The 69,659-nt window shown below is 39.9% G+C and overlaps 3 protein-coding genes across 7 annotated transcripts in view; 1 reads left to right on the forward strand and 2 right to left on the reverse strand.

Moving 5' to 3' along the window:
* Positions 1-9,247: 9,247 nt before the first annotated feature.
* Positions 9,248-10,267, forward strand: LOC140508851 (olfactory receptor 52Z1P-like). Its single transcript, XM_072616732.1, has one exon. The coding sequence runs from the start codon at positions 9,248-9,250 to the stop codon at positions 10,265-10,267; it is 1,020 nt and encodes a 339-aa protein (XP_072472833.1).
* Positions 10,268-19,328: 9,061 nt separating this feature from the next.
* RRM1 (ribonucleotide reductase catalytic subunit M1) lies at positions 19,329-59,903 on the reverse strand. Its single transcript, XM_072610253.1, has 19 exons — positions 59,588-59,903; positions 51,884-51,972; positions 49,197-49,374; positions 48,388-48,488; positions 46,780-46,839; positions 45,669-45,708; positions 45,211-45,373; positions 42,865-43,006; positions 41,027-41,110; positions 39,962-40,123; positions 39,508-39,587; positions 37,626-37,827; positions 35,733-35,882; positions 34,644-34,865; positions 32,846-32,922; positions 30,093-30,228; positions 28,779-28,874; positions 22,262-22,450; positions 19,329-20,088 (listed from the first exon to the last, which is right to left on the reverse strand). The coding sequence occupies exons 1-19, from the start codon at positions 59,604-59,606 to the stop codon at positions 19,903-19,905; spliced, it is 2,376 nt and encodes a 791-aa protein (XP_072466354.1). The 5' UTR covers positions 59,607-59,903; the 3' UTR covers positions 19,329-19,902.
* Positions 59,904-66,217: 6,314 nt separating this feature from the next.
* Positions 66,218-69,659, reverse strand: part of STIM1 (stromal interaction molecule 1) — a 235,567-nt gene continuing 232,125 nt past the window's right edge. For all 5 annotated transcript variants that reach the window (XM_072610257.1, XM_072610255.1, XM_072610258.1 and 2 more), the window contains one exon: positions 66,218-68,309. In XM_072610257.1, coding sequence (XP_072466358.1) covers positions 67,787-68,309 — 523 coding nt within the window. In that variant the 3' untranslated portion in view covers positions 66,218-67,786. The remainder of the gene's footprint in view (positions 68,310-69,659) is intronic.

Genomic DNA, 69,659 nt, shown 5'->3' on the forward strand with positions numbered 1-69,659 from the left:
AAGACCCGAGTTCAAATTCAGACTCAGATACATCCTAGGCAAGTCATGTAACCGCTGTCTGCCTGTTTTTCTCAACTTCAAAATGGAAATAATGACAGCACCTACCCCACAAAGTATGCCTGGCACATAGTAAGAGTTATATAAATGCTAATTCCCTTGCACTTCCATGTTAGAGAAGGAGTAGCAAGGGGAGGATACATAGCCAATCTTAAGATGAAAAACAATATTCTGGGAGGTTGGAGTTGGGAACAGAACTTACCAAAAGGGCTTAGATAAATAGCAACCTATCAAGGGCCAAATTGACCCAAGCCAGAAACAAAATGGGGTCAAAACTTCTGTGCCAATCAGCAATGGGTATGGGCCCAAGAATTGCTGCTGTACTTCCTATCTGGGCTAGACAGAGAGAACCAGTCTCAAAAAAAAAAAAACAAAACAGTGTGGAGAAGTTGAAATAGAAGAAGATGGGTTCATAAATTAAGAGCTGGAAGAGACTTTAGAAGCCAGCAAGCCCATATCTCCTCATATTATAGATGAGAAAACAGAGGCATGGACAGAGGTTAAGGGATTTGCCCATGGTCATATACCTATAAAATATCTAAAGAGGGATTTAAACCCAGGTTTTTCTGACTCCCTTTCAGGCAAAGAAGGTAAGAGAGAAAGAAAATAAGGGGAGAAAGGAGGAAAAAGAAGAAACGATGGCAGAGATGAAAGGGGGAGAAGAGGAAGGAGAAGTATTCTTCTGGGTTTCTTGTGATGATTTTCTGCAGCGTGTTCCCTGGGGGCAAAGGAGGTTTGGAAAGATGTCTCCAGAGAGCGGTTAGCCTCAGTATGAATCCTTCCTCTCCCCTCCTCATAGCCACAGAGAAGAACTGGCCACAGACTTCTGACTCATCTTTCTTGGAGACTGAGGCAGACCAGGTAGAAAACTTCCCTGGTGAGATGGGGGATGAGGGAATGAAGGAACAAGTTGACTCGGGTAACTCTACCAGTCAGAAGACATATGAAATATAATGTTCAGTTTGGGCTGTAACATTTTAAGAAGTGTATTAACATGTTAGGGTACATGCAGAGAAAGGCAATCATAATGGAGGGGTGGCAGGGGGGAGAGACTGGAGACTGGATGATCAGATGAAAGCGATGGAGATATTTAACCAGGTGAAGAGAAGACTTTGGGGATACAAAAAGTTTCTCATCAAATACCAGAAAAGCTGTCTCATGAAAAAAGATACTAGATTCTTTCTTCTTGGTTTTAGAACCAGAAGCAATGGGGATGGGGGGGGGGGGGGGAGCGCGCAGGGCGGGGGCAAAGTCTGGGTGAAGTTTCAGAAAGGTAGATTTTGGCTCATTATAAGGAAGAACTTCCTAAAAATCAGAGCTGTCCCAAAAATGGAACAGAATTTTTCAGGAAGCAGTAAATTCCAATCCATTGTATGTTGTCTTCCAGAAGACACTAGATCACCACTTATCAAGAATGGAGGATTCATACTTCAGGAAGGAAGAGGACTAGGTGATTTTTGAGGTTCTTTTAAGCTATAACTCTGTGATTTTAGTCCCTCCCACTGAAGGAACCCCTTGAGCAACATTCCTGCCAGGGGGTAGGCCAGTATTTTTTTTTGAGGCAATCAATCAGGGTTAGCTGACTAAGTGTTCGAAGTCAGACTTGAACTCAGATTCTCCTGACTGCAGGGTTGGTGCTCTCTCCTCTGTAGCACCTACCTTCCCCAGCCTGCATCTTCTTAAATACCTCTACTAGGACATCATTGGTTTTGGAAGGCAGCCTGTACTGCTGTTGGAAAATTCCACTGGTAAGAAGTCTGGCCTCCTATAACTTCTACATATTGGTCCTATTTCTGCAGAGATCAATCTGTCTTTTTTGTACCACTTCAGTGCATCTCTTTTATGGTACCTGCCTTTTACACACTTGGCTTAGCTCCCCAACTAGACTCTGAGTTCTTTGACCATGACATACTCCTTTCTTCTCCATAGCATCAAGCATAAAAATTTGAATGCTGAGAAACTGAATGAAAGTTTGTTGTTGGATTGAATTTAATCTATGCCCAGAAGGAGTATTCACCCATAATGCTACTAAAGTGTTAAGTGTTCCATCAGAGGACCCAGGTTCTAGTCCCAGACTTGCTACTAACTTACTATATGATCTGGTTCAAGTCACTTCCCTTCTCTGGGCACTCAGTTTCCTCATCTATAAAATAAGAAGTTTGGAATCAGGAGTTCTTAGCCTAAAGTCCATGAACCTAGGAGGAGGAGGAGGAGAGACAAAGATAGAGACAGAGAGAGAGAGATGGGAAGAGAGAGACACAGAGAGAGAGAGAAAATATTTCTATACGATTTTGAGAAGGGTTTCATAGACCTCACCAGACTACCAAAAATAAGTTATGAAATAACCATGATACCAAAATAGGTTAAGAACCTCTGGACTATATGACCTCTGAAATTTGTACCAGATCTCAGATCCTATCTTGTGTCTCATAACTAAAGAATTGAGACGGCAGCTGAGTGGCGAAGTGGATAGAGTGCCAGGCCTGGAATGATTAGGACCTGAGTTCAAATTTGGCCTCAGACACTTATTAGGTGCAGGACTTTGGGTAAGTCAGTTAACCCTGTTTACCTCAGTTTCCTCATCTGTAAAATCAGCTGGAGAAGAAAATGGCAAACCAGTATCTTTGCCAAGGAAAGCCCAAATGGGTTAACAAAGAGTTAGACATGACTGAAAAATGACTGCTACTACAACCAAGAATTGATATATATACATGTATATACATATATATTTAAATATATACAAATATAAATTTGGTTGAATTGTGTTAAATTTAAGGTAATAGGAATTTTTCTGTTTACAAACAGTATTTATTTAATCCTTGGTTGGAAGAGATACAATTAGACAACCAGATAGCTACCTAGGGGATTACTTAGACTGGAGTACCACAGGTACACTAAAACATCAAAAGACTTCCTAATTTGCTGAAGGGAAATCTGAAATGAGAAGAATGGATCAATGAGTAATCCAAGTTCATCTCAGTTGTGCTTTGAAGCAAAGTTGGCATCCCCTTTTGGGGTCAAAAGATAAGCAGTGACAGAGATTAGTATTGTATAGCTAATATGGAAATTTATAGAATAGTTTAGGGTCACCTAGTCTATATCTGAGCAGACTTCACATACAAATATATCTAACAAGATTCCCCCTTGTGGATAATATCTAAATTTGAAGTATGATCATTAAAAAAAAAGTACAAGACAGGTATCCAGAGTCTAACAGCAGAAATGAATGAATGAATGAAGGAATGAAAAGTATTTGTTAAACCCCTACTATGTGCCAACAAGGGAATGACAGAGGTTAGAGAAAGTCATACTGTCAATTGTGTTTCTACTTGAGACTCAGGGACACACTTAGATTTTTAAAAATACTTACACAAAAGAAGGAAGCAAAGGCAAGTGACGGGGAGCAAACAGGAAAGACGCAGCTAGCAAGAGCATTGCACTTACGGTCAGGAAGACCTGAGTTCAAATCTGACCTCAGACACTTCCTAGCTACGTAACCCCAAGCAAGTCATTTAGTCTCTACCTGCCTCAATTTCCTCATCTGTAAAATGGGAATGATAATAGCACCTACCTCCCAGAGCTGTTGTGAGGATTGAATGAGATAAAATTTATAAAGTGCTTTGCAAACCTTTAAATACTAGGTAAGTGCTAACTATTATTGTTGTTATTTAAGAATGATGGTGGTCTTGTTGGAATACAGCTGGGAATACTAGAACTCAGAATTACCTGAATCTGGTGAAGAATTGTAAGTACCAAGTGGTTGGTTGGTTGTTTTCCTTTATTCTCAAAGAGGACCAAAATGACACCACCATGCTAGAGTCAAGCTAGAGTGCGGCTGATCAGACCCATACAAGCTTGGAATGTTCTACCACGGTTCAGGCACAAATAGTTCATATGAACATCTGGAATGGGTTCTCAAAATTTGTGCATCTCACATTTCTTTTGAACTATTTCAATTCTGCTTTGCTCATAGAGCACAGCACCTTCTCTGAGGAGGGCATGGCATGCTTAGTGGTCTCGTGCCAGTGTCATGTCATGTCATACAATTCCATGTCATACAATCATGAGACCTTGAGAGAGACTTTGAGAGTGTCCCTGTATTGCTTCTTATGACCATCATGTGGGCACTTGCCCTGTGTTAGTTCTCCATTTAGGCAGGCATATGTTTGGCATTCTAACAATGTAGCCAGCCCTTGGTAGTTGCACTCTACAGCAGACTTTGAATGGTTGGAGATTTAGTTCAAGAAAGGACCTCAGTGTCTGGTCTGTTATCCTATCAGGTGATCTTCAGGATCTTCCTAGGATATTATCCTAGGATAATTCAAATGGAAGCAATTCAGTTTCTTTTCCATGGCATGGTATACTGTCCAGGCATACAACAATAAGGTCAGAACAATGGCTCTGTAGACCTTCAGTTTGTTAGCCAGTTTAATACCCCTTCTCTCCCACACTTTCCTTTGGAGTTTGCCAAGCGCTGAGCTAGTCCTGTTAATGTGTGTGTCAACCTCATTATCAACGCGTACGTCCCTAGAAAGTATACTGCCAAGGTAAGCAAACTTATCATTTAAAAAGAAAAGTTACATTGTAGTAAAGGGGAAAATCAACAAGGATAAAGGACTGCTTCTCAGACTGAATGGAGTGGCAATAATGGTCAGTAGAGGTTGGAATGACTTAACTCTTACTTTGCTTCGGTTTTCCTAACCAAGAAGCAAGATCTTCAGATCTCACATCCTATCTTATCAGATAGATAAAAGAGTTGAAACCCAAGATGAGTGAGATACCTACATTCACTCAATGAGTCTAAGTCAGCCAGCTCAGTTTAAATATATCCAAGGGTAATAAAATAATTTGTGGCTATAATGACTGCATTGTTCCCATGATCTGGGAAGATTAAAGAGTGCAGGAGGGTGCCACAGGACTGGAGAAAGGCAACTGTCATCAGCCTGAATTTCATATGATTGTATTCAATCCAATACTGTAGCCCACAAAACCAAAATTATTTTCATAATCATACTAATATGCTTTCATTTCTAATATGATAAATATCAAAAGATGATAGACCACATAAACAAAAGCTCTTTGGGTAACCTCAATAATTTGGAAGAGTATAAAGGGATCCTGAGACCAAAAGTTTGGAAACAGCCATTCTAGCCTATGGAGATACTTTTAGATATGGACTCTGTCTTCATTCAATATATTAGCTATTCCAGCTGCTTTTGTGTCATTTTCATATCTGATCAACACAATACATAGATGTCTTTACCATGATAATAACCAGTATCTACATAGTTCTTTAAGGTTAAAAAGCACTTTACATATGCTTACTGATTCTCACTATTACCTCAGAAGGGGAAATACTATTATTATCTCCATTTTACAGAGGAGGCAACTAAGTCATAGAGAGACTAAATGACTTATCCGAGGTCACACAGTTAGCCAGTGTCTGATACAGGATTTGGACTCAGGTCTTCATGACTCTAGGTTCTGTACTCTACTCAATGCACCACCAGCACAAGAAAAGCCATAAGACACCTCTCAAGTTGATTTTAGGCCACTAACACCTACTCTTGGAGTCTAGTCATCCAGCTCTGAATCCACTTAACTGTATTCTCATTTAGCCCACACCTCTCACAAGGCTCATGTAAAACTTGATTAACTGCTTTGGTAAAAATAGAAGGAAACCAAATATATCATTCTCCTCTGATAACCCTGTCCACAAAGCAAATGACATTTGTCTGGTATGGACCATTCTTAAAGAAGCCATCTATGTCTTTGTAATCATGGTTTTGATTTCTAAATGTTAGCTGTTACACAAATAAAACTCTAGAATTTTGTCAGCAATTGAAGTCAAGTTCATACTTTTGTATTGTCTTCTATTACTTGCCCTTGCTTCCAAAACATGTGTTTTAAAAATCTAAGTTGGTCTGACTTTCTTATATTCACACTAGTCTCTATAAACAACTTCCACTTCCTTCCTTTTTGAAATTGTTTCAGTCTGTGTCTTCATAATTTCTTTCTTCCCTTATAGAATTTTAGACTATAAGTTGCTGCACATCCTTTCTTAGAACCCTGTGAAATACATTCTCTCAAAATCTAGGGTGCACATCAGATTGTGTTTACCTACTCAGATTTCTTTTACCGCTGTATTACAAATTCTAAGACCTCAAGGTTCCCATAATTTCTAATTCAGCAACCAGTTCCTCCTTGTTGACCAGAATCAACATTCTGGTTCCCCTCATCATTTCTTCCAAGTTTGTAAGGTTAAAACAATCATTATCATGTTGGCAAGCTGTAAAATTATGAGCTCTTCGGCTTTTGACAAGAAAAGAGCTACAACAAGGATGTCCAAATAATTGAAGTATCAAGCTGGTGACTATTTCCTGAACTCATTATCTGTTTCCTACTTCTGTCCTCCTGGCCTAAGTAAATAATAATAACAATATTACTTCTGCTTCTATTTTCATTGACATTCATCCACTATTCTTCTATCCTCTGGTTCCTAAATTTCCACATATGGACATATATATTTGAATATGTAATGTTACTATTATGACTTCAGAGAACTTATGGGAACCAATGGTGAAGCATTCCTCCCTTCTTTTAGCAGAGAAGTGGTGGACTATAGGTATGCAATAAGGTATATACATTGTTAGACATGGACAATGTGTTGATTTGCTTTCTTTGTTGTTATAAGATAGGATAAGCTATTGGAATATGACAGATGTATTTCTTTAAAAAGCAATATTCTGAATCCTCTCCTACATTCTGTTGTATATTTTTTTTATTTTATATTAGTTTAATATTTAAGTTTACAATATTTTTCTTTTCTCATTATGTATTTAATTTTCAGTATTTGTCTACAGTATTTTTTTAAAAGCAAGCATCATTTGAAAGGATTATACTCATTTATGTACACCCATGTATGTGTGTGCATGGGTGCATGTAATAGTCCAGGTGTGAGATGATAAGGCTGGTAACAGTATCAGAGGAGAGAAGGGGGCACATGTGAGAGGTGGTATGAAGGTATAATCAACAGGAGTTGCTAACTTGTTAAAAGGACTTTCTAAGGGATAAGAGAGAGAGAGTGAGAAGTACAGAATTTTATGTATATATACATATATATAGGTTATGAAGTTGATTGACTTGGAGGAAGGTGGTACTCTCCATGGTAAAAGGAAAATTAAGATAAAGGGTGGGTTTATAGGAAAAAATAATGAGTTTAGTTTTGGACATGTTGAGTTTAAGATGACTGTGGGACATGTTGAAAAGGCAGTTGGAGATTCAAGACTACAGGTGAGTAGAGAGTTCAGGCTTGGACAAATAAATCTGAGAATCATCATCATGGAGATAATTGAATCCTTGGGTGCTCATGATATCACCAAGTGAAACAGTAAAGAGGGAGAAGAGAAGAATGCCATGGACAGCACTTCAGTGGACACCCACAGTTAAAGAACCAGCAAAGGAGGAATGATCAGACATGCATGTAGGAGAAGAATGAGAGGAGAGAAATATTAGGAAATCCCAGAGAGAAAAGACCAAGCAAAACAGGGTGGTCAATAGTGTCAAAGGCTGCAGGAAAATCAAGAAGGATAAGGATAAAGAAAAGACCATCAGATTTGTCAACCAACAGATCATTGGTAACTTTGGAGAGTCTTTTCTAAAGAGTAGACTTATGGGGTACATAAATACATGAGTAGTCACATGGAAGAGAGATTGGACTTGTTCTTCTTGGCCTCAGGAGACAGAACTATGAGCAGTTGATAGAAGCTGCAGAGGCTGATGAAAGTTTGATGTTAGGAAGGTTTCCTAAGGCTCAGTTACCCAAAAGCAGAATAAGTTCCTCTTCACTAGAAATGAAGACTGGCTAGCCACTTGGAGGCACTGCAGGTGGGATTTTTGGTTAGGTATGAGCTGGAGTAGATGGCCCCTGTGGTCCCTTCCAATGTCAAGATTCTGTAGTTTGTGTACTAACTTGGGCCTAGGTTGGGGGTGGAGGAGGTTAAGGCAGGGGAGAAACAGGAAAACACTTTGTGGTCTCTATTGTGTGGAAATAAGGAAGAAAGGGGAATGAGAGAAGTGGATGCTGGAATTAAGTACACAGATGGTGAAATAAGTGAAACGGAAAAGAAATTAAAAGTTGTGGTAGCAAGTCTCTGATTAGACAGCCAAGTCAGCTCAGCTCCGAGACTCTGAGCAAGGTGAAAGAACCCTAGGAATAAAGGTCTTTCCTCTGAAATGACTCAGAGTAGAATTTCATACTCCAGGAAAATGACAGAGGGTCAGGAAAGTAATTGGCACCGTAGATAGTGTCAGACTTTGAGTCAGGAAGACCTGAGTTTGAATTCTGATTCAAACACTTACTAGCTGTGTGATTCTAGGCAAGTCACTTAACCTATTTTTAGGCTTAGTTAGGAATAAAAATACCTCTTACCTCCCAGGACTGGTATGAGAATCAAATGGGACTTTACAGATTTATATAACTTTAAAATTTGCATATACCACATATATTATGTATATAAATATATACACAAGATATGTGTATATACATATATGTATTTGTGTATATATGTATACATAGTATACACATTTCTAGGAAAGTATATATGTGCATACCTAGATATAGACATAGGCATAGATATAGAAATAGATTTAGTTTTAAATTAGGCATAGATATAAGTATAGATATAGACATAGACATAAAGTATAGATGAATACATATAGACATGGCCTAGATACATGTTGTTCAGTCATTCAGTTGTGTCCAATTCTTCAAAATACTGTCCATAAGGTTTTCTTGGCAAAGATATTGGAGTGGTTTTCCATTTCCTTCTCCAGTGGATTAGGGAACAGTTAAGTGACTTGCCCAGGGTCACACAGCTAGTAAGTGTCTGAGACCACATTTGAACTCAGGTCTTCCTGACTCCAGACCCAGTGCTCTATCCACTGAGCCATCTTGCTGCCTCTATAGTTTAAATATAGGTATAGGTATATAGATTGAACTAATATAAATTGATATAGATATATTGTTTTGCAAACCTTAAAGTGCTATCAGCTATTTTAAAGACCTGGGGCTGCATCTTGGCATCCCTTTACTGGGCTTAGACCCACAAATAGCAGTTGACTTTGACTGAATATTCTGTTCCAACAGAACTAAGCCTCCTTTCTTGGTGCCTACCCAAGATTCTGAACAATGGAGAAAAATGAGAACACTACCACCTTCAATATATCTTACACAGACTTCTTCCTGGTGGGCTTTCCTGGGCTACGGGAATGGCGCTCCCTCTTGGTTCTTCCCCTTTCCTGCCTCTATGCATTAATTCTGTCCACCAATGCCCTGATCGTTTACACTGTGGCCACCCATCGAAGTCTGCACCAGCCCATGTATGTGCTCATTTCTCTGCTCCTGGCCGTCAACATCTGTGCCGCCACTGCTGTGGTACCCCAGATGCTGACGGGTTTTGTACATTATGCAAACCCTGTGTCACTGGGGGGCTGCCTCGCTCAAATGTTCTTTATATACTTCACCCTTCTCCTAGACTACAACCTTTTGTTGGCTATGGCTCTGGACCGCTATGTTGCCATCTGCCACCCACTCCGCTATACAGACCTGGTGACACCGCACCTGTTGGGCCTGCTGGCTGTGGCTGCCCTGATCAGGAGCTTGGCTGTGGCAGTGCCCCTAGTGGTGCTGACTTCCCAGGCACGCTTCTGTCGGACAGTAGTGATCCGCCATTTTGCCTGTGAGTATATTGCCCTGCTGAGCATTGCGTGTGGGGACCTAACCTTCAACAACCGCCTGGGCTTGGCCATGCGGCTGATCACAGTGATCTTTGATCTGTCCTTGCTGGGGGCCTCCTACACCCTAATCATCTATGCTGCCTTCCAGATTTCATCAGGCAATGCCCGAGCCAAGGCACTGCACACATGTGGTTCTCACCTACTGGTCATCTTCACCATCTACCTCTCTGGCCTCTCCACTTCAATTGTCTTCCGATTGGCTAAGTCTGTGTCTCAGGATGTACAGAACCTGCTCAGTGCCATCTACCTACTGCTACCAGGAGCCCTAAATCCTATCATATATGGGGTGAGGACCAAAGAGATCCGGCAGCATGTGGAGAGATTGCTCTGGGGAAGGGAGTCAGTGATGGTGACCAGGAACCAATCAAAGAGACTGCAGAATATTCAACCAGAGAGGGAACTACCAGGGTGAGGGGGCATTGACAACTCAGCAAGGGCTATGAGCCTTAGGACAGTGTATGTTTACTGGCCCTATTTGGAGCTGCACTAGAATCTCCAGTGGTACTTTGTCAGTAGATAAGGATTGGTGGAAACTACAGCGAAGATAGTAGGACCATAGCTATGCTGCCTAATCTCCCTAATCATAGGTTCCTTTACTCTTTTCCTTCACAATTGAGGGACCATTGAGTTGCTCAATATTTCTATTCATTGGGTAAGGTGAAGCATACACCAAGTTACACAGGCTCAGGTCCTGTTCTTACAGGCTCCCACTCTTCCTTAGAAAGAGCTGACGTCTATCTCTGTAGCCATAATCCATTTTTTCTAGCTCTACTTTCTAGGGACCAGAAGAACAAAGTGAATCCCCCTCTTACCCAATAGCCCTTCTATTTGAGGAGGACACCTATCATGTTCTCCCTAGGTTTTCTCTTCTCTAGTCTAAACATCCCCCAATTGCTTCAACCCAGACTCATATTCAAGCCCACCTCTCCCCTCCCACCACGTTGGTCACCCTCCTCTGGATGTGTTCATTGTCAACTTCCTTTCTAATCTATAACTCCTATAAATGAACACAGAGTTCCAGCTCTGACCTAGCCATAGTGAAATTATCAAATCCTTCTATTCTGAATAATTCTCAATAGTCAAATGCTCACCAAAAGACAATAGCACTCATACAAAGTGTTAGATTTCCAAGGATATTTGGTAGAGATATCAATCAGCACCCATCCCACCCAGCACGGAAGGGCTGAGCTGATAGACCCATGCTCTTACTCTGAGCTTGGTGGCCCCAGTATGCCCAGTGTGATTTATTTATTAAGAGCCTATTACATGTAGGACTCTATACTTGATGGGGGCAATAACACAAAGATGAATACCATGTAGGCTGTGCCTTGAAGAACCTTCTGAAGGTGGAGGGTAGAAGGTAGGAGGGACAAGACACATGCCTCAGAAACTCATCTCTAGGCTCACACAGACTAGATCTGGGTTTCTGAGTAATTGTACTTTGGGGCTCATTCTCCCATCCAGGGTAACCCTTGGGAACATCAAAAATGTGGCTTCTTTCTCTTCAAGTGGCCCACTGTCCTGCCCTTTGCCTCTGAAAGCAATAGGCTAACCCCGTCCCGACAACCTCTACCTCTCATTTCTCCTCTACTCCTACTCTCAAATCATTGGGGGAAAACATGAAATCACGCTCACTAAACCCCCTGCAGATGTATACTATCTATCTTCATAGCCTTCTAGGATCATGGATTTTCATTAAGATTCACAGGCCATCTAGTCCAACACTCTAATTTTACAGATAAGAAAATGGAAAATCATAGAAATGAAGTGATCTGTCCAAGGTCAGAAAGGATGTTAAGTATTAAAAATGGGATTCAACTCCCCATTCCAAATATAGCCCCATGCAGCCTTGTAGTGCTGGTGATTTTTCCTTTATACTCTCTTTCAATCTGTTCTTTCGTTCCCATCATCACTGTCCCCAGCCTTAGACACATCTTCTTTACCTTTCCTTAGAGTTCTGTTCCATAGTCCACTAGATAATCCAATTAAATTATTAAATTCATTATGTCCAAAACTGAACTCATCACTTTCCCTCCAAAATCTGACTCCCCCCAACAGAAATTCACCTGTTTCTGTTGATGGCATTGCCATGTTTCCGTTGACCCCACATGTACCCCAGGCTCAAAACCTGAGAGAAAAAGTCATCATTGACTCTTCTCCCTCTTTCCCATATCCCATCAGTTTCTAGGTTCTGGGATTCTGCCTCAGCAGTATCTTTCACACCTCTGGTCTCCCCTCCACTCTTCTTACAACTACCCTAATTTAGATACTCATCTTTTCTTGGCTGGATGATCATAACAGCTTCCTGACTTGTCTTCCTCCCCTTCTCCAATCCATTTTTCATACAGCTGCTTAAATAACCTTCCTAATCTATCATGTTGATCTACTCAAAAACCCTCCATGGCCTTCCAGAGTCCACTGAATAAAGTATGAATTCCTGACATTGTACCCATAGGTTAGCCCCAATCTACTTTTCCAGCCTTACCTCATACTGCTCCAATACTTTTATATTTCAAGCAAACTGAATTATTTGTCTCTGCTCATTCTGTTCTTTCCCAATGCTGTATCTTTGCTCATGATTAGCATTTCATGGGAACTTAATAAATGCATATTGGACTGGATTGGATGTCCACTATGGCTGAAATGGATTTCGCTCCTTTACCTCAGCCTTCATCTGTTGAAGTCCTTTTTCTTCCTTCAAGAACCAACTCATGGGCAATCTTCTCAAAGTTTTCCTTGATGCCACTTAGGGTGAGTTTGCCTTAAATTTCTTATAGAACTTTGATTGGACCTCTCCTTTGCACTGCTCTCTTAATAGCTATTGGTATCTTTTTTCCCCCACTCAACCCTTTGAGAGGTGCATCTTTTGTCTCTACTTGTATATCCCCAGCACTAAGCACAAGGTCCTATGCAAAACAGGATCATGAGATCACAGGATTTAGAGATGGAAGGGGACTTGGAGCCCATCAGGTGCAGCCTAATCTTTTTACAGATGAGGAAACAGCAGCCGGGAGAAGTTAAGTGACTTGGTCAAAGCCACACAGGTGACACAGAGCTTGATAAATGCTTATCAAATTAAGTTGAATAAGCAGAGAATGGAGAGGGAGGCACTGAAAATCTAGTGTGAACCAAAGTCCTAAGTGCGTTTAAGGAATAGGGGAAGATAGGCAGCACGGTGGAAAGAGCTTTGGGTCTCGAGTCAGGAAGGCCTGATTTCAAATCTGGCCTCAGACATTAGTTATATAACACTAGGCAAATCACTGCCTGCCTCAGTTTCCTCAACTGCAAAGTGGGGATAATAATAGCATCTACTTCCTAGCTTTGTTATGAGGAACAAATGAGATATTTGTAAAGCGCTTAGCACAGCACCAGGCACATATGAGGTGCTATATAAATGCTAGATATTATTAATAGTCTGGAACATTTGGCCAGATCATCAGATAGATGAGTAAAATTAAATGGGGGATAAAGGCTTTCGAGGTAGATTGGTCACAGATTGTTGACAGCTTTTAATTGCAGGGTAATAAGCTGAGATTTATGTCTACTCCTCTTCAGCAGTGCCTGGATCAATTCATGAAGTCTATATTGAGTGTCTACTATGTACATCTGCTAGGTAACTCAGGGGGATTTGAAGCAGATCATCTCAAAGGTCTCTTTTAGCTCTTAAGTCTCTAATTCTCTGATTCTAGGACATGACCCTTACCTGCACAAAGTTTGCAGTTTAAGAGGAAAGATGTAACCTAAGACTCATGAAAAGTGAACCATGCATGTTTCAGGCCTACCACTCATTCCCTGTGGACTCCCTGGGGGAGCACCCCCTACTTCCCTTCTCTCAGCCCCACCTGTAAAATTTTTAAGAGTTGGACTACAGCAGTCTCTGAGATCTCTTTCACAACTCCATTAAACAATACAGGATTTCCTACACAACCTGCTGCTTCAGATGCCACACATCTAGCCATTTGTGGATCATTTCTACCCAGCTGATGTGCTGGGTAGAGATTCCCCCAATATATTGAAAGACATGTAACTGCTATCTTTGGAACATACCTAATCTGTCCAGAAGAGGCCTCTCCTGACAAAAGGGATGACTTAACCTAAGATGTATTGTGGTTATCTAATTAAACACAACATACTACTTTTAGCTGATCGGCCATACACATGCCTCAATGTGTCTGCTTTCTTTGTTCGCACCATCAGCTCTCTTGTACGATCCTTCCCACCTCTAGGGACTGGAATCTCACCTAACTTCAAGTTCCACTTCAAATGCCCCCTCTTCCAGGAAGCTTTCCCTGATGCCCAATTCAAGCAGAAATGGTCTAACCTACCACAGTAAGATCTCCTAAACTGCAGGTCTTCACGCAAAGACTGAATGACAGGCCATTCATCAGTGGTGGAGGAGATTCTGTGGAAACCTGGGTAAACTGTACTTTTCTTGGGCATTTTTCACCACATTCTATTTACTGTATTTTATTTTTACAGCATTTTGACTTGTAGTTTATCAGTGTCCCACCTTAGACTGTCAAGTCCTTGAATGCAGCAATAAAGCTAAATGGATATGAAAGATCCATTTCATCACTACCTTTATAATCTACAACAATATTCTGTGGGTGGAAGATATTTAATAAGTACTTACCAATTGGGTAAACAGCATAACTTATAGTATTCCTCTACACCACTTGAGGGGCCAACTATTTCTAAGGGAGGAGGCACATATATCCACTACACAAGCTCATCAGCTGGTATCAGAACAGTTTGGCATGAATTTCAGACTATACAACTAGCATGAGAAAATTGTGATCCATTGGGGCTCGTGAATTCTCAGAAATACATTCCTCCCACCTCAATAGCAAACTTTACACCCACACCCACGCACGCACACACTATATTTCTCCAAATATAGGCTACACTTTCTTCACTCCATCTTATCTAAAACCTGATTGTGGCCCATACTTGCTCTCTTAGTGTTGTAAACATAACTTAAGGCTCTAGAGTCTCCCTCACTGCAGCGTCAATTGCCTCCCCACAGACCAAGAGACTGAAAGAGTTTATTTTGGGCACACTGGTTATTGGTTATTGAGACAGCCAGGCGGTGCATTAGATAGCTCACCAGGCCTGGAGTCAGACCTGAGTTCAAACCTGACCTCAGATACGTATAGCTGTGTAACTCTGAACAAGTCATTTAACCTTTTTGTCTGTTTCTTCATCTGTTAAAAGGGAACAATCACAATACTCATCTAAGTATCAAATGCAAAAAAAATTGTAAAGCACATAGCATAGTGTCTAGCACGTTGTGTAAGTGCAATATAAATGTTAGTTGGTATTAATATAGCCCTAACAACCAGCCTAAGAGTCTCCCTTCCAAAGGGTTTGCTTCTCCCAAACTTTGTGTCTCCACTCCAATAAGAGTGGGAATTTATACAATGCTTTATAACTTACAGAAAGCTTTCCAACCAACATCTCTTTTATCCTCACAACAACCCTGTGAGGTGAGTAGAGCAGGTATCAACCTCATTCTAAAGACAAGGAAACTTAAGGTTCAGAGGTCTTAGAATCTGATTTAAAGCCAAAAGGGACCTTCAAGACTTTCTAATCCAACTCCCTCTTTCACTGATGAGGAAATGGATGGAGACGTTGAGTGATTTATCCATGATCACACAGGATTTGAACCTTGGTCTTCTGACTCCAGTGTTCTTTCCTCATGCTCCCTCATTGTGAATAGATGAGTCCAAGGCTGCTGCACAAAACTTGGAGGAAGCTCTGTGGAGCCCAGTGTCACAGAGGAGTAGGCAGAGGGAAGAGGTGAGTGCAGATGATCTCATGGAGAAATGAGGTTTCCAGGTTTTGCGCATGAGTGATTTAGAACAGGGGCATTTGAAGGTAATCCATTGATGTTACGCTCAACTCAAAATTTAGTATTGAGGTGCCAGGCGCTGTTCTAGGAACTGGAGGTACAAAGATAAAAACAAAAACCTGCCCTCTGGGAGCTTATGTTATATTGAGGGGAAACATCAGAGAGATACAAAAGCAAATACAAAACACTTAGTTTCCTCATATGTAAAATAAGCTGGAGAAGGAAACAGCAAACCACTCCAGTATCTATGCCAAAAAAAACCCAAATGGGGTAACAAAGAGTCGGACATGACTAAAATGACTCAACAATTGGAGTAGGGCAGAATACACTGAATACAGAATACACTAAAATTAGGGAATCCAGAAAAGCAACCTGTAAGAGACAGAATTTCACCTGAGCCTTGACAAGTCCTAGGGAGTCTAAGATGTAGAGTGAGAAAGGGGTCCATTCCAAGTATGGAGGACAGTCTGTGGAAAAGCACAGAAGAAAGAGAGAGAAGATGGTATGCAGGGAACAGCAAGGAGGTCAGTTTGACTAGAATGTAAAGTTCATGAAGGAAAATGATGTAAAAACAGTCATTTAGAAAGGTAGAGATATATGAAGTATTTTAAATGCCAAAAAAAGTTTGTATTTTATCCTGGAGACATCAGGAACTATTCAGACTTCTAGAGCAGGGGAATGACACGATTAGACTTGATCTTTAGGGATACTGATATTGGCAGTTGTGTCAAGAATAGGTAGGAGGTGTGTGGCAAGATCAATTGGAAGGCTATTTTAATAGTTCAGGCAAAAGGTGACAAAGGCCTGAATTAAAGTAGAGAGAAAAGAATTCCAACAATCCTGAGAAATTAGTAAAATTGCAAAGACTTGGCAACTGATTAAATATAAAGGGGATGAAAAAGGAAGTCAAAGTTGATTTCAAGGTTTTAAGTCTGTATAACTAGAGGGATAGTAATACCTCTACTAAAAACAAGGAAGTTAGGAAGAGGTTTACAAGGAAAGATGAAATTCTATTTTGGATATGTTAAGATACCTATGGAACATCCAGTTAGAGAAATCCAATAGGTGGCTGATATGGGACTGAAGCTTAGGAAAGAGAAGGCTGGATATGACTATTTGGGAATTATCTGCATAGAGATGACACTGGAATCTATGGGAACCGACTAGAGCATAGAAGAAGAGAGCCCAGGACCAAACCCTAGCCTACACCTATGCATAGACAATATGGATAATGACACAGGTGACAGCAATGTCACAAAAACCTGAGAGTATCCAAGAGAAAGGGGTGGTCAACAGTGTCAGCTGGTGCTACAGAAATCAATAACAAGGGCTGAGAAAAGTCCACTAGATTCAGCAATTAAGAAATCAATGGCAATCTTAAGGAGGACATTTTTCATTTTGGAGGTTAGAATCCAGACTGCAAGAAGTTAAGAGAGTAAGTTTTTGCACAAGCAAAACAAATACAGCTTAAATTAGAAGGGAAATACGTGGGAGGAAAAACCATTACAGTCAGTTTTTCTGATAAGGGTCTCCTTTCCAAGCCACATAGGGTACTTATTCAAATTCATGAGTCACTTCCCAAATGATATATTGTTCAAAGATTAGGAACAGGCAGTTTTTTCAAAGGAAGAAATCCAAGGTATCAACAGCCATGCAAAAATGCTATAAATCACTAATAAAAAACGAAAACTAAAGTAACTGAGGTTTAATTTGGCAAAGTTGACCCAAAAAAAGGAAAATGACAATTGTTATAAAGACTCAAAAGCAGGCACACTGATACCTTTTAGCAGAGCTGTGAATTGGTCTAACCATTTTGGAAAGCAATCTGGAACTATACCTAAACCACTAAACTGTGCATACCCAGAGAAAAGAGAATGATACACACAAAAATGTGTACAATAGCTCTTTTTGTGGTAGCAAAGAACTGGAAACTAAGGGGGTGCCCATGAATAGGGGAATGGCTGGACAAGTCAGAATATGCATGTCATGGAATACTATTGTGCTACAAGAAATGATGAAGGAGTTGGTTTCAGAGAAATCCGGAAAGACCTATACGGACTGATGCACAGTGACATGGAGCAGAACTAGGACAATTTATACAATATTTTAAGAAAATTAACTTTGTAAGATTTAAAAACTCTGATCAACACAATGAACTTCCTGATGAGACGTGATGACCTCAAGAGAGCGGATTGAGACAAAAATTTTTGAGACATGGCCAACTCAAGAATGCTTTGACTAAGAATTTTTGTTATAAAGGTTTTGTTTCATTTTTTTTTTCCAATGAGGGGAGAAAGTGGAAAAACATTTCATTTGAAAAAAAGTTTCAAGTATGTGTGTGTATACACACACAAAAAACAGTGTAAACAGTTTTTTCTGGGCATTAGTAATGAAAATGAGGGAAGGTACAGAATAGCTTGAAGGGATAGTAGGACCAATTAAAGGCTTTTTAAGGATGAAAACAACTCCATTTGCTTCAATCAACCCTCATGATATGGATACATGGCCCTTCACCATCATATTTGCCCTTCTCCAGGTTACTAACGTCCTTCTAAACTATCAACTGAGCACAGAACTACAGATGAGGTCTGATGTGGGCAGAGTACAACAGGACTATCATCTCCTTATTTCTAAAAAGTATTACATTCTTAATGTGGCCCATGATTATATCAACTTTTTAGGCTGCCACACCACACCACTGACATGTTTGCTGTGGCCGTCAATTCTCTCAAAATCTTGGGAGAGTCATTTCCCTCAGTGGGGAACTGATGACTACAGGTCAATGATAGACCAAACTGAATGTACAGATTTATTAGCATGCTAAGCAAGCTGCTTTCACTAATGGTAGATTCATTTTTCAGGATACAGATTTGGTTTTTATTACCATTAAGATTCACTTGGGAGTACGCAGACAATTGGCAGCATTTTGCAGCAACTTAAGATATAAAAGTAAAGTATTTCATAGGAGATGGGGTAGAAGAAAAGGGAGATCAGACAACGGAGAAATGGGAAGTATTTGGAATGCGAGTGGTAGTATAATTATGGAAATAAGAAAATATTTCCTGTTCAAGGTCAGGACACAAGGGGAAGAGATCAAATACTTACACAATTGTGAAAAAAGTACTTTTAAAGACAAAATTTCATGATCTCTTATCCAAGGAAGCAATTTTTACCATGGTAGATGAGACCATCTGTTCTACCATATCTTTGCAAAGGAGTTTGGAGACTTTCTAACATTAGAATGGCCACATGGCCACCAAGTGATTGGAGAGACTGTATGTGTACACAAGAAATAGAAATGCTATCATTTTTACAAGTTCTGTCCCGTTTTTGAGTACTTTAATTGTAGGCTTGCATAGAATTTTAGTGTGAAAAAAGGTCTCAGAGACCTTCTAATTCCTACTCCACTCCTCTTTTTATAGATAAACTGAGGTCTCAAGAAAGGAAAATTACAATCATATAGTGATGGATGGAGTCAGGAATAGAATTCATGCCTTCTAGATTGGACACCTATGGTTTTTCTTCAGCACAAGGGAAAATTGTGACAGTGTGATGACCAGATGTGAGAAGACATTTGAGATGAAAACCACTAACAAAATTAGTTGAGACACAATCATTCATCTTTTAAGAGGAAAGTGTGCATCTTTATTTCAGACTGACCTATAGGTCAGCCCCATTCCCACATGAGGATCCCAGAACAAATCAGAAGAGGGATATGATCCAAAACATCTTGGGAAAAGCCATTTCTGGGTGGCTTAGTGCTAAATACTGATAAGGCAGAGAAACCCAAGTTGCCTGGTGGGGGTAGGTATACTAGCAATTCTCATGAGCCAGCAATCTGCTTTACCTCTAGTGGTAACATACCAAGCTAAAAAGAGACCTCAGCTTAGTGAGATGACAATCTGTGAGGGATACTCAGTCAGCACAGGGCCCAGTGAAGTGACTGAGTCCCATATGCCCACATTTTCTTTCCTGCTCATCCACTGAGTCCAAGATGACTTCTTCACTCCCAAGACACCAGCAGAAAAATATTTTCATCCTGCACTGAAATAGTACTTGATATGCATTAATCATTTCCTTGCACTAAAGTCCAGCAAAGCCTCACCTCTTCAAGCAAATTCACTACATCTATCTATGCCCAAAGAGGCAGTGTGGCTTCCAAAGAAGTGCTGGCCTCCTCTTCTGATTCTTTCTTCTCAGGATCCGCACATCAAGCACTCATCTCTGTTTTCTAAAGAGCAAACCATGGCTGCTGTGTTCCTCTCTTTTTCCTCATCTTTCAACACCTTCTCCTTCTCTTTCAGTTTTTCCTTATTCAGAGTGAACTGAATGGGGTTGGCTGCTGGTCTTGTCCTCAAATAGTACATGCCAGTCTTCAGGCCCTATAGGGAAAAAGAACAGTAACTATTAGTAAGAGTTTGCTCATCAGAATATTTAGAAAGCCAAATCTAATGTGACAGCCTCACATACTTGGCTCTCAAAATCCCACTTCAAGCTACGTATATTGATGGCATAAGAAAGGTGTCCTTGAAACGTCTACAATCGATAAATGTGCTTTACAGCTCTAAAATGCACTAGTCAAGCAGGGATGTAAGACACATCCACAGATTATCATCGTGTCACACGATAATAATGCTGATAACGATGACTGACACATATACATTTTAAAAATTGTATACATCTCATTTGAACCTCATAACCACCCTAAGCGTAGGTGCTTACAGGTATTACTATCCCCTCTTTAAAGACAAGGAAGTTGAAGGTCAGGTCATGGGGCTTGTCCATGGGTCACATAGCTATTAAGTATCTGAAGTGGGAATTGAATCCAAATTTTTCTGACCCTACAACCCAGCACTCTTTCCACCAAACCAGTAAGTGTCAGAAAGGTAAGCAAAAACATGGTGTGTGATGACTGAAGGAAAAGATATTAGTGTGGAGAAACCAGAAAAAGTTTACTGGGGGAGGGTTTGAAGGACGGTTAAGAATTCAGACAAAATGGGTGGAAGGACATTACAGGTATAGAGAACAGCAGGAACAAAAAGGTAGGAAATAGAAGACATATCTTTTAGAACCACCAGTACACCAGTTTCACTGAAACAGAAAATACAGAGAAAGAGAAAAGGAAAACAGAAGGGCCCAGAACATGGAGGGTTTTGAATGACAACCTAAAGAAGTCTGGACTTGATCACATACAAGGAAATTATCAAAAGTTTTTGAAGCAGGGAAGTGACAAGTACAAAGCAGTAATTTATAATGGTTAGTCTGGTGTCAGTGTGACAAGTGGTACCAGTAAGCGTACATTACAAGAATCAAGACATAAGGTGATAAGGGCCTAGGGGGCTAATGTTGTTGTATGAAAATGGAGAAAACTTTTTATGGAAGAAATGATGAATGGTGCGTGGCTAGATGTGGTAGGAGAAGGAGGAGAGAAGGAAGAAAGTGTATTTATTAAGCAGCTACTATGTTACAGGACCTGAACTAAGCCCTTTACAGATATTATCTAAACTCATCCTCACAACAACCCTGGAAGGTATTAACTCCATTTTACAGTTGAGGAAACTGAGACAAGTTAAATCGAGGGTCACACAGCTAGGAAGTGTATGAAGTCACATTTGAACTCAAGTCTTCCTGACTCCAGGTCTAGTGCTCTATGCCCTGTACTGCCTTGAGGATGAAAATTCTTAAGTCACACACACAGAAGTGATGACAGCTAAAGTTGTGAGGGTAGATGAGTGGAAAGAGAGAAAGAGAGAAAAAAGAGAAGGAAAAGAACTGAAAGCTAATAAATGAGCCTTGAGGCTTCTTTCTAAGAAGGTGGGCCAGCCAGCCAAAGAAAGAAGTGACCAGAAGAATAGAAAGAATGCCAAGACAAGGTACCATCAAGGGAGTCAAGAAAGGAAAAAGACAGTTTCAGGGAGTAGACGGTATCCAATGTTATAGACAGGTTAAGGACAATGACTACTGGGAAAGCCCACTTTTCCAAGCCTTAAATGTCATCATCTATGAAATCAGGGAATTTGGCCTACAGAATCTTTAGGGTACCTTTCAGTTCTGAAATTTCATGATTCTATTATTGGTGTCACTGAAGTGAACAGTTTCAACAAAGTTTCGACAAAATGAGAAATGAAAGCCAGAGTAGGAGTTAGAATGAGTGGTAAAGAAACTGAAGCCTTGGCTGTCCCACTATATTCTACTCAGCATTTTGCAAAACATTCAATACATAAAGACTACATGCTTGCCCAAAAGAGTTCTATAAAATCCTACGCATACCTACTTTTATAAATAAACCCTTATTAGCCACCCTGTGATCACCCTTCATAAGCATATTATCAGCAACAGAAAACAGCATCTTTAAAATGAAACAGCTACTTTTGAGAGACTGCTGTACATAACAACAGTTATATGTAAAACGTCAATTGCCCAAATTTCCTAAAAAACACAAAGTGGTGAAACAAATAAAGGTAAGAAAAGAACTCCATGTTAGATAATTTTGCTAACACTGAGGGTCTAAAAATGCAGTGGCTTGAAAAGTCTTCTTTACAGTCCTTCACTAACCTGCTTCCAACCATAGAAGTGCATGCTGGTGAGTTTGCCATAGTTAGGCTCAGCAATGTGGATATTCAAAGATTGACTCTGATCAATGAATGCCCCTCTATCAGCTGCCATCTTGAGAACAGTTTTCTGTGAGATTTCCCACACAGTCTTATAGAGCTGCTTCAGGTCTTCAGGAATTTCAGGGATACTCTGAAAGAAAGAAAAGAGCAAACATTTTCTCTCAGTCTTGAAGAAGACGACATGAACCACAATGACATAAAGGAAAATAAACTCTTCAGATCTTTGACCAATGTGGTTATCAATGGTGGCTTCAGAGGACTGATGATGAAGCTTACCTTCGATCTCTTGATAGAATAAAGAACATATTTCCAAACATAGTCAATGTGCATTTTTATTTTTCTTGACTATATTTATTTGTTACAAGAGAGACTTAGGGAGGATGGGGAAGGACAGTCAGCAAGAAGTCTCTAGGAAGTAAAAATGTCATTTATAAAAATTTTTTTTATATTTATAAATAAATAACATTTATATCAAGCTGTTTTTAAGGATGAAGGGTTGGGAAAGGGAGGGTGGGGGGATGGAAGGAAAAACACCATAAACAGAAAATACTGGCCAAAAAATTTAACTCCTGGGATGAATGCCTTGCCTGATACTAAACTTATGAATTCCTCTTCTTGTAAATGAGCAAGCCACCTAATAACTATCAAACACATCGTAGGAATATTGTGGATTTAAAATAAAAGCCCAAGAAAGACAGGCTTCTCCGGTGAAACAAGACATGTCCTAGACTCGCTGATGGCTTAGAACAAGCAACAACCATACGGAGGCATGGAACCAAATTTTCACTTTGTGCCCAAGCCAATCCTTATTTGTACCTCTGATCCATTCTCTCCAGAATTTTGTCCCAAAGATCATTTTCCAACTCTTTTTCTGATCTTCAAACTCTCCCTATCTACAGTTCCTTTCTCAAGACATTCAAATATATTCAAATAATCATTTCTTTCCTGTTTTTCACTGATAAACTCCTAGAAAAACATTTATACTCACTGCCTCCATTTTTTCACCACCTACTCAGTTTGCAACCCTACCTTTCAACTGAAACTTATCTCTCAAAAATTTGTCAATCATCTATTAAATACTAAAACTCAATCATTCTGCAACTTCTGTGAACTAATTATCTCCTCTGTCTGGATGCTCTCTCTTCTCTTGGTTTCTAGTCATTCTGGAAGGAAATTCAGAACTATGCCACAAATGTCATTAAACTGTGCATCCCCTCTGATTCAACAACCTATCTTGGCCACTACCCCAAAGAGACCAAAGAAAGAGGAAAAGATTCTGTACGTACAAAAATATTTATAGCAGTTCTTTTTGTAATGACAAAGAAGTGGAAACTCAGGGAATGACAATCAATTATGGAATGGCTAAATAAATTATGGTGCCAGAACGTAATGGAATTTATAGTACTATAAGAAATGAAGACGGAGATTGCTGCAAAGAAAACTGAGAAGACTTGAATAGATTGATGCAGACTGAAGTGAGCAAAACCAGAACAATTTGTGCTATAAAATCAACATCATAAAAGGGAACAATTTTAAAAGATTAAAGAATTCTGATCAACAAAATGATCAATTATGATTCTAGAGAACTCAGAGAATCGATAGGCTGTTATGCAGAGACAGACACTGCCAAATATGAGAATTTATTTTGCACATTTTTGTAGTCCTTTGGGCACAGTTCCAAATTTGCTCTCCAGAATGGCTGGATCAGCTCACAGCTCCACCAACAATGAATCAGTGTTCCAACTCTCCCACATCCTCTCCAGTATTTTATCATCTTCCTGTTTTGTCATGTTAGCCAATCTGATAGGTGTGATGTGGTACTTCAGAGTTGTTTTGATTTGCATCTTCCTAACCAATAGTGATTTAGAGCATTTTTTTTTTAAATTAAATTTATTTAACTTTTACCATTCATTTTCACAAAATTTTGGGTTACAAATTTTCTCCCCTTCCCCCCCCCAAACACCAAGCATTCTAATTGCCCCTATGACCAATCTGCTCTCTCTTCTATCATCCCTCTCTGCCCTTGTCTCCATCTTCTCTTCTGTCCTGTAGGGCCAGATAGCTTTCTATACCCCTCTACCTGTATTTCTTATTTCCTAGTGGCAAGAACATTACTCGACAGCTGATCCTAATACTTTGAGTTCCAACTTCTTTACCTCCCTCCCTCTCCACCCCTTCCCTTTGGAAGGCAAGCAATTCAATATAGGCCAAATCTGTGTAGTTTTGCAAATGACTTCCATAATAGTTGTGTTGTATAGGACTAACTATATTTCCCTCCATCCTATCCTGTCCCCCATTATTTCTATTCTCTTTTGATCCTATCCCTCCCCATGAGTGTCGACCTCAAATTGCACTCTCCTCCCCATGCCCTCCCTTCTATCATCCCCCCCACCCTGCTTATCCCCTTATCCCTCACTTTCCTGTATTGTAAGATAGGTTTTCATACCAAAATGAGTGTGCATTTTATTCTTTCCTTTAGTGGAATGTGATGAGAGTAGACTTCATGTTTTTCTCTCACCTCCCCTCTTTATCCCTCCACTAATGAGTCTTTTGCTTGCCTCTTTTATGAGAGATAATTTGCCCCATTCCATTTCTCCCTTTCTCCTCCCAATATATTTCTCTCTCACTGCTTGATTTCATTTTTTTTTAAGATATGATCCCATCCTCTTCAATTCACTCTGTGCACTCTGTCTCTATGTGTGTGTGCGTGTATGCATGTGTGTGTATGTAATCCCACCCAGTACCCAGATACTGAATAGTTTCAAGAGTTACAAATATTGTCTTTCCATGTAGGAATGTAAACAGTTCAACTTTAGTAAGTCCCTTATGACTTCTCTTTGCTGTTCACCTTTTCATGCTTCTCTTCATTCTTGTGTTTGAAAGTCAAATTTTCTTTTCAGCTCTGGTCTTTTCATCAAGAATGCTTGAAAATCCTCTATTTCATTGAAAGACCAATTTTTCCCCTGAAGTATTATACTCAGTTTTGCTGGGTAGGTGATTCTTGGTTTTAGTCCTAGTTCCTTTGACTTCTGGAATATCCTATTCCATGCCCTTCTATCCCTTAATGTAGAAGCTGCTAGATCTTGTGTTATCCTGATTGAATTTCCACAATACTTGAATTGTTTCTTTCTAGCTGCTTGCAATATTTTTTCCTTGACCTGGGAACTCTGGAATTTGGCCACAATGTTCCTAGGAGTTTCTCTTTTTTGGATCTCTTTCAGGCGGTGTTCTGTGGATTCCTTGAATATTTATTTTGCCCTCTGGTTCTAGAATCTCAGGGCAGTTTTCCTTGATAATTTCATGAAAGATGATGTCTAGGCTCTTCTTTTGATCATGGCTTTCAGGTAGTTCCATAATTTTTAAATTGTCTCTCCTGGATCTATTTTCCAGGTCAGTTGTTTTTCCAATGAGACATTTCACATTATCTTCCATTTTTCCATTCTTCTCACTTTGTTCTGTGATTTCTTGCTTTCTCATAAAGTCCTTAGCCTCCATCTGTGCCATTCTAATTTTGAAAGAACTATTTTCTTCAGTGAGCTTTTGAATCTCCTTTACCATTTGGCTAATTGTGCTTTTGAAAGCATTCTTCTCCTCATTGGCTTTTTGAACCTCTTTTGCCAATTGAGTTAGGCTAGTTTTCAAGGTGTTATTTTCTTCAACATTTTTTTGGGTCTCCTTTAGCAGGGAGCTGATTTGCTGTTCATGCTTTGACTTCATGTCTCTCATTTCTCTTCCCAGCTTTTCCTCCACCTCTCTAACTTGATTTTCAAAATTCTTTTTGAGCTCTTCCATGGCCTGAGCCCATTGGGTGGGCTGGGACACAGAAGCCTTGATTTCTGTGTCTTTGCCTGATGGTAAGCATTGTTCTTCCTCATCAGAAAGGAAGGGAGGAAATGCCTGTTCACCAAGAAAGTAACCTTCTATAGTCTTATTTCTTTTCCCTTTTCTGGGCATTTTCCCAGCCAGTGACTTGACCTCTGAATATTTTCCTCACACCCACCTGCCTCCTGATCCTCCCAGCCAGCGTTTGGGGTTTGAGATTCAAATGCTGCTTCCAGCCTCAGGGCTTTTGGCGGGGGCAGGACTGCTATTCAGTGTGAGATTAAGTTCAGGTGCTAAGGTAGGGGCAGGGCCACCTCTCAGGCTCAGTTCCCTCAGGGAGTTTATGCACAGACCTTCAACAATGGATCCAGGCTCCTGCCTGCTTGGGGAGCCCAGGTCTGCAGCCACCCCTCAGCTTCTGTCTCCCGAGGGGGCCCGAGCCATGGGGGCACCCCACTCCCCCCTCGACCAGCCAAAGAGACTCTCTCACAGCCCCCCATCACCAGTGGGTGGAGGGACATGTGCGGCCGCTGGAGATCCCATCCCTGAAGCCTGCTTGGATCTGTTCCTCTTGGTGCCGCGGCTCTGGCCACGGCAAGTCTGGGCTGGGCTCCGTGTCTGCAGCGCAACAGACCTTTTGCGAGAGGTTTGCAGGTCCCTCTGGAACAGAAATCTCCTTCGCTCCACTATTCTGTGGCCTCACTGCTCCAGAATTCGCCGTGAGTTACTTTATACAAATGTTCTATGGGTTATAGGTTCGGAGCTATGTGTATTTGCGTCTTTCTACTCCATCATCTTGGCTCCGCCCCCCCAGCATTTTTTCATATGACTATAGATAGCTTTCATTTCTTCCTCTGAAAACTGCCTATTCATATCCTTTGACCATTTATCAACTGGGGAATGACTTGTATTCTTGCAAATTTGAGTCGGTTCTCTACATAGTTTAGAAATGAGGCCTTTATCATAGATACTAGTTACAAAAATTCCCAGTTTTCTGCTTCCCTTCTAATCCTGGTTGCATTGGGTTTGTTTGTGCAAAAACTTTTCAATTTAATGTAATCAAAATTATATATTTTGCACTTCATAATGTTCTCAAACTCTTGTTTGGTCAAAAATTTCTCCATTCTCCATTCTCCCCTTTGACCCAGCAATATCATTTCTAGAACTGTACCCCAGAGATCATAAAAATGGGAAAGAGTCCCACATGTACCAAAATATTAGTAGCTATTCTCTTTGTGGTGGCCAAGAACTGGAAATCAAGGGGATGCCCATCAATTGGGGAATGGCTGAACAAGTTGTGGTATATGAATGTAATGAAATACTATTGTACTATAAGAAATGATGAACAGGAAGGCTTCAGAGAGGCCTGGAAGCACTTATATGAAATGATGCTGAGTGCAAGGAACAGAACCAGGAGAACACAGTAACAACACAGTAACAACCACAATGTGCAAGGAATTTTTCTGGTAGACTTAGCCCTTCACAGCAATGCAAGGACCTAAAACATTCCCAATGAACTCTTGAGGGAAAATGTCTTCCACATCCAGAGAAAAAGTGATGGAATCACAGAATGAAGCAGGAGAGGCAGAGGGAAGAAACAGGGAAAGGGGAATTTAGAGAGGAAAAGGGAGAAGCCTAGAGAGAGAGAAAAATCAATATGAGAGAATGATCAATTCAGCAGACTCTCCAAGGGAAAGGGAGAGGAATCAATGACAAGTTAAAAGAGTGATTCTTGGCAAGGAAGAAGAGAATCCTCTCAGATTCAAAGGAAGACAGGATGAGGGAAAACAGAAAAGTTCTGAGGGAGTTGGAGGTTCGGCAAGGATGAGTGAGCTTAAGATAAAGTAAGTGATAAGGATAAATACTGAAAGAGGTTGTGGAGCTAGGAGCTAGAGGACACAATAAAGAACAGCTGCAGTAGGGGATTCAAAAACAAAGGACCACATAGTAGGAGGAGGCTTGAGGCCAGGGCATAAGAAAGGACCCAGGAGCCACACATAGAGGCTCAGGAATAGGAATGAAAAGGCAAATAGCAGGAGGTACTCAAGGTCAGAATGAGCAGAATGGGTATAGCAGGAGGACCAAGGAATAAAAGTTTCAAGTGAGGAGGGCAGTGAGTTGTTATAAGGGACAACTATGGGGTCAAACTTCTGGGGGAGCAATGATGCTGGAGAATTCATATTTACTCATTTTTGTACTGCTTATGCCTCACAGGGCCTTTAAGTATCATCAGTCCCATTTCCTTCCATTATGTATTTTAAGCAATGATCTGAAAAGGGACCCATAGGCTTCCTCACATTGCCAAAGGGGTCCATGACATGTAAAGGTTAAGAACTCCTGGCCTAGAGGATCCATATTACAGGTTTACCCACTTTAATCACTCCTGACCTTTTCATTATGTTTTCTCTCTTACCTTCAAGTCCTCATCACTGAACAAATAACTGAAAGGTAAGGACTGTTTGGCTCACGCATAATGCTGTCTGTGACTTAGAACTAGGAAATGACAGAGATTTGCATAGATATGTGCTCTATAATCAACTCTACCCAGTACTATTCTCTGGGAGAAATATGGTGCTCTGAACAGGGGGTAGAAGGGCAGCAAGGCTAACATCACATACTTCACTCTTATTTTGTACCTGGATAGAGCCGTTACATGCAATGATTTGGTTTTTCATCTCTTCGTTCCATAGGCCTCGCTCTGTCAAATCTTTCAGCAAGTGTGGATTCACAATCTGAGTAGAATGACAGGAAAGATATAAAATAGAGAAAAATGAATACTCAAAGTGACTGATGTAAAATTACAAAGAACAAGCAAGCCACAAAGAAGAAAAAGAAGATAACTGCACCTCATTCTTTTTAGACATGTGAGGTACTTGGATGTGGAATATTACATACAGTTTCAGGCTTTTTCAAAGTACTGATTGAATTTGCAGACTTCTTCCTATTCTTAATTTTTTCTTTGAAAAATATTATTTATTACATGAGATGGCCTTTTAGGAGGGAGCAGAGGAAGGAATACTGGGAGAAATTCCAATAATGGCAAAACACAAGCTATCAATACAAAATTTTTTTAAATAAGAGAAAAAAGAGAAATAACAAGGCAACCAAAAAAACAAATACAGGAATACAAATTTACATGCTCAGAGCCCAAAGGAATGAAGTTATTAAACAGCTGTTTGAAAGTAGGCTGTGAAGCAAATAAGAATTTAAATGAATTCCAAAGCTCCCATGTATAACACTTGAATTGTATATACAGTTTCAGACTCTGAGCATTTAACAATGCAAAGGGCCAGCTATTATGCTGCAGTCAGGGAACATTTCTACTGATGGAGTCCTTAAACACACACACACACACACACACACACACACACACACACGAAGTACAATAGATAATTGAGAAAAAATTGAAGTAAATCCTCTAAAACTTCACTAAAGAAATCAAATTCCAGATATGAGATTTCACATTCAAATATCATAAAATCATAATACGCAAGAAATTAAAAGGCCTTTTAAAAGTCATCTTATTTAACCCCTTTATTTTAATGATGAAGAAACTAAGGCCCCAAAAGAAGTGATTTGTTCAAGGTCACACAAAAATGGTTCACAGATTCTTTACCAACATGGTAAGAATGTAAGCTCCTTGCAATTGGGGAGTTTCATTCTTGGCATTTATACCTCCAGTTTGCAAACAGCATACTTAATAAATGATTGTTGATGGGTGGCTACAAAGAATCAAAAATTACCTAAGGCCAACGTACATGACAATATAAGAACTTACAGAGAGATTAGTTTGTTCTCCAACCTACATCTCTTATTCCATTTAGGTGTTATCAACATAGCCTCAAGAAGCCAAGGTAGAAATAAGTACGTACTTAACAGTAACTGAGCAGTAAAGCAGATTAGCTGTCCCAGTCCTTAAAAGATATTTACCAAGTCTATAATCTCCTCACCTGAAATTCTCCTGACAGGACCCTCCGAGTATAAATGTTGCTGGTGTAAGGTTCGATGGATTCATTATTCCCTAAAATCTGAGCAGTAGAGGCAGTTGGCATTGGGGCAAGCAGCAAACTGTTTCTGATTCCATACCTAGGGAAAAAAAACAAAGCATAACGTGGTTATTGGCCCCAGAGCTAAAATCTGCCAAAACTACTGGAATGTGAGCTACTGGAATGGAATGAAACTGCAGCAAACAGGTGGGGGGTGGCTTAATTCATTATAAAGACAACAAAAGCTTCACTTCTAAACAACAGAATAACTATAACAATTATACTGCTGAAGTCCCTGTATCAGAAGTACCCAATATACCTTGGCCTAAGGTATTAGGCCACATTTTGGGACTGAGAGGACAATGGCATGCTTAAGAATGCCTTGCAAATAATAGGTACTCGATACATATTTGTCTATTTCATGAGATTCAACCTATTTCAGGGCATAAATATGTACATATTTGACAAACCTATACCACATACCTACATGTACATATTTCTTAACACTAAGTATCTTTATCATTTTCTATATAAGAGAAAATCTGATTCAAAACATGCTTGACTACCACAACCTTCTCTTCAACTACTGACTCCTGTAAGTCCTATAAAGAATATAATGGTTACAACTTCTCCAGACCATGAAATCACCAGAGAGACTAATAAAGGGTAATGCTCACAGTGAATAATAATTTAGGCATGACAATACACAAAGGCATTGCAAATAATGCATCATCTTTCAGAGAAATCTCATCAGGTTCTTTCCTTCTCTCCCTTGAAAGCATCCCTAGGGACAGCTCCTACGTGAGGCAGTTCTTTGTCTGTAATACCAGGTAGCCAATGTGTACTGTCCCTCCTTCACCATCCACTGGTACATTTTATACATGTCATGAAATCATCTGTGCTTTAACAGCCAAGCAGTATGGCACCCTGAATGGAAAACTGATGGTATAACGAGTCATAACCTCACTGGTAAAGGGGAGTACTACCTGTTCTGACAACCTCACAGATAAAAACCAAATGCGATAACAGATGTGAAATTACTTTGAAAACTATCTTTTCCCATTTAGCTTCTAAGTTTCTTAACCAAAAGGAGCATACCATGTCCCATATTTTGTACCTGTGGATTTACATAGCATTTACCATACTACTCTGCATCTTAATGATTCTGATTCATGTCTAATTATAACACACACAGGCTTTTGACTCAGATGTTACTAACTCTACAACCTCAAGTAAAACATGATTCCTCATTCTCCATCTCAATCAGTTAATCTGTAAAATGGAGATACCAGCCTGGTGTAATAGACACAAGGTTGGACTTGGAGCCAAAGCCAGGTTCAGATTCCACTTCACAGACGTATTAATCATATGGCCCTAGGCAAGTTAATCTCTCTCAGCCTCAGTTATTTCATAAGGAAAAACAAAGAAAACATCCACAATGCTTAGTCTTCTTGTAAAGGTTAAATGACCTAATATAAATACAGGGCTTTCGAAATCATAAAATATCATATAAGTGATACTAATAATAATTACCTCATGAGGTTTTTAATAATAATAGCTATCACTTATATATACTTTCAGTTTTAAAAGCACTTTACATACATTAATTCAAGGACTTTTCTAAGGACTAAGTGAGATAACAGACATAAAAGGACTTTGAAAAGGTAGTATATATGTATGTGTATGTGTGTATACACACACATACACATACACACATACTTCCATGCATTCCTGATCATGAGTAAGTGCTGCCTCCACTACTATTGATCACACCACCACCATGATCTCTCATTCTATGCAGTTCTTAGCTATGACTTTCTACAGATTCTTCTACAAAGTATGTACCCAATGCTCTAGAGGCCTTTCTTTAACTTTTAAAAATATTTGTATATGCCAGTGCAGCAGTCTATTCTTGTAGTATCAGCCCAACTCCTTTTCTAGTCATACATATTCAGAAAAGGAGTATGCCAAGAACTGTACTGTTTCCACTAATTTTACATGAAAATACAAAGGATTTGTGATTTTGTCAGTGGCAGGCAACTCTCTCCACTAATGCATATCACAATCTCTCTATGACTTAGTAGTTAAGTCCTAGGATACATAAACATGAGACTTGCCTCAATCACACAGTTAGTGTCAAATACGGATACAAACAAAAATTTGACTCCAAATTCAGAACTCTATTTAATAAATGACACTGCACATTAATATCAATAAAATAAACATCCCCCAACTACTTCCTATTGTATACATCAAAGATTTGGGATATGACCTCTAGGCAATACTAAGATACTTGTCTTCATATTAATGTTAACAGTCTTCAGGGTAAAAAGCCCTTATAAAAAAAAAAAACAAAAAACATCTAAACGAAGGTTCCATTTCTTAGTCAGGAAATCACCCTGCCCATAAGGCTTAAAAGATTCTTCACCTGCAAAACCTACAAAGTCCTACTTGTTGGGATTTTTCCCCTAGTCAAAATTTACCAAAGCCTGCCTACCAAAATCTTCCTCAGCAATTTTTAATTTATTTCTGTGACAACACATTCAAGCAAAATCCACCTATATTCTCAACATGGCTAAGTTACAAACAATTTTAGTGGCTGAAGGGAAAACTCAACACTTGGTAATATGAATGAGTAACTAAAAAGTAACTACTTTGGGACTAATCTGAGAAGCTGAATCCTTGAAAAATGAAGATCTGGTAACACATTTACTCACTTTGCAATCTTCTCCTTGAGAACCTTCCAGTCCCACAGGTCTGTAGGAGTGACATTCCACATATCATACTGAAGAATCTGAAGAGAAAACAACCCAAATTACCACAATCCATCTAAAACTAGTTCAAAACCAAGTTAAAACAAACAAAAAAGTTCTATCAGAGTTCTGCACAGAAAAGAATTCTGCAGTTGTCCTAACAAGTCTTCCTCATTGCCAAATATTGAACAGGTCCAAACCAGGAAGGCTGGAAACTCTGCTCTACCTTCACCTTCACTGATACTTCTCCACAGAAATCAATTTAAATTGACAAATCAAGAAAAAAAAAAAACCACCTAAATCAAAATAATGACCAAATTCAAAACCCCAAGTCAAAACTAGCTACCTTGAAAATTACCTCTATTTGGTATTCAAAATCTCTTCTATAAAAGGCATGTATATTATGAAATGTGTAAATTCCTAAATGGTCAGGAATGTGATGTCATCGAGGTGTTGCTCTGTATAGACCCCAAGTAAAAACACGCCTGTTCAGAATCTATTAAAAACCCAATAATGTTCATTTAATCCTCCTTCAGATTCGTTTGATGTAATCTGTTTGTAATTAGTATGTCCTGATTCCAGTTAGAAAACAGATTATTTTTAATGTGTGCATGTGTGCATATATTATATGTAACTATATAATATATAACATGTTATATATTAACATATTTGGTACATATTAATATGTTAGAATAGATTAATACTAATACTATATCTATCTTTCTAAGAATGAGACATGACCAGAAAGTAGGTCAAATGAAAAAGACCTAGAAGTTTGCAGAGAGTACAAACTTAATATGAGTCAGCACTGTTACTCAAAAAATCCAATGCAATCTTAGGCTGAAGTAACAGAAGCATAACATCCATAGTACAGGAGGTCATAAACCTCCTGTACTCCACTCTGGTAAAAAAAAAACTCTAGCAACGTTGAGTTCTGAGAATAACACTTCAAATGGAACGACAAGCTTAATTAAACACATCCAAGACAGATGACAAGGACCAGTGATAATTTTGCAGCCTGTGAACATTTCTACCAAAAGAGTTGCAGGTCTGCAAGAAATGTATTTTAAAATAAAGGTATGTACCCCCAAATCTTAAAAAAAAATAAGAAGTCATAACTGAATATTGTAGAATCAAAGCACTAGAAAGGTATTTTAAGAGTCATCTAATTCAACCTCCTCACTTTAAAGATGATGAAAATGAGACCTCCCAAAATCTCAAAGTCATGTGATACAAGGACTGGTTGAAGAAATAAGAACATTTATCCTGGAAGGATCAATATTTTAGAGTATCTGAAGGGCTTTCAAGGATTACCCTTGTTTTGTTTAGCTCTAGAAAGCAGAACCAGGACTAACTGGTTGAAGTTCCAGAAAGGTAGATAGTGATCAATAAGGGGGAAAAGGCATTTGGAGTTACTAAAGTAGAACAGATTGCCTAGAAAGACATAGAATTCTCCAATACTGGAAGATTTCAGGGTTGAATCACCACTTATTCAGACTGATGGAGAAGAAAGTTACATTTCAGGTAGAGGTTTGAGGTTTCTTCCAAGTCTAAGAATCTATAAACTATACTACAGTTATTTATGTGGGATGCAACCACATTTCCGATAATATGGGTAATGGCAATGGTCACTTCAAGCAATAATTTTCACTGTTGCAGAAATGACTATCCCATTCTAAGTACAAGCAGAGAGTTCAGACAAATTCTCTCAAGTCTAGAGGGCATAAGTGCATATCAATAAATGTTTCATCCATTTACTTACCCCTTTGCTGACTGGGGAGCCTTCATATGTTTCATATGGGCCATACTCCTTGGCCAAGTCACAGCTGGCTTCCAAGGCTCCATAATAAATGGTTTCGAAGATCTGTTTATTCAGCAATTGGGCCTCTGGACTCTCAAAAGGATATCTCATCAGGATAAAAGCATCAGCTAGACCCTGCACTCCAATACCAATGGGGCGATGACGTTTATTTGATAAACTTGCCTTAGCATCAGTTCATAAAAAAGAAAAGGAAAAATATGACTTTTCAAATGATAACTCACATTTCCATGGAGCTTTATAGCTTACAAAGTCCTTTCCTCACCATAACCATGTGAGGTAGTGTTTAGTACAAAAATTGTTATCCCCTGTCCCATTTTATAAAAGAAGAAAACTAAGGTTTCAAGAGATTAAGCAGTTTGCCCACAGTCAGAAAGTATCAGAGCCAGGAACTCCCATTACCTAACTCTGAGTCCAGTGCTTTACAAGTGCATGCTGCCTAACACACACTATCCCTATATAACAAAATCTTTCAGAAATCCAAGTGTGTTTAATTAGCTTTCTTCACATTATAGATGAAGAGAAACTTTAACAAGACTGGTCAGTTGGGTATTTCCAATCTTCAGCATTTATACAATGTTGTCCTTTCTCATCAGAAACTGGAAAGATCAATGTCAACCAATAATCTTTCCCAAGCAGTACATGCTAAAAAAAACAATAATAATTTCTTTCAAATAGTTACTAGCTACAATCTATAGGATTAGTTGTTTTTCCAGTAAGGCATGAAGTTAATTTCATAATTTAGTAACAATGAAATAAAGAGCAAAAAAACTCTACAAAGTTAAATAATATTGTTTTCTCAAAATAGTTTTGGACATAAATACTTCTGATAGCAACAGGCCACTAAAATAACAACCAAGAGAATCCTTATATCTATTTTTGGGAACAGCCCATATTATAAATTAGTTTATCAAATGTACTTGCAACGAGTTGCAAGAGCTCTAATAACTATTTGCTTATAGAAACAAAAATTTCTTTGTCCTTGGACTCTAGCATTTACTAAAGTTAAATAAAAAAGCTAACTAATCATACCTCTGGCACTGGGTAATAATTGATGTCAATAATCTTATTTAAATTGCGAACAATGACTCTGGTAACCTCAGCCAGTTTCTGGAAGTCATATGTGTGCTCCAAAGTGACGAACATATTCAGGGCCAAAGAAGCCAAGTTACAGACAGCAACCTAGAGTACAAAGTTATTACAAGTTAGACACCACCGAGGTTAAATACACAGCCTAAATTTTCTCAGAACTGTGAATGAACATTATGTTCACATCTCGTGATTATAATCTTAGCTTCAACATCTTTCTTTTTTATCACTATACCAGATCCCACTTCTACTCATGACAATTTTCTTCTATCACCTTTCAAAATTCTAGAATTTAGGATCTGCCCTCTCCTCTATTTCTCACTAAGCACAATATCTAGGTATTTCACAAGTGGATAATTGCTGGAAACATAAGAAAATATGGGAAGTCAATGTTACAAGGGTTAGAAAAACCAGAAACACTAATATACTGCTGGTGGCAAAGTACTGTTCCAACCATTCTGGAAAGCAATATGGAATTACACTTAACAAAGTAACTAAAATGTCCATCTTCTTTGACCCATGGATTCCACTGCAAGGCACACACCCCCAGGTGCGCAAAGATAGTAGTGTCCCATTTACAAGGAAATACTCATAGCAGCATGGCTAAAAACATGGTTTCATGTACAAAAAAGCAATGGAGTACAACTGCACCATAAGGAAAGATGACCATGAAGAATTCAAGAACAGCATGGGAAGACATGTAACGATGCAGAATGGAGTCACCAGAACCAGGAAAACAACAAACTAAGTAAATGCACAGCGTGCACGCACGTGCACACGCACACGCACGTGCACACGCATGCATGCACACACACGCGCGCGCGCACACAGTCTCTTAATGCAATGAAGTTATAATGACTAAATTTGGGCCTAGAAAAAAGCTAAGAAAAGTATTTCTCTTTCTTCTAGTTACCATTTTTTCTCTTCTCTTTCTGATTCTCTGTTAAAGGGATGGCTTCACTGGGCCAGGGAAGGAACAAGGACATAATTGGAAATGAAGATAAGATAAAAACAAAAAATAAACAAAGATTTTAAAAGTGGATATTTGCAGCAGCTTCCTTGCTGGCCTCCTATCTATCTCCAATCTCTCCTCCCTCCAAACTAACATTCTTCAACAAGAACCAACTTCCACATTGTTTCATTTTGATGTCACTCAAACTTGGCCTTCCTAAAGGCTAAGTTATGGGCTTCATTCCCTTCCTCACTTCATCAGACCCTGTTTTATTCATTCTCCTTCTCTCTCCTCAGTGTTGAGGTTTAACCAATCAAGCTGATTTAGTATCCCCAGTTCACAACTCAGACCTCTCCAATCTCTGAAACTTCATGAGCTTTACTCCACTTTACTCCCTCTATAAATAAAACAATGCTAGAAATCAAATAATCCAGTAAAATGCCTCATTTTACAGAGAAAGAAACTAAAGCCCAAGAAACATGATCCCTTCTCAAGGTCACATTGCTTTACTTCCCCTAGCTTACTATATTCAGCCTAGATCTGTGCTTCAGCTTACAACCCTGCTCTTGCCCCTCTTCTGCCGCAGTCTTCCATTACATAAATTATTGTCCCTCGCTAGACTGATAATTACATGTGTGAGCTGAAGACATTAATGTATCGCACCAGCAATCTTGTCTATGTTGTATACAGAAAAGCTTAGACTCACTAAGTTACGGTAAAGACCATGCTTCCTATGTTTTTTTTTAACCTTTCGGTGCCTAGAATAGTGCTCTGCCACTTATGAAAAAATGCTGAATCATCTTCCTATCCTTCAGGAGAAGATTAAAGCTAGCAAGAGATTATCTTTCACTATAAACGAAAAGGGGCTACATTCTTGCACTCACCTCATCTTTACTAGTGTACTCTACTATCTCTGTGCATAAATTGCTGCATTTGATGGTTCCCAGGTTCTGCTGATTGCTTTTCCGATTACAGCTGTCTTTGTAGAGCATGTAAGGGGTCCCTGTCTCCGTCTGAGATTCAATGATGGCATACCAGAGCTGTTGGGCTTTCACAACTTTACGGACACGACCTTGCTTTTCATAACTGAAAGACAAAGCCAAGGTGTTACCCCGAGCGTTCAAAAATGTTGTTAAAGTCAATCTGGACCAAGTTAGAGGAAAGAAAGACTATTTTAAATAATCAATTCTATTACAGATGTCTACTTTAAGAACTGTGAAGACAGACTACAAGGATAGAAGGAATTAGTTCTCAAAGCTCTCAAACTCATGGCGTTTCCAGGTTTCCTCTGTTTCTACTTTATTATGTGTCCTTTACTTGCCAATATCCCCTGTTTTTTAATTTCTACAGTACTGCCCAAGCTCATCCTGGGCTCAGCAGGGATACCTCCACGTCCCCCTTCCTTTTTGTGTTCCAGACCTGTGAATTCATTGATATAGGGAATTTCTGTTGTAAAAACTCCCTCTGCCAGTGCAAATTAGCAATTTATCTAAAAGAAAGTCTCTGAGAGTTGCTTGGCACATGGCCACATAGCTAATATATCTGAGAGGCAGAAGAAAAACCCAGGTCTTCCCAACTCTAAGAGTAACCAGCTAACCATACTCCATCCTGATTCTTCCCTTCCCTTGATATACGCAAAACAAAACTGGGTTTCAAAAAATAATAAGAGAAATTTGGTAAAATATTGGCAGTAACAACTAGACAATACAGAAGCTGTCATCACACTGTACTGTCAGGTACCAATTGTGGAGGTCAAGTAAAAAGTAGAATCAGAAGAAAATTTCAGGCAAAAAAAAAATTAGATTCTCTTCCTGTCAACAGATCTATCTAGTACTGGTCTTATTGTTCAGTCACTTCAGTCACTTCTGACTCTTCATGACCACATTTGGAGTTCTCTTGGCAAAGATACTGGAGTGGTTTGCCATTTTCTTCTCCAACTCATTTCATAGATGAGTTGGAGGCAAACAGGGTGAAGTTACCCAGGGTCACACAGCCAGTAAGTGTCTGAGGCCATATTTGAACTCAGGAAGAGAAGTCTTCCTGATTCGAGGCCCAGCACTCTACCTACTATGCCACCTAGTTGGTCAGTTTTCCTTTAATGTGACCCCCTTCTTGACATATGAACACTAACAGAGCACAGTAGGCAGCATATAGAGTTTAATGTATTCAATTTGCCTAATATAGTTAATATAAATTTACTTCTACAGTTAATCAAGCTTTCAAAAGCAGGCTTGATCTCTAAGCACTCTCTATTGGTGATACAGTAGAAATTTTCCAGAATTCATTACTCGACAGAGCAAAATAAAAAGCTTGTAGTTAATTTAAAAATAAAAACAAAACATTTAACAAAAGTTTCAGAAGCACAAAAAATGAAATGGGAGTACCCCTGACAAAGGCTGAAGGTATGTTTATGTCTTGGCCTATGTAATAAACATTCATCTATCTATTCAACAAATAATCTCTACTATTAAAGTACTTACAGTCTAGAAGGGGATAAGATAAATACACAACAGGAAAATACAGTTTTATGTCATAGTAACATTAGAGAAAAACAAAATAAAGCACTATTTCATCATGTCTAACAAAAAAATTCAAGGTGTTCAGTAATTAAGCAATTAATTATATGCCTTCCCTAACATGTTACAGAAATCTGGCTACTCCAGGCTAAGATTATCAGTAAATCAACATTTATTAAGCTCCTATTATATACAAGACTTGGGAAAAAGACATGGTTAAAGAATATTTTATTTTTTCCTTTTATGATACCTTTCATATAATTTCTCAAATTCTTCTCCCCAAACATCATCCAGACCAGGACACTCATTAGGACACATCAGGGACCAGTCCTACGAGAGAGAAAAAAAAACCTGTTAGGGAATGCTAGTTACCTGTTTGTTACAAGTCCTAATGTATGAGACAGGAATTCCTTTCTTTCTTTGTCCTACAAATGGGTAATGGCAATAATTCTTTATCAGTGATTCAGTCTTTTCTATACTGTTCCTTCTTTAGAGTCCTTTTCATTTATGTCCAATATCATCTATTTTAGATAATAAACCTCTAAAAGGCTGACACAACATTTTCTGACTTGCTTTGTCCAGTATTCTATGTGGAGCCACATGGAGGTAGACACTTAATAATCACTAGATAAAACAGAAAAGAGAAATTTGCTAAATCATGTCATTCACTTATTTGACCTCCACATCTGGTATCAAGTACTCACCTGATTGTTCTCCACACGTTTCATAAAGAGATCCGGGATCCAGAGGGCAAAAAAAAGATCCCTGGCTCGCTGCTCTTCCTTCCCAGTGTTCTTCTTCAGGTCAAGGAATTCAAAGATATCTAAGTGCCATGGCTCCAAGTAGATGGCAAATGCCCCTGGCCGCTAAAAGGTAAATCATTGGTGTTTTAAGAACTAGTATAATAATCCAAAGGCAATAATCCCTTAAATCTGTAGAGGAGTTTTTACTTTCCAATGCATTTTCACATTCATTGCATCTCATTTGTTGCTCACTACAAAATATTATGAGATAGTCAGAGTAGGTTCTGTTGCCATTCAACAGATGAGGAAACTGAGCAGGGTGGTCAAATGGCTTGCTCTTCCATGGGGTAGCCAAATTTCAATAACATATCAGACCAGGCATGTAATTAAATCAACCATATGCTTTGAATTTATACCTGGAGAGTTAAAAAAATGGATGTCACAGAGAGCAAGATACAATTCTAATCCTTAGAAATGAAGTCAGCAACAAGACCTAGATAACTTCTAGACAAGTTTTTCCCCTTTCAATGGCACCAAATGAATATGAAAATTCTGAGAAGGGATTTACTTTTTTAACCACAAAAGTTGTTCCCTTTAGAAAAGGGAGGACAAAAGGGAAACCTACGATATCAAGTTCTTTATGAACTGAAAATAGCAAATCAGAAGGAAGCTAGCTCATCACTAGATAATAAAGCAGAAGTGACAAAATACTCATAAGGGTCAGTGTGGGCCAGGAGACCAAATCAGAATATGCACACAAGTATTAACTTTATATTGACTTGCTCCCTCAACTTCTCTATATGTCAGTCTCCTCCTTCACTGACGATTTTTTGAACTTTATAAAAAGTGACAACACCTAAAAAGACATGAAGATTATCAGCTATATTTTTTTATAAAGCTATTTACAAAAATAAACTGAAACATAAAGGGCTTAACAATAAAAAACTGCATACAAGTGAGTCACCTCACTGCAAGCAGATGTTGACCTTTAATTTTGATTCTCACACTCTGAAGAAAGCAGAATACCTTGTTACCCCCTTGATCCACATAGCGAGCTGTATTGTTGTACACTCTAAGCATCGGAACAAGGCCATTAGAATTGCCATTTGTCTGAAAGAAACAAACAAAAATGTTCAGCTCAACTGTCAGTGGGTTAGAGGAAACATCAAGATGGTCAAACAAAATAAATGATTCCAGAGGCAGCCAAATAAGGTTCCAGTTATTGAACAGTAACTCATCATGTTTCAACTTTCTTCTGTCTCTTAAGGCTTCCTTTAAGTTGCTCACCATAATGAAAGCAAGGAAAGTATAATATGACCCCACTGCTACCTTTTTTCATAGTGTAACACTCCAATTTTACATCAAAAGAACCTCTAAATCAAATAAGGCTAATTGAATTTTACATATAAAGCTCTTGATATAAAACTGCTTTAGAGAATCTTGGCTATGATTGGAAGAAACAATTGGGGGGAGGGGATTTACATTTTCTTATTCAAAATATAAAGATACCATTGAGAGCTCAAAAATAACCAAATAAGCAAATCACAGGTTCTGCTACTCATAAGCTATTGCCTTGAGCAAGTCACTTCCTCCCTTTGGACTTCAATTTTCTCATTTGTAAAATTAGAGAGCTAAAACAGATCACTTTAAAGATCTCCCTTCTAGCTCCAGAATTTTATGATTCTATAAATGAACTGGTTCTAAGAGAAAAAGACAAATCCGAGAAATTTAAGCATACTTTGGTTGAATTCAAGGATTAGAGGGAGCCTCACAAACTAACCTGGTCACTCACTCTGCCACAAGATAACGATGAGTGATAGGGGAAGAAAATAATAAGAATTTACAATGCCTACTATTTGCCAGACACTGTGCTAAGCACTTAAAAAAAAAACCAAAACTATCTCACTTGATTCTCACACCAATCCCAGGAGGTAGGTGCTGTTATTTCCCCCATTTTACAGATGAGGAAACTGAGGCAAATAACAATGAAGTGACTCATCTAAGGTTGCATAACTAGTAAGGGTCTGAGGCCACCATTTGAACTTGGGTCTTTCTGACTTGAGGTCCAATACTCAATCCACTGTGCCACCATAAGGTGAAGTGTTGACTGATAATGAAAAAGAAACATTCTTTCTCACAATTCAGAGCTAAGCATGTCTTTCCTTGCAGTTCACAGAACTAAGGTTCGAAGTTGGCATCAGCATCAATTAATGTGGCATTAAAAAAAAAAAGTCTTAACAAAACACTAGTACTAAATATGTAGAAAATTTCACAAAGAATGTCTCTCAATTTTGCAGAGAACTAATATAATGATGAATATCACTTTAACTAAATTTCATTATAAAACATATTGCAGGATGTCAAAGATAAAAAGGGAGGGAAGGAGAGGGAAATAAACACCTACAAAATGCCTGCTATGTGCCAGGCACTCTGCTAAGTATTTTTATAAGTATCTCATTTGATCCTCACAATAACCCTTGAAGGTAGGTGAAGCTATTACCCACAATTTACAGTTGAGAAAACTGAGGTAAACAGAAGTGACTTCTGTAAGTGTCTGTGAGTGTGTCTGTGAGTCTGTAAGAGTCTGTGAGTCTGTAAGTGACTCCAAGCTCTGAATTCTATCCACTGTGCCTCTAAGAACCATAGAAATTATCTATTCCAACTCCCTCATTTTACAAGGAAGGAAAATAAGGCCCCAAAAAAAGGGACTGGCTCAAAGCCACACAAGTAGTCAATAGTACAGATGGAACTACACCCAGACCTCTTGATTCTTGGTCAAGTGCCCTATTATTTCAGGTTTATACTACACATGCCAGAATTTCACTCGATTACAGTTTTCTTCAAGTCAAACCTTAGACACTTACCCCAGCAATGTAACTTCCAGTGGCTCTGATACAACTCACAGCAACTCCAATGCCACCAGCTGACTTGGAAATCAGTGCACACTGCTTTAGTGTGTCATAAATGCCTTCAATACTATCATCTTTCATACTTAGAAGGAAGCAACTACAAGAAAGCAAACATGTAAAAGTAAATAATACTGAGATAAGACAAAGCAGAATGACAGTGTACCTATATTCTCAGAAGACCATGATGTTTACTAAGTATCAGAGCAGAAACTATACAGAAAATTTTAAATCTTCAAAGTGGGTTTTATCCACCGTAAGCCCTGAACTTCAAACTAGGATGACAAAGCCTGAAAGATAAACCAAGAAACTGTCTTCTGACATTTCTGTCACCCTGCTACTCCCCATTTACGGCTACCAACTCCCTTCTCCAACTGAGGTACCAATTCCTTCTGCTCATTAGTTGACAAAAACCCCCACCAAATTGTCAACATAATAACAACTCACACATCTAAGTCGTTAAATAATAAAAAGCACTTCCCTAACAACAATCTGGCATAGTAGGCAGTACAAGTATTTTCATCATCCTACAGATGAAGAAAGTGAGGGTCAATGAGACTAAGGAATGTCCCAGTCACCCAGTTATTCAGGACCACAGCCATTCATCTTGACTTTTATCCTGCTGCTGGACTTTAATGACTCTGGAAGAAAAAGTGAGACTGACAGCTTTACACAGCTCTGCCTCACTTAAATCCAATTCACACATAAGTCACAACATGACCCATCATATATTATTTTACCACAACATCAGAATGTCATTGATCCTCTTTGAAAATGAAAGGTTATTCAGTTCAGGGCTCCTGGCTCCAAGTCTAACATCCTGTGTACTACACAATGCTGCCTCTACAGACAACCCATTTCTGCACGATATCCTTAAACTAATATTTCTAAAATACATTTTCACCTTGTTCTTTTATCTGCTCCAGGAGCAAAGACTACCTATTGTATCACCCCCAAGATCCTATTCTGGTCTTCATGACCCTCTTTATAAAATCAAGCCACCTACTCTCTACCTAGACTTATTTCCAACTATGTCCCACATGCATCAAGTCAGGCCAGGATTCTTAAATCTCTCCTGAATATACCATGATCATTCATATCTCAGGGCTTCTGCCTACTCTCTATGTCTTTCTCCTCAGTCATCTCTTTCCCTACATTCATCAAAGTCTTACATATACTTCAATGTCTATATCAAGTACTGCCCTCCCCTTCAAAACCTCTTATCTCCCACTGCACTTAAGGACCTAGTCTAGTTGTGTCTTGCGATACCTCAACTAGACTGCAAAGCTATTTAAGAGCAGGAACCTATTCTTCTGCATTTATAAAAAAAGAGACACCATGTGAGCCTAGATTTGACCAGTTTGGAGCCCATTTCTTCATACTATCTCTTCTCCACAACATCTAGCACAGTGTTGGGCATTGAAATGGCACTCAGGGGGTGCTTAATTCAAATGATCCTTGATTTGATTGTTAGTGTGAAAGATTTCCACATGTCATACCTCACTCCATCAACAAAGGCCTATCTATGACTTGGTCCATCAAGTCTAAAGAGCTCCCTGAAGTACAAAGAGGTTAAATGTCAGAGGCAGGATTTAAACTCAGGCGTTCCTAACTCCTAGCCACTTAGATCAGTTAGTTCCTTCCCTAAATTCCACCACAATAGTCACAAAATTCAAAGAAGGCAAAGCAGCTTGAATTTCTTCTTTCCTTCCTCCCTGACCTCCTTTATGCCTACAGGCTGTATTAGATGTTTGACATACAAGATCAAACTAATCTGGTTTGTTTGTAGCACTTAAGAACTGATTTGCCTTTTCAAAGGGTAACTGAAGGAAAGCATTAAGACAGTCAACAATATGATCCAGGGCAGAGCAGACACATATCTCTTGAAAAGGCACAAAATACCTAATTTTTTATCCAAGAAACAGAAACATTAGGCCAAGTCACATCTTAATGGTAATATATTTTTCTGAAGCTAAGACAATTCCTCAACACTGAGGACCAGACCTAATTCTTTTAGGGCTCCACAGAAGCTTCAGTCCAATACTCTACAAAAATGCTGCTAGCTATTTATTACTCAACTAAGAGTTCCCTTCAATATAAAGGCAGATATTCTGTCACAAATCCAGCATTTGGAGTACAAATCTAAGACCTAAAGTAATCTTAATGTGATTGTCTGAACTGCTCATATTTTGAAAAATGCTACAAAGAACTGTTCCAATTCATTTAGGTCAAAGTTTGTCTCTTTAGGACACAAAATTTCCAGAGCATTAAGGAAAGTCAACAGCGATAAGGGATGTAACATACCTAGAAAGCTGGGGACGGTTGGTGCCTGCATTAAAGAGGGTGGGGGAAGCATGAGTAAACCATCTCTCAGAGAGAAGGTTGTAGGTTTCAATAGCAGCATCAATGTCCTCCTTGTGAATCCCCACAGACACTCTCATTAGCATGTGCTGAGGTCGTTCAGCCACTAAAGGTAAGAAAGAGAAGTAATTCTCACATGATATGACAGCTCACCAGAATGAGTTTGGAACAGACGGTGAAGTCAAAAAAGAAAAACCAAAATGTCATTAGAGAAACTTAAAAGGAAAAGCCAAGGCAACTGTTCAAATATATAACCATATATATACAACTGTTGGTATATAACCAAATATATAACTGTTCAAATATATATATTTTAAGACCTTTTTATGCTGTAGAGCACATAATTCATTATGCAACAGCACAAAGATAAAACAAATCTCAAGAATGTGTTTAGTTCTTACCCTTTCCATTGATCTTCAACAAATAGGAACGTTCTAAGGTCTAGAAGAAAAACCAAAGCAGACAACTTAAGTCATTCAGATTATAATTTAAGTGAGGCATCACAGAATGTTGTAGCTGGGAGAGACTACCTAGAGTCCCAGACTAATAGCTTCATCTTACAGAGGAAACCATGACCCAGAGATGCAAAGTGATCTCCCAAAGGTCACAAAACAAAGTCAGTGCAAAGCCAGGACTAGAACTGAGCTCTCCTGCCTCCCAGTCCAATACTGTTTCCCTTGTGCCACACACAACACACAAAGCCATTCACAGTAAAGTAAAATTTAAAAAATTTAAAAATTTAAAAAAATCTTTTAAAATTCAACTATTAAAAGGAAAAGAAATTACAAGTGACTTCTACAACATGTTGATTAGTCATTTCAATTTTGTCTCACTCTGTGACGACTTTCTCAGCAAAGATACTGGAGTGGCTTGCATTTTCTTCTCCAGCTCATTTTAAAGACGAAAAACTGAGGCAAACACAGTTAAGTGACTTCATACAGCTAATAAGAGTCTGAGGACAGATTTGTACTCAGGAAGATAATTCTTCCCGATTCCAGACCCAGAACTCTATCCATTGAACAGCTGCCCCCATTCCACAACATGGAAAATTGCAAATAGTAGTTGCTTTAAAAATATCAACTGTACTTCATAAAGACTAGTTTCATTCTAGATCTCCTCTTATTCTTAAACTGTTGGCATTTTAAGCGTTTCAGTTTTAAAAATACTGAGTAATAAAAATTCTAGAAAAAAATTATTTCATAATTAATAATAGCTGGGTACAGCACTCTATACAAACGTCACTAAATGGCTAGTACGCTATAATTTAGGATAATTTTGAAGGATCCTCCTGGAGCACTCTCAAGACACCCAAAAATGCTAAAGAGAAACAGCAAAAAGTCCAAATAAGGGTAGAAAAGCCCAGCTAGCTCAAATTGTACCCTGTCTCCCTACTGTTTATTCCTTAGATAACTTAGCTTCTTTTAACAATTTCCCACTCCCATTCAGGAAGGAAGGAAGGAAGGGAGGAAGGAAGAAAGGAAGGAAGGAAGGAAAATTCAAGGCATTTCTTACCTTAAAGCCAAAGTAATTATAAGAGAAATCTCGATCATAAATAATGGCAGAGTTGAGCCGCTAATGGGAAAAAAGTTCAGAATTAGATTAACTGAATAAAGTTAAGACTCTAAAAATTTCCTCCAATAGAATCTTTTTCAAAAAATCAGCCATTCTGTTTCATCTAACTACAGAAAAAAACCAAGTGTCTAGTCAAGGATATTCCATCATTGTCTAAAAACACAAATTTTTTTAAAAATCTACCCAGAAGGGTAGATTAAAATTTGGCAAAGCAGCAAACACAAAAGTTAACTTCATCTTATATGCTGAAAAATAGCTTAATTCTTCAAAATTCAAAACAACTATTTGGACCTAGTTTCTTATTCTTCTAATTTTTTTCTATACCCTACAAAATAATCAGAAACAATTGTCAATTTTACACTAAATTTTTGATCAAATTTTCAATTATGTCAAAATTTTGATCAAAATATAATTTGATCAAAAACTTTAATGTAGCATTGAATGTGTGATAAGTAGTTGGAAATGAACTAACCTTAAGACAAAAATAACAGAGACCTCTTAGCATGTACCCAGTAATAACTTTTATCTGAAGTTCACTTAACTTTACAATTGGCTTTTAACTAGTCATCAACCCAAATATTTATTACATAGATAATATCTTTGAGGGATTTAGAGCTCAAAGGACCCCTCAAGAAATTATCTAGTTCAATCTGCTCATTTTACAGATAAGCAAATTAAGTAAATAAATCCTTGTGCATGTTTGGAGATCATCCCTTACTTAAAATTTACTCACTCTTCTCTCCACCATTCAGAATTCTTAAGTCACACCTCTTCCCTGAAGACTTATCTTACCCATTGATTGTTACAATTTTCTCCCTTTTCAATTATCTTTATAATTCTTTGTGCAAATATGCTTAAAATGCAAAATGTATGTAAATGTGCCCCGTCTCCCCACTTCCCACTGTAATGTAAGCTCCTTGAGACCAGAGGCTCTTACCATTCACATTTTTATATGCCCAACATTCAGCATAATGCCCTGCACATAGTAGGCATTTAATAAATGCTTGTTGGGCTACATTTAAGTGTAATTCAGAAGAACTACCAAGACCTATACAATCTTCCCTCTTCCTAGTGCCTAAAATTTACTTAGGGAAGGGGACTGGTGCATATGAATGCAACCAGACAGGATGGTGTCTTAAAATTTCAACTGAGAGTGATATAAAAATAGATACCAAAAGAATAAGATCATTTTTAAAAAGATGAGCAGGGCCCTTGATTCCACAGATGACACAGACAGTACACAAATGTGGCCCTTCCCTTCCCCATCATCACTAATATAACATTTTGAAACATGTCAAACGCTATCAATAATATAATCTATTGTATTTACATCTAATTGTGGAGGACAGGGTAAATAAGAGCACTATGAACATACAGTCTCTTAAACACTGTTAGTGTTTAACACAACCCCTTTGTAGGGAGCATTTTGTCCCATACATCAATTGTTCACCAGCAAACGTTTGATTTGCTCTCTGTAAAAAAATAGGCAAGCAAGTCAATAAACATACATTGCAAAAAAAAAATTCATATGGGAAGCGTGATACTTACATCTTTATTGGCTAAGACAATATCTAGGGTTGATTTTGCCACCATGGGAGAATGCCTTTCATTAGAAGGATTAATATAATTATAAAGGTCTTCCATCACATCTAAAAAAAAAGAAAAGAAAGAAATTAGAATAGTAATTTAGCCTTGCAAGAAACAATTTTAAAAACTCGATATCTGAGGGTTTTTTCCTTCTCTCATTTCCAAGGCCTCATAAACTTCTAGTCACAGGAGATTATTTTTTTTTTTAGCAGAACCTTGGCCTGATTTTCTCAGAAACTGGGCATACCAAACACTACCACTCTTAAAATGTGAATTCTAGTCCACAGAAAAGGAAAAGAGCATGACTCAAGGCCTGGACAATAATCTAGGAATTCAGGACCTGTGGATCACTAAACTCACTTATCTAATTTATCAGATGACATTGGTCAGATAGCTTTCCTTTGTTTCAGCTTCTTCATATTTTTAAATGACTATGGTAGAATGAAATGCTTATTAATGTTGACAGGTAACAAAGGAAGCTGGTGTATAGTTGCTAATCACCACCTATTCCACCTTTTTTTGGCAGCCTCACAACTTCTAAGTGCTAACTTAGAAAACTAAGACTAGACTCTCAAGACATTTTGGGGTTTTGAGAGATTTTTTCCTTTCTGCAGAAAAGAAGAGGTCAAAATTGAGGAGTGACAACAAGATAATAAACTGTAATATTTCTAAACAAAAAGTATTTTTTTAAAATTCACAATCAGTTTTTACCAGTTTCCTTCCATTTTCTAAGAATGCTAAATTCTCTCAATTTTCCAACTCAGACTCACCACTGAACACTTTCTTTGTTTCTTTATGCAAATTAGAAACAGCAATCCTGGCTGCTAAGATGGCATAGTCTGGGTGCTTGGTGGTCAAGGTTGCAGCTGTTTCAGCAGCCAAAGTGTCTAATTCCACTGTAGTCACCCCACTGTATAATCCTTGGATAACTTTCATGGTGATTTGGGCCTACAGAAACAAAATCACAAGTTCTCTATCTTTTATAAGAATAAAACAAAAGCTATTGAGAATAATTGTAGCAGGTTACATTTATATAGTATCTTATGTTGGCAAAGTACTTTATGGGCAGTATCATCTCATTAGAATCTCACAACAACCCTGGAAGATATGTGTGATGGAAGGACCCACCTTTGGTACTTGGGAACAGGCATCACATTTGGTTTCCTAGTTCAGAGATGAAATCTTAATCTCAACACCCTTTGCACAGGCTTGTCCTCCATGTCTGAAACGCACTTACTCCTCACCTCTATGATATCACAGAATTCCTGGCTCCTTTAAAAACTCATCTAATGCATCACTTTCTCCTGGAGGCTCTCCCTGATTTCTACAGTTGTTGGTGCTCTCCCTTCCAAACTACCATGTACATAACTACCTGTTTACGTGTTGTAACCCTGCATCCCTCCCTCCCACCCAGTAGAATGTAAGCTTCTGGTTTTTTTATTTGTCTTTGTGCTCCTCAGTGCTTATCAGATGCTTAGAAAAAGTATATAGGATTGGATGAATAATATAAGGATTCTTGAGATGCTTTATCCCCAGGCTGGTCACAACCACAGAAATCTCTCAGCAACTCTTAAAGACCATACAAGTCCTGGAAGAGCCGTGATCTAAATTAGTGGAGGGAATAATCCTACTAATGAAATTACAGAACCTTGAAGGATGGAGAAAGGACTAAAAACCTACCGTACAATCAGAATTCTTCACTGCCCAGAAGTGAGCCTGGAGTATCCTCCAGACAAATATGCTTGATCCAGCATACCCATGGGGACAAACCTCAAATGAGCTAAAGAATGGTTTTTGTTAGAGACCCCAATGTACTGGATGCTCTGAGCCAAAACTGAACCATGAAAGGACAAGGTAGGATCAGGAAACTATAGCAACAAACAGTGTAAGGAAACTGGCATCTAGTAGAGGGGGTACTGAACTTGGAATTGGGAAGTACGGGCTAGAATACTGAGTCCTATAGACACTAGCTATATTAGACAACTCATTTGACCCCTCAGAGCCTCAGTTATAAAGTAACATTTGTACTACCTACTTCAGGCAGCTGGACGGCACAGCTGATAGTGCCAGGCCTGAAGACAGGAAGACTCATCTTTATGAGTTCAAACATGTCCTCAGACACCCTGAGCAAGTCCTTTACCCTGTTTGCCTTTGTTTCCTCATACAAAATGAGCTGCAGAAGAAAATGGCAAACAACTCCGTTATCTTTGCCAAGAAAACCCCAAATGGGGTCAAAAAAAGTCGGATATGATTGAAATGATTGAACAACTACCTTCTTCACAGAGCTGTTGTAAGGAAAGTACTCCATAAATATCACAGCTCTATGGAAAATGGAATTTCTACACAGCTTAGGAAGTTTAAGTATCACTTAGTGTTGGGGATGTAAGCTCAGTTTTCACGTGGACAGTCTCAGGCAGGTAAAAGTGAGGACTTCTAAACCTCAGAGTTCTCATGAGGCCCCCCAGGGAACAGCTGGGGATTGACGCGTGAAACACGGGCTATCTCGTGCATTTCCACCTCTTCTCAGTGGAAACTTGCTGGGGAGAGCATCCCACCCTTGAGATTGGTCCGTGGTCTGAGCACATCTGTTGTTAATTAGCTAGAGGCTGAGAGCACGCATGGTATTCACGTGCAAACTATGTGGCTAGGAGAGCTTAAGTAGGGACAGGAAAGCCTGAAGGCCTGCTTCTGGGTCCCCTCCGGGGACTCTTCTTGCTGCAGGGCCCTTAGAGGGAAGAGGGTCCCTCCCCTCTTCCGCTCCCATCCTCTTGCTGTATGATCCTTGCTCCTTGGGAGGAAGAGGATTCCTCTCTCCTGAGGAAGAATTTCACCCTGCATATGGATACGTAACTAAGACCCTGAATAAAGCCTAACCCTTGTTTGACTCTGGAAAGTCTCTTCTCTCAATACATTTATCCAGTTGGCCACCGAAGACCTGGACAAAAGGTAAGAAGACTCAGGTAGCTCATCGGCCTCTAGGCAGAACAACTTAGTCAATTCTTAGATAGTTTCTTTTATTCACACATTAAAAAATAACTTTATCTTGATGTATTATTACTGAATTCATGCATTATCTTTTTCTAACAAATTGACCATAAAGAAAACAACCTTTCTGGTCTGGAGTGTATGGCATACAGAATAAGAAGGAAATTGGTAGGTACCATAATCAGGCATTTAGTTATAATGATAATGATAAAAGATTACAAACGGTAGATTTTTGATCCCAAGGAACCAAGTAGGATTCAGGAGATTCAGTGCCTAAAGCCAGGGTTCAATAATCAGCGCACATTTTAGAAAAGCACCGAAGGTTCTAGAGTCAAAGACAAAAGATCCCCTGGACCTTTGTTTCAGACAACAAACTCAGACTTTATACTCAAGAAATCACTAGAAAAATACAATCAAGGAGAATAAAACAAAGACTCAAATCCAGGAAGACACTGAAAATATATTTACTTACAGGATCAACAAATTCCATGTTGAGGCCATAGCAAAGTTTCTGGATCCTAGAAGTAATCTTGTCAAACATGACCCGCTCCTGGCGGCCATCTAAAGAATTAAAACATACAATTTATGTTAACATTTTTCAAATCAGTAATTTCTGAAAATTAAAATAAGTTAACTTTTCAATCACATGCATAAAATACTCTTTTGTAAAATAAATGAGATCCAGTGATCCTGGTTCTTAGGTCACCATCATGTCCAATCCAGCAAAGAATTTTGTCTTGACAGGGCTAACAAGAAATAGATTGTAGGAGACCATAGTTGTCTTTCTAATATCAAATTCCAAGGTTGGAGACATACTTTGAATAGACCCAGTTTCCCTTCCCATTATGAATTTATCATGCATATACTTATTTAACCTTCTTAAACCCCCATTTCCAATAAAGGTTGTTTCATGTATTCACTACCTCAAATAAAAAGTATTTCCTTTTAATTGCCCTAAAACTGCCTTCCACGCTTCAGAGAATGCTTACTTAAGTCTAATATTCTGTTTTCATGGAGAAATCTGTGATTACTTTACTCAATTTGACAAGATCAAAATCAAGAACCATTTATTCAGCATCTCTAATACACAAACCACTGGCCCAGAAGCTGGGAAAATAAATTCTAATTTGAATAAGATATAATAACAAGTTCCCCAAGAACCAGTCTACTAGGGGTGAGGATATACAAAATCTACCCATTCAAATTCCACCTTCTCCAGGAAAGATTCCCTGATCTCCCCTTACTTGGTAAGAGGAGTACTACATGAGGTCAGAGGAAGAAAAGAAAACCTAACTAAGCTGATCTGTAAAGGATGGGTAGGAAAGGAAAGACAGAAAAGGAAAAGGAGGCATTCAGTAAATCAGTCAGTAAATCAGCAATGTGCTAAGCACTGGGAACATAAAGAAAGGTAAAAACATGGTCTCTGCACTCAAGGAGCGTCCAGGTATAAAGAACAGTAAGAAACAAGGCACAGAAACAAGAACGTAAGGGTGATGTCTAGGGGATACCAAGTGGTCCAGTTTAGGTGGAACATATATACTTATTCTTAACATAGTAGCTAAGATGATGTCAAATTGTGGAGGGTCCCAAGTGATCTTTACTCCAAGGGCACTATTTGCTAAAGCTTTCTGCATCTCTAGAGGAATGACCAAATCTATACCTGGCAGGGTACAAAGGAGTCACTGAATGGGGAGAAAGCAGAAGCAAGACCATAAGAGACTATAAAAAACATTTTAGGGCCTCCACTAGGGTGGGAAAAGTAGGAAAAGAAGGAAAAGGATGAATTCTAGTTAGGTTGTAGAGGTGGAATTTATAGGACTTCACAAAATTTCAAAACTTGAAAAGAAACTCAGCACTATCTAGTCTAACCCATATACAAAAAAGAATTCCTATTACAACACAACCAACAAGTAGTCAACCTTCAAAAAGGTGGAATCAAATACCTCCCAAGGCAGTCCTTTCTATGTCTAACGTCTCTTTCATATGCCAGCCTTTCTAACTATTATGTCTACTCCTTCCCACTCCCTGCCAGGTCCTCTCTTTTCCAGGTTAAACATCTCCAATTCCTTTAACCAATCCTCAAGGCTCCTTTACCACTTTGGTTAGCCTTCTCTGGACATTTACCAACTCATCAATGCTTACTGACTTGCTAAAGGACTAGCATGAGAAAAGAGTCAAAGGTTATAATATAGGAGACTGAGGAAATTTTGGTGCTTTTGAGAGAAATAATCAAATCAGAAGAAAAGGTTTGGAGGGATGATAAGCTCAGTTTTGGACACAGAGCTGGGAGAATGATACCAACAGGCCATACAGGACAAATGGAAAGACATCCTGTTGGCAGTCAGAATTGTGGGTCTGTAGTTCAGTAGAGTTCGGTACCCTTTCAAGATTTAACAGACTCTGATCATATCCCTAACCCCACACTATATTTAGCCTTTGTCTAAATCAAGAAGTCTTAACCTTTTTTGTATCATGGACCTTTTTGGTAGGCTGTTGAAGTTTATGAACCACTTCATGGGATAATGTTCTCAGACGCAAAGAAAATCCCAGTACTTGGAATAATGTTCTCAGGTGCAAAAAATACATAGTACTACAACTGAAAGCCAATTATACTGAAATACAATTATCAAAATATTTTTTAAAAGTGCAGATCCAAGTTAGGAACCCCTGACCTAAAGTATCCTAATTATTTTTCCAAGTGGTAACCTATTTTCTCATATTAATCAATTTTATTTATTCTCTATAAATGGCCTCATAAAAATAATGCTGTTTTTCCATTAACAAAAATTATACTACTGACCCAATACTACTCTTTCCAACTAGGAGTGATCTATTTACAGGGAAACATTAACATTCTCTGGTCTCATCTGATTTCCCCTTGTAACCTCTTAGGTTAGTCAGGCTTAGGAGTCCAGTTTGTAGTCAAGGAACAGAGCCATAGGAAATAGGCACATATACAGATAAAGCACATACTCTTACCTTTCATTACTACTATGTTCTACCAAATGGCTATAAGGAAATAAAATATTAATTGTATGGAAAAAAGTAGAACCTGGACTTGGGTTTGAAACCCAGTCCCCACATTTACTGATTGTGTGACCCTCAGCAAATTACTTAACCTTTTTGATTCTGTTTCCTTTTATTTGTAAAAATGGAGGTCATACTACTTGTATTATGTACCACTAGAATTGTGAGGCATTAAAACACTGAATAAAGCTAATTTATTAGTGGTATGCTGAAATTACCAAGTTGCCAGTGAATACTGGAGGACCAAGAAGCACAATGCCCTATTCAACCTAAGTAAAATAAATGGATTTAACTCAATTCAAAACAAACACAAATTAACTCGGGGGAGGGAGATGAGAAGAGGGGATGGAGGGGAGGGCAACAGCAGGGGGAAGGCTGGAAGGAAACAAGCACTTAGCACTTAACTTACAACTGGGGGAATCAAGAAAGGCCTCTTGTATTATGTGGCACTTAAACTGATCTTTAAAGGAAAATAAAGATTTCAAGAAGCAGAAATGAAGGAGAGTATTCCAATCATGATGAACAGCCTATGTAAAGGTATGGAGGCAAAAAATTTAATGTCATGTAACAAAAACAGCAACAAGATCAGTCTGGCTGGAACCCAGAGTACATGAGGTAAAGTAATATGGAAACCATATATAGAAAGATAATCTTAAGTCAGATTGTGAAGGGCTTTAAATGTCCTTCTAAGGAATATGCATTTTATCCTATTGGCAACTGGGAGCCTCTGAAGCTTCTTGAACTAAGGAATGACGTTATCAAATCTGTGCTTCCTCAGTATCAATCTGGCAGCTGTGAACTGGAGACAGAAGTCTGAAAAAAAGGTAGATGAATTAGGTGGATTTTTTAATACTCCAAAAGGTAATGAGAATGTGAACTGGGATTCACATAGCTATAAGTTAAAATAGGGAATGACTTTAAGAGATGTTGTAGAGGTAGAATCAACAAGACTTGGCCACTGACTGGATACATGGGTTGAGAGGAAGGAAAGAGTTGAGGATGGCTCCAAAGCTACAAACCTGGGTGACTAAAAGGATGCTGGTACCCTCAATAGAAACAAGGAAGTTAAGAGGACAGATGGGGTTTACAGAAAATGGTGACTTCTGTTTTGGACATGCTATGATAGAAATGCCAATAGATCAAAGGATCATAAATTGAGATCTCCAAGAGACCTTGAAAATAATCTAATCCAATCCCCTCACTTTAAAGATAAGGAGATTAAAGCCCAGGAGGGTAACCTCTGCCCAAGGTGACACAGGAAATAAACATTAATACTAGGAATTGACCTAGGTACTGTCTCCAAATACAAAAGGTTTTTCCACTGTAACAAGACGCCTTTGAAGGATTCAGGTACAGAACTGGTTTTCAATTTTTGTTTTCCCAATATTTCTTTACCTTACTGATCCCTTACCTTCCATTCCAACTGTCATTCCCTGAAACAAGCCCTACTCAGCTTAACTCATGGCTAGACTACAAGTCTTTCTACTTCAAATCTCTCCAACCTTCTATCCATCCTATACACAGCTGGGATTAATTTTCCTTGTTTAAAAACATTTGTTGGTAGTTCCCAAGCACCCCAGTCAACAAAGTATATTATCCCACTTAAATCAGCTGTTAAGAAGTGACTTGATAATGATATTAACAACATGGTACTAACATTGACGTGTCCTTGGGGCCAGATTAAAGGACCCTGAAAAGTAGGCATAGTTTAGACCAGATAAGTGGTAGACAAGAAGTAATGCCAGGTTCTTGAATAATATGAAGGCAATATTTAAAAGATACTACCCTCCACTCCAGTAATACCCATCTTCTTAATACTCCCCCTACACAAGATAGTCACTCCTACTTGGGAGTATCTGCTCACACCATATCTCTGCCTGTATCATCCTTAACCTCTCTGCAGCATCTGACACTGACAATCATCTTCTTTTGGATATTCTTGTTCGCTATAGGTTTTTCTGACACTTCTTTCCTGATCCCCTTCCCATCTGTCTGACCATTCCTTCTCATTCTCCTTTGCTGGTTCTTCATTTATGTCATGTATTCTACCTAACCATCCTCTCCCCCATCCTTTTCTTTCTATATTATCTAACTGGTGATCTCATCAACTCTTATGAGTTCAATTATCATCTCTACAAAGAGAATTCTCAGATCTATATTTGCAGCCTGAGTCTCTCTGCTGAGCTACTCATCCAGTTCCTACTGCCTTTTGGACATCTCAAACTGGATGTCTTTTAGGTATCTCAAACTCAAATGTACAAAACGTAGTTCATCTTTTTCCCCCAAAACTCTCCCCCTCTTTCCAACTTCCCTATTACTGCTAAGGCACCACCATCCTTCCAGTCTCACAGGCTCACTACCTAGGTGTCACCCTCAATTTCTGACTCTTGATCACTCCATAGTTAATCCATTGCCAAATTCTGTCATTTCTCCCTTTACAACATATCTCCTACACATCTCCTTCTCTCCACTCACATAGCTATCACTTTGATAATGGTCCATATCACTTCTACCTGAACTATTACAACAGCCTATTGACTGTTCTCCCTGCCTCAAGTCTCTCCCCACTCTAGCCAACCTCCACACAGCTGCCAAAGTGATCTTCCTAAAGTACAACTCTGATCATGTCATTCACCCAATCAGCAAGTTCTAGTGGTTTCCAATTACCTCCAGGATCAAATATAAAGTCTACTTTTTGGCATTTAATGCTCTTCACAACCTGGACCCTTCCTACCTTTTAACCGTTCTTAAACCTTTCTCCCCTTCACACTCTGCAATCTAGTTACCCAGGCCCACTTGTTCCTTGATGATGTCCCATTTCTCAAGTCTGTGCCCCATACCTGGAATGTCTGCCCTCTCACCTCTGTCTCTTAGTTTTCCTGACTCCCTTCAAGATTGGACACAAATTCAACTTTCTGCAGATGGCTAATATTCCAGAAACCCTTTCCTTTTCATATCACCTTCATCTATTCTAGTGGTGTCAAATTCAAACTGAAATGTGTGCTGAAGCAGAACTCAGAAAACCACAAATCAACATTATCTATGTTGGACTATATTTTTATTCATTTTGTTAAACATTTCCCAATTACATTTTAATCTAGTTCAGACTCACTCGGATCTGTAGCAGAGGCTTGATATTTCTATCTACTCTATATATCTTCTATGTACCTAATAATTTATATAATGTTTCCCCCCTTGAGAGAAGCAACTGTTTTTTGTGTTTGCCTTTCTTTACATCCCCAGTGCTTAGCAGTACCTGGCAAATATCAGTGCTTAATAAATGAAACGATTTTTGTTTAACTGACCTGTCCTTCAATGCCCCTTCGAGTCCTATGTCTTCCAAGATGCTTTATCCAACCATACCAATCCTTGTCTGAATCAGTCAATACTCAATTACATACTGTCTTCCAGTGTTAGCCTGGTCTCTCCAACTAGGAAAAAACCTTGTCACCTTTAGCTCCCCCCCAAGTCTTAGCAGGTAAGCAGACTCAATAAGTCAGGCTTGGACTAAATGACCTCTAAAAACCATAAAGTGGTATACAAATGTAACTTATTATCTCAACTCTGATTCTTAGCACCTCCTCAATGAAATGAAAATACTTGTGGAGAAAGATTCTCCTGTATCTTCCCTTCCACTAGGCATCCCTCTCTGTGAAGATGTTATTAGGTTGCCTTTCCACCCTGCCCCAAACAGCTGCAATCCACTTCACCTGTGAGTCATCAGTCAAAAACAGTTGCAGGCACAGTGTTAAGCATTGGAGATACAAAAAGAGGCATAAAATAGTCCCTGCCCTTAAGGAGCTTACAGGCTAACGGGTAGGAATGACAAAACATAGGAGACAGACAGACACCTACCTCTTGCATTCAGTTCATAGACTGTAAGACTCTTGAAGACAGGAGCCATCTCTATCTTTGTATCCCACTCAACAGACCTTTCACTACTAAGCACTTAACAGGATACAGAATGACTGACAGAAGGTCAAAGTTGGAAGGGTCCTCGGAGGCCAGGTTGTTCAACTCATACCTCAAGAAGAATCTCAACATCATAGATACCAAAAGTGGTCCTCTATCTTTTGTCTCTAGTGAAGGGAACCCACTACCTCCTGAGGCAACATTCCTCTTTCTCCTAGCTCTGATGATTAGAATCTGCCTCTCCTGGTCACCACAACCTCTTCATTTTACAGATGCGGAACCCTGGACCCAATGAAGTCATTGGTACACATTCATACAATGAATCCCAGTTCTCTAGATACTATAGCCAGGGTCTTCATTCGCTCCACTGAGTGGAAGCACAAGTAAAATGGAGGTCATAGGCCACGAAGAGCCCCAAGACCGACGAGGATGTTGAGGTATCCCAGAGTGTTGGAGATACTAAGGCAGAGCAAGAACACCGGCTCTAGAATAAGAGAACTGCGTTCAAGACCCCTTGTGACACTCCGTGCGGGAGGAATCTCCCCGGGACCCGGTGTCCTGACCTATGGATCTATGAGCACAGACACATCTAACGGGGCTTTCCAGGACCCCCGACCGTTTCATGATGAGCATACGGCTCCCTCTTCTCCTGATGTGACCGTTTGGCTCTCGAGGGCTCCCTGAGGGACGAAGGTTACCCCTCCCACACGCTTTTTTGGGGAGGCGGGGGGCTACCTCCAGAGCACCCAGCACAGTGCCTGACCCACAGAGGTTCGCTAATTCGCTGACCCGCCCAGCACAGCCGCTTAACAAGCACGGATTATTGATAAGGACCCAGCGCCAGGCCCCGAGACAAGGGGGTCCGAAAGGCACTGCTAAGTGCCCCCTGGGGCCAGGCACCGGGCTAGGCCTGGGGATGCCGAGGCACAAAGGCAGCGCCTGGCCAATCCGGCAGACCTCAAGAGAATACCCCGCACAGAAGGGCACAGAGGAGACAAACTGGGGCTCATCAATAGAGAAGGCAAATGGCAGGGAGGGGGTGGCTGGGGACCCACCGGGGGTCCGACAAGGGGGGAGGGCCGCCGAGGCCTCCTCCCCTCCCCCCGCGCGGGAAATGCGGAGGGCAGGGCGGAGGTAACGGCCGCTCCCGCCGGCGGGCCCGCACCCTGGAAGCCCCTCTCGGGCTCCTCGCCCCAGGTCCGGGGATACCCCCCAGGACCTCCACCCCATCCCCGACCTCGTTTAATGACGTGCATCGCGGCGGCTGGGACCAAGGCTGGGGCCCGGTCGCGGGCTCGGGCGGCAAATCTTGGGCTCTGGAGTCCAAGGCCGGGGCGCGGAGCTGGGGCCGGGGCGGCAGCAGCTGGGCTTCGGGGCCGGGGCCGGGGTCGGAACGGAGGTTCGGGGCCGGGGCTGCAGCAGACCAAAGTCAGCGCCACAGAAGCAGCTGATGCAGCTGCAGGACAACGGATCCGAATCCTCTTCCCGCTCCCGCCAACCCCGACGCACAATAGCGTGCGCCGATCCGCCTCCTCGTGACGTCATCCGCAGACGCCGCCAGCCGGGGACGAGCGGGCCTTAAGGCGGCCCGCGCGCTCGGTGCCCTCCCAGAAAGCGCGCCCGGCCTCCGAAGCTCCTCCCAGCATCCCTTTCGGTCATTTCCCAGCCGGGCCTGGCCCGGGAAGGTGGCGCCGGAGGCCCCGCGCGCAGGCGCTCTTCTCCGCGCCTAGCCGGCTTGGTAAGGAAGGTTTTGAATCCTTCGTCTCCAGTCTTCCCCGAATATACGTGCGTCCATATGTACGTATTTGCATGAATACGTATATATTTGTGTGTACGTCTATGTACATACTGGTCCGCTAGGTGGCGCCGTGGATCTGGAGTGCCGAGCCCGGGGCCAGGGAGACCTTGGACGAGTCACCTAACCCTGTTCGCCTCCGTTTTCTCTTGGAAATGGCAAACCACTCTAGTGTCTTTTCCGAGAAAACCCCAGAAGAGAGACGCCAAGGGTCGACAGCGTGGAACATTGAACCGGAAGTTATTTGGAATGGGATTGTCCTTTCTAGGATTCCTTTCCTGGATTTTGTTACCATTATATAAAAATACATTTGATTTTTGAAGGTTTATCTTGTTACCTTCAGCTTGGTTGGAGGTATTCATTTCTTCAATGGGTATTTTTGCTGATTCCCTAGGATTTTCCAAGTATAAAATCATTTCTTCAGCAAAGAGGGGTAGTTTTATCTCCTGTTTACCTATCTTTAATTTATTTCTCCTCTTATTATGGTTGCTGACATTTCCAGAACTGTATCGAATGATGGTGGAAAGAGTGGGCATCTTTGATTGCTTCATTCCGTTATTTATTGGAAAATGTTTCCATGCATCCCCAGTGTGTCTGTGTGTGTGTGTGTGTGTGTGCATAAATATATATATGAATAAAAAATGATAATATGTAATTGTAATAATATATGATATATAATATATATATAATGTTTGCTTTTGGTTTTATGCAGATGCTTTAATGTGGGGGTTTTTTTAAGTCCCTCTATGCCTATACTTTACAGTTTTGTCTTTGCATGACAGTGTTGTACTTTGTCAAAGGCTTTTTCTGCATCTGTTGAGATGATCGGGTATTTTTAAATGGTTTGGTTTTTAATATAATTTTTTTTAATGTTAAATCATCCCTGCATCCATACTATAAATCTCACTTGGTCATAATGAATGATTTCTGAGGTAAATCACTGTATTCTGACAAGATTTTTGTTTAAAATTTTTGAATGATGGTGGACTATATTTTCCCTTTATGTTTTTTCTTTCCCTGGTGTATTAAGACTATATTTATTTCATAAAAGATTCTGATAGGGTACTTTCTCATTTTCTGAGGTCAACTTGTGAAGTACGGATATTAATTGTTCTTTAAAAGTTTCACAATTATTTTTTTCCTTTTTAACTATATTTCCTTTCAGGAGATTGAGCTTTGCTGGGCTTCAGATAGGTACTCTCTTTTTTTAAATATATTTCTGTTAGACACCCAAACAGAAAGGGATGTTGAAGTCTCATGTGACTATAGTGTTAGTTTCTGTCTTCTTGTTGCTCAGTGTGTTAAAAAGGTCCCCCCTCATCCTCCTTTCTAGTGAATATAGTAAGAAACTTTATCAGTAGCTAGTATAAAGTAGCAATGGCATAAGATTGGAAAGGGGAGCCTAGAAATCACATACAAACTGTCCCAAAGATCAAAGGAGCATAATTTATAATTGGTATCCTATGTTAGTCAAAATTAGCACATCCACATGTGCTGTCAGGGGAAGTCAACCAAGCTTTTCTGTCAGGGATTTTTGATCCTATGATATGTAAATCTCACACAGTTTCCAGGTATCTGCAACAAGACCGGCAGAACACTGAATAGTGCTTGAAAAACCGTGAAGTTTTTGCTGACAACTTTGAGATGATTTGGTTATGTTAATGAACTAGGCCCAAGGTGGCACACATATGAATTAGTCCATTCCCACAAAACCCTATAAAAATGAGAACTCACACTTCTCACCCCTCAACATACTTTCATGTCCTAAAAGTCCATGCTGCCCAAGTGCTCCCAGTTCCAATCCTTGGTTACAAAAGTAACTCATCCTTTCCCCATCCTCTTCCTCACATTTTTTGCCATCATTCACCACTCCATCCTATCCTTACACCATCTACCTCTGTACTCCTTTTCACTGCTTACCTCTGTACTTTCTGTACCATTTGCCCCTACATCATATGTGCTGAATTAAAGTGTGATTGTCACCCTAATTTCCACTGCGGTCTTTCCTGGCAAATACCCAAAGAAACAAGATGCCTGCTTATTTCATAATTTCACAAATTAATAATTTATTCAATGTTTTAATAAATGCTAAGGCATTTGGAATCTATACATTTATTACTGATATTAGTTTATCTGGTTTCTTTCAACACAATGTAGTTTCTCTTTTTGTTTCTATTTTTAAGGGTTTGTTTTTGCTTTGTTTTTCATCCTTTCAGTTTTATTGTGTGTTTTTTTATGATTTTGTTTTCTTATCCAATCTGTCAATCTTTTAAAATGTATTAAATCCATTCACATAGAAAGTTATGAGTTAGGCTTATATTTTCTACCATTTATCCCTAATATTGCCTTCCCCCTCAAGATAGGATTTTTCCCTCTTCTGATAAAATTTAAAAAAAACAAAAAAAATCAACTGTATTTTTATACTATGAAAAAATTTACCCCACTTCTACTCTGATACAATTACTGTTACTATCTTTACATATATTGCTCTGGTCCTTTCAGATTTTTTTATTGCATAGACATTTAGAAAGAAGAAATGGCAAGATTCTGTCAAATTCTCCAATTTATAACTAGAAAAGTGCTTCAAGGTAATCTAATTCACTACCATTCTCCCCTCCCTCCCCCCTTTTTCTTGTAGACAGGTAAACTGAAGGCCAGAGAAAGGACTGACTTGTCAAAGATCTTACTGTTAGTAAGGGGCAGTTAGGGTTCAAATTCATGTACTTTGACTCCTAATCCAGTGTTTGTTTCCCATTACACCACTGTATTCTAAACATTGACTTTGAATGATAATTGAGATTTATATATGTAACACCCTGTCACAATAATTAGCTTGCATTAAGGCTCAGTGATATAAAACCCCCATGGTGACCCTGGGCAAGTCAAACCCTGTTTGCCTCAGTTCCTCTGTAAAATGAGATGGAGAAGAAAATGGCAAATGACTCCAGTAACTATGCCAAGAAAACCCCAGATGGGGTCATGAAATGTTGGACACAACTGAACAATAGCAAAAAAAGTTTATTTATGCCAGAAAACAAGTGTTTAATCACAACCACTCAGCCCTCAGGAAAATTCCCATCATTTAAGCAGAAGTTGAACTCTGCCTACCTTTAGATTTCGGAATCTAGTTAACCCTGGGCCTCTTTGTGGTTAAAATTCAATTGATTTAAAATAAAACAGAGTATATTATAGTTTCTGTGACTAGACAGGTTCTGGGAAGGGAAGTTAGGGAAAGGGCTGACCTTTTTGCAAGACTTCCTTCAGTCAGGGTCTTATGTTTCAACATGCTTTTTAGAGTTAATGACCTTCCCATGTATTTCCCTATCTCAGTCTTACTTTGCTTTTCAGAGGTGTGCTAATTCATGCAACCTTTCAAATTCAAACCCTCAGAACCTCTGTATATCTAGTTTTGATATAACCCTTCCTTTTATGCTAAGTTATTAATGTAACTAAAGCTCTCACACTGCTTTGATTGGCTCAAGAGGGTATGCAAACCCTGATCTAGGTTTTGCTTGACTGCCCCTACCAAGATGTATTCCTACCTAACAAAGATAATAGTGGCTGGAATAATCAAAGGGGCCTCTCTTTTACAGATGTGGAGTTTGTTTGATAAGATTGGGAGTCAGAGTAGAACAAAGGTTGCCCCCTTTAGTCGTGCTTCTGGGGTAATTTGTAATTACAGATTAGTGTAATCCAGATTAGTGATCTGAAGCATGATGGACTTTGAAAGGCATATCCTTACCACAGGTCTACCCACTTCCTTTGGAGTTTTGCTAATTAGGGTTTCCAGGATGATGTGCTGAAACTTCAGGCGTAACCAGGGCTATGAGGGGACTTAAAAGGAATTTTTAATTAAGCATTTAGACCAGGAGTTCCTATATTGGAATCCATGAACTTAATTTTAAAAACATTTTCATAACTGAATTTCAGTATAATTGGCTTACTTTGTAATCCTTTGTTTTATTTTATTTCATGTATATAAATAACATGAAATAAAAACATTATTCTGTGAAGGAGTCCATGACAATAAAAAGGTTAAGAACCCCTAACTTAGACTGAGATAGCCTAAGTGAGTGGGTAGGCATGGCTGACCTAGATCTGAAATCCCAAGAGCTGCAGCGGCAATGTGCTAAAAAGGCCCAATATCCCCATGACTATAGCCGCAGTTGCAGTTCATCAAAGATACCAGTAGATGGCAGCAGGATCTTCTAGCAAAGACCCGTGACTCAGGTAAATTAGCAGAGGATCAGTTGTGTGCTGCTCAAGAACATTGTCAGGGCACATCAGCCTGTGCAGATCAGACGGTATCAGAGCCCAGGAGCCAGTGGAAATGCTTTAAAAGCTTGAGTTGTCCTGGCCACGCATGTTCCCTAGCCATAGGACTTCCCTACATGTGTTCTGCTCACTTTTCCATGATGTGGTAACATGTGGGAGTATTTTCTGTGTACATAAGGAGAATCTTTTCATTTATCTGATTATGCCCGTTAATTGACTAGTGCGTTGATCCTCTAGTTGACTGGTAAAATATTAGCAAGGGCTGCTGAGCTATAGTTTTGAATAGTTGTCCAATATACTGCCTTGAAACTGATGGCGTGTATTAGTAGGGGGTACTTTCAGGTCGTCTTTAAAGGAGACCTTAGGAGGACCACCAATTGGGGAATGACTGAACCAACTGGTATGTGATTATGATGGAATACTACTGTGCTGTAAGAAAACGATGAACAGGATACATGAGCTGAAGCCAAGTGGAATGTACTGTGTACAAAGTAGCAGCAGTATTGTCAGATGATCAGCTGTGAATGACTTAGCTATTCTCAGCAATTCAATGATCCAAGACAACTCTGAAAGACTTCGATGAAAAATGCCATCTATCCCTAGAGTAAGAACTGATGGTGTCTGAATAAAGTACTTTTGTACTTTATTTTTCTTGAGGTTTTGTTTTGGTTTTTGGTCTTTGGTCTATGTTTTCTTTCACAACATGAATATTTTGCATGACCACACATGTATAACCTATATCAAATTGCTTGCCATCTAAACGAGGGAATTTGGAACTCAAAGTTTTAAAAATGAATGTTAAAAATTGTTTTTACATGTAACTGGGGAAAAATAAAATACTAAATAAGAAGCATTTAAAAATGGTTATTAAAAGGCATGAAAAAAAGAGACCTTAGGTGCTAACAGCATTTTTCAACTTGTTTGGAGTCTACCTATAGATTCTCCATGGAAATTAAGCACAAAGCACAATCTTTTACTCCAAATTGTCAGTGCTTTCTACACCATCATTTCTCTCATCTGGAAGTGATCATCTTTGGGGGTATGCATTAACAGTTACAAGACTGCTTCCTGCTTCTGGTCCTCAGTTTCCTATGTGTCCCTAGGCTTACTGAGGTCACTCAGGACAAATGTAGGGATTTGAGAAATAGCATGGGGCAGTGCAAAGAACACTGGATTTGGAATTAGTTTCACATCCAGGCTCCATCACATACACTATAGCCCTGGCTAAGTAACATTAACTGACAGTTTCTTCACAAAACGTGGATGATCATATTTATACTAGCTACCTGTTATGAAAATGCTTTGTAAATCCAAGTGTGAGAGCAGTTATTACTAATAAATAACTTTCCATGGTCTTATGTCATACATTTTAAATGCCTTTTTAAAAAAGTAATTCCTGCCTAAAGTCTCACATTTCAGGATGCTCAGTCTTCCAATGACAACATTCCTGTTTGTTTTGATTTTTTAAAAATATCACCCTATTTCCATTGACATCTTCCTTTCCATCTTGGACCCTTTTCTGGAACTCTCCAAGCATCATGTTTAAATCCACTCCATATGCACACCATTCTGGATCTCTACCCTGTGCTTGATTCTCCTTTCAGGCCTTGGAGATACTGGAGGTTGGTGGTGATGGTTTTTCCCTGGTGTCTTGATTTTCACATGTTCTTTTTCAAGTCAGAAAGGGAAGACACAGAATATAAACTTGGAGACTTCTTGTCTCCAGATCTGACCACAGACAATTTTCATGACTCAGGAAGCAGGTAGGCAGAGTAATGGGAGCCAAAACCAAGAAAATAAAATATCCTACATGCTTTATTAGACTTCGGTCTTATGAAATAACAGAAAAATCCATAGGGATAGGGATGGGAGGGGGGCCAGCCCACTGTGGCCTGAAGCACCCAGCTGCCCTGCCCCTTGGCCCTGGGATGGTGGACTCATCCAGAGGAACAGGCAAGACTGGGGGCCATTATTCACAGCCCCTACAGGAAGCTGGGGAAGGGGGTGCTGCCTGGGGTAGAAGTGGGACACACACAATGTGTATCCATTCCCTTCCCTTCCTTACTTTATTCTTATAAGCTGCCTCCTTCCGCAGGCCTGGCTGGGGTTAGGATGGGAGGCAGACCTTGGACTGCACAGTGGAATTGGGCCTAGAGCCTAGGGAAGCCCAAGGACCATGCACTGGAAAAGAAGTGGAGAGGAGGGGAGGGCAGCAGGCACTTTGGAAATTTAGGAAATTTTTTTAAAAAAATTTTTTGGTTCAAAAGCAACAATATCTTTGCCCAAAGTCCCTCTCAACCCCATCCCCTGCCCCCATAGCCCTGTTAGAGGCTATACTCTTATGTGAGAGTCCTTGCCAGTCCCTATCTAGGCTAGGTCCCAACACAAAGGACATCAAGCTTACTCAAGGGTGCTTAGGGATCACTGAGGCAATCAGTTTCAGGGCTTCAAACTTGGGGACCTGAAGTAGGCTAAATATCTGAGGTTAAAGAGGAGGGAGGAAAAGGAATATGGGTACCCTCCCTTCCCCTAACCTACAGAATAGGCAGGAGTGGAGGCAATCATTAGGCCATTGGGCAGTGTGGCCTAGAGTCCTGGCTCTAGAAAGGGGGAGAGCCATGGCTGCCCATCCCTAATTTAACTTCTTTCTGCTACCCTGGAGGCCTGATCTTTAGGGCTAGCTCTATCTTATCTCTGTCCCAATTACCTCCCACCCCCACCCCACACCTAAAGTCAGGCCAAGGCTAGAGCCAAGATTGGCCCCAGGCTCTCCCCCTTCCCAAAGGAAACAAAATCAAAATCCCCCCTCCCACCCCAAACACAGAGCTCTGGCCTCAACCCTGCCCTGCCCTGCCCTGCCTGCTCTGTCCAGCATTGCTAAGGTTGGTGGGAGCTTAGGCCTTGGATCAGGCTTCCTTTTTTCCCACCCTAATTCCTGGGGGTTTGGTGGTGATGGGGAGAACAGGGAATGGGGGTGGGGGGAAAGACCAAGAAAGACATAAAAGCCCAATAAACAGGGAGACCAGAACCTGAGGGTCCCCTGCAAAGGTGGGTAGGCTGGACTGAAATGGTGGATACAAGGGTAAGACATGCACTGTGAAGCAGGGATGGAGCCAGGGGATGAAGAGGTTGGAGCAGGAACAGCTTATGGAGGCCCAAACAGGGCAGGTGGTGGTCAGTAAATAAATAATGTAGAAGGGCCCCTCTTTCATAGGGGGAAGAGAGAGATACAGAGAGGATGAAGCAGGTATTAACAATGCCCCAGGTCCTCAGGACCCCCACCTTTCCCTTTCCAGGCCCTGGGTGGGTCCCTTGGAGGAGAGGGAGGATAGATGTGTATTCCCACCGCAGCCAGCCCTGATCCAGCTACTTCTTGGGCTTCTTGAAGATTTTGAGTGGGAACTTCTTCTTGCCCTGGCCGGAGTCTGTCTCCTCCCCTGTGGAGCCACTGTCCTCCTCACCAGCATGCTTCTTGCCTGCCAGGTGGGGGATACGTGTGTTGCGGCCATGGTGAGCCCGGCTGTCCCCCATAGGTGATGGTGTGTCTGGCTCAGGGGAGCTGGGACTGTGGGAACGTGAGGAATCTGAATGCAGGGGCCCTCCTCCCCCCAGCCCTATAGGGCCCAGCTCCCCAACACTATAGGCCTTCTCTAGCCCATGATTCTGCAGCAATAGTGCTTTCTTGACCAGGGCGGGACTCTCAGGCAGCTTCTCCACTAGAGCTCCCCCCAGGGCTGCCTCTGCCAGTCGGTGGCTGCCATTGGAGGCTGGGGCATACAGGGCTTCATCCATGGCTCGGGTCAGCTGCTGGGGCTTGGCAGCCAGCTGGGTAAAGCGAGGGCGGTCACTCGTGTGGAGGGAGGACTCCGAATCGGAATGGGTCAAGTCCCTGCTCAAGACAAGAAGGGATAAGGGCAGGATAGAGAAAGGGGAAGAAAGAAGGATACAAGATGGCAGAGAGAAGAGAAAGAAGGAAAAAGTAGAAGAAAGGAAGAGAATAGGGCAAAGGAGTCCAAGAATAGGGAGAGGAAGACAACAAAAGGGAGAATGAGAGAGGAAGGGGGAAAAATAAGAGGGAAACAATGAGACAAGGACAGGGAGACATATTAATATCATAGAATTACTAGGCAAAGGTCTTTTTATTTTTCAGGCACTACCTTCGCTACATTTCTGGGCCCCAGGACAGCCATGTTTAAGTGTTCCATTCCTCTCCTCCCCCTTGGGGGAGAAGAGGTATTCAATGTGAGGATAGCTCTTTGCTCCCCACTCCCTTCCAACATCCTCTAAGAAATCCCCAAACCCCTATACACCTGTCCACGATGACCTGATGTTATCCCAGGAGGCTCACAGATTGGGAAATCTTCCCTCCCTTCCTGGAATGTAAATCTGCTTTGATATCCCAGAATGCTCCCCTCCATCCACATACACACACACACTCATGCACACACACACACACACACACACACACACACACACACACACACACTCCCTAAAGAGAAGGGAAAAGTGTGTCCTGTGTTCTAAGATCTGATTATCATGTCCCACCACATAAAACCTTCACCCTGTCCACCCAAAGCCCACAGAACCCCAACCATCACAGCACATGCAATGAGGCCCAGCTAGGCCTGGGGTGGGAGGGGAGAAAAAGAGGAGGAAAAGTTAGAACAACCTTGCCCCTGGCCCAAGATCTTCAAAGGCTAGTGGTCAGAAGGATACTTGGAGATGGGGAGGAATGTCAAAATAGCTATTTTCATGTATCTGAAGTCTAAAGGGGATAGATTTGTTCTGCTTGGCTCTAAAGCAGAACCAGGAGTAATGAGCAGAAATTACAAAAAGGTAAACTTAAGCCTGAAGTAAGGAAAAGCTTTCTAGCAGCCATTCAGAAATGAAATAAGCTGCCTCTGGGAGCAGCTGTTTCCCCTTCTTTGGAGGTCTTTGAACAACAGCCAGAACAACATTTGCTAGGAGTGGCGTAGAGAGGTTTATCAATCAAGTATGGGTAGGATTTAATGGCCCTTACTTATCAAATGGAGAAAATGCTGAGGGGGCTCTTAAGAGGTATCGCAGAATTCCAAGCCTTCTCCTGGCCCTCATTCTCTTTTGGAGGCCATTTCATTCCCTACATTTCATCCCTCTATGGAAACTTGGACACCTACCACACTAGGAAGGATATCAATAGTGGAGGGTTCATGTAGGGAGGAGGGGCTAAATAAGGGAAGGATGTCAGTTGTAAGAGTGA

Source organism: Notamacropus eugenii, chromosome 5 (assembly GCF_028372415.1).
Source record: "Notamacropus eugenii isolate mMacEug1 chromosome 5, mMacEug1.pri_v2, whole genome shotgun sequence".
NCBI classification, from domain to species: domain Eukaryota; kingdom Metazoa; phylum Chordata; class Mammalia; order Diprotodontia; family Macropodidae; genus Notamacropus; species Notamacropus eugenii.

Bases quoted from the DNA above. Each gene is read 5' to 3' on its own strand.
- LOC140508851 (XM_072616732.1), top strand. From the start codon at position 9,248: ATGGAGAAAAATGAGAACACTACCACCTTCAATATATCTTACACAGAC.
- RRM1 (XM_072610253.1), bottom strand. The intron at 45,374-45,668 runs GTAAGAACTAAA...TCTTACCTTTAG, and splicing joins GTTGAAGATCAATGGAAAGG to TGGCTGAACGACCTCAGCAC. The intron at 30,229-32,845 runs GTGAGTAAATGT...TTTTTTCCCTAG, and splicing joins CTCAAGGAGAAGATTGCAAA to GTATGGAATCAGAAACAGTT.